Source organism: Panthera pardus, unplaced genomic scaffold, assembly GCF_024362965.1.
Source record: "Panthera pardus isolate Hobbes unplaced genomic scaffold, ASM2436296v1 HiC_scaffold_15, whole genome shotgun sequence".
Lineage (NCBI taxonomy): Eukaryota > Metazoa > Chordata > Mammalia > Carnivora > Felidae > Panthera > Panthera pardus.
Genome location: NW_026526710.1, coordinates 48,273,959 through 48,332,030, shown reverse-complemented (window position 1 = coordinate 48,332,030; position 58,072 = coordinate 48,273,959). Strand labels below are relative to the sequence as shown.

At 41.4% G+C, this 58,072-nt stretch overlaps 1 protein-coding gene across 2 annotated transcripts; it reads right to left on the bottom strand.

Annotated features, from left to right (window-relative positions):
- Positions 1-4,940: 4,940 nt before the first annotated feature.
- MEP1B (meprin A subunit beta) lies at positions 4,941-33,587 on the bottom strand. Of its 2 annotated transcripts, none has more exons than XM_019465456.2 (15): positions 33,379-33,587; positions 30,324-30,342; positions 29,424-29,474; positions 29,294-29,337; positions 27,072-27,150; positions 19,847-19,964; positions 18,613-18,791; positions 17,067-17,285; positions 16,363-16,515; positions 14,316-14,531; positions 11,998-12,441; positions 10,322-10,501; positions 7,994-8,120; positions 7,153-7,357; positions 4,941-5,110 (listed from the first exon to the last, which is right to left on the bottom strand). In XM_019465456.2, the coding sequence occupies exons 1-15, from the start codon at positions 33,439-33,441 to the stop codon at positions 5,099-5,101; spliced, it is 2,109 nt and encodes a 702-aa protein (XP_019321001.2). In that variant the 5' UTR covers positions 33,442-33,587; the 3' UTR covers positions 4,941-5,098. The 2 variants fall into 2 exon arrangements, with proteins under 2 accessions (XP_019321001.2, XP_019321000.2); XM_019465455.2 differs by having other exon boundaries at positions 4,941-5,113; positions 33,379-33,584.
- Between the last annotated feature and the right edge of the window lie 24,485 nt (positions 33,588-58,072).

The following is a 58,072-nucleotide window of genomic DNA, read 5'->3' as shown; positions in this document are numbered from 1 at the left end:
AATAGGAGCAAAAAGTAATCATAGGTAAAACTGCTGGTGTCTTAGCACAAACCAAGGCAGGGGTACCGAAGTATCATTGCCATTTTTATAGTTGCACACTCACAGCAAATAAATAAATGATTTTAAAGCCATTTTTACTTAAGAATGTGCTTAATGAAGCAGTAAACGTTACTAACTTTATGAAATCTTACCCAGTGAGTATACATCTTTTTCATATATATAAATAGAAATTTAAAAAATTTAAATTTTATATATAACATATATACTTATACATAATTTAAATATAATAATATATAATAGAATTTATATATATTTCTATATAGCTATCTATAAATATACATGTTAATATATAAATAAGTATATATTACATAGAACATAAATTATATGCTACATTAATATATAAATATAAGCATATTTTATATACTTTCATGTAAATTATTATGTACAAAAATTGTAATACCTAGAGCAACGATTATAAAAGCTGTACAAAGAGGTACGCTCAAAAACACTATAGATAAACGGATAGATGGATAAATGTTCAATGTCATTAGTCATTAGGAAACTGCAAATTAAAACCACAGTGACAGACCACTGCACACTTATCAGAGTGGCTAAAATAAAAAATAGTGACAAGTGAAAGAAATCACTCTGAAAAGGCTACATCCTTTATGGTTTCAACTACATGACATTCTGGAAAAGGCAAAGCTATGGAGACAGTAGAAAGATTAATGGTTGCCAGGGGTTAAGTGGAGGGAGGGATGAATAAATACGTAGAGCACAGAGGGATTTTTCAGGTGGTGAAACTACCCTGCAGGAGAATGGATACATGTCATCTATACATTTGTCCAAACTCATGGAATATATACCACCAACAGTGAACCCTAATGTAAAGTATGGACTTTGGTCCATACTTTGGTCAATGTAGGTTCACTGATCGCAATAAATTTACCACCGTAGTGATGCTGATTGTGGAAGACGCTGTGGGCGTGGGGGGAAAGAGGTATATGGGAACTCTGTACTCTCTGCTCAGTTTTGCTGTGAATCTAGAAGTACTTTAAAAAGAATAGGCTATGTAAAAAAAAAAAAAAAAAAAAAGATAGTGACAACACCAAAAACTCGTGAAGATGCAGAGAAACTGGATTCCTCACATGCTGCTTTTGAAAATGGAAAATGGCACAGCCGCTCTGCAAATCAGTCTGGCCGTGTCTTAAAAAACTAAACATGCAGCTACCATATGACCCAGCAATTGCTATCCTGGGCATGTATCTCAGAGAAATGAAGACTTATGTCTACATAAAACCCGTACAGGGCACCTGGGTGGCTCAGTCGGTTAAGTGTCTGACTCTTTTTTTGTTTTTTAATGTTTACTTATTTTCAGAGAGAGAGAGAGAGAGCACAAGCTGGGGAGGGGCAGAGAGGGAGACAGAGGATCTGAAGCAGCCTCTGCGCTGACAGCAGCGAGCCCGATGAGGGGCTCGAACTCATGAACCATGAGATCCCAACTGAGCCACCCAGGCACCCCAAGCGTCCAACTCTTCATTTCAGCTCAAGTCACCATCTTACGGTTTGTGACGTTGAGCCCCACGTGGGGCTCTGTGCTAACAGTGCAGAGCCTGCTTGGGATTCTCTCTCCCTCTCTCTCTGCACCCCACCGTCATAGACTCTGGGTCTAGAGTTCTTTCTCGTCTAGCAAGAAAGCAAGACACAGGATTAAATGCAAGAGATGGCTAATGTCCGGGAGAAGACAAGAGCCCCGAGTTAGGGTCCTTGTTACATGTTTATTAGGATCAGAAGGCTTACAAACATGGTGATGGACGTGCACAAAGAGACAATAAATCTGTGAACATTAACTCACAGGCGTGAGGGAAAGGGGGTTTTCAAGATATACAGTGTTAGGGGTTTAGGTCAATATAAAACAAAATCCTGGCGCCAGGCAGACGGTTAACAGCAGACCTGAGGCGCTGTGTCTGTTTATCTTAGCTAGCCTAGGGGATAGGACAGATAAGGCTTGCTACCTCAGGGTCAACAAGGCAACTTTCTTCTGCTAATTAGCTCCGCTCTGGGCAACTTCTACCCACAGCGGTCTATAGCGCTGTTTACCTGCTTACCTAATTTGGTCCCTCCTTCCCGTGAAAGCAGCTTTCTGGTATAGTACTAAATTGGGGGCCATTTCTGGGGGCCTGGGTGGCTCAGTCGGTTAAGCATCAGGTCACGATCTTCGGCTCAGGTCACGATCTCATGGTTTCTGAGTTTGAGCCCCGCATGGAACCCTGCATCGGGCTCCGTGCTGTCAGTTTGGAGCATGGAGCTTGCTTCGGATTCTGTGTCTTCCTCTCTCCCTGCTCCTCCCCAGCTCACGCTCTGTCTCTCAAAATGTGAATAAATGTTACATTGGGGGGCGTTTCCATCCTGAATACCTAATCTTGTTTACCCCATATACCTTTGTATTGGGGCCTTTGCCCTGCCGTCTCTATACCTGTTTACCTCATCTTGTTTATCCAAACTTGGATGTGAGCCTCCTATGGCTTTGTAATTCTTTACGCCTTGTTAACCTGTCAGCACAGGCTCAGGAATTCCTAAGCTTATTCCCACACACCCCCTCAAAATAAACAAATAAGCATTAATAAGACAACAACAACCCTGTGCATGCATGTTTATAGCAGCTTTATTTGTAATAGCCCCAAACTGGCAACAACCTAGAAGTCCTTCAACAAGTAAATGGTTACATTGTGCTGAGTCCACACCATGAACACTACTTGGTGATAAAAAGGAACAAACTCTTGAACATACAACCTAGATGAAGGTACAGAGAATTATGCTGAGTTTAAAAAAAAAAAAAAAAAAAAAAAAAAGCAATGCCCAAAGGTTCTATACTGTATGGTTCTGTTAGTATAACATTTTTTTAAATGACAAAATTGCAGAAACAGAGAACAGACCAATGGTTACCAGGGGTTAAGCAGCAGGTAGGGACAATCAGGAGATGGAGTGGCTATTTGAAGGCAACTTGAGGGATTCCTGTGGCAATGAAGATGTTCCGTATTTTGACTGTATCAATGTCAATATCCTGGTAAGTATTGCAAGATGTTCCCATTGAGGGAAACTGCGAGATGGATACAGGGATCTCTCCCTATTTTTTTTTTTTTTTAACAACGGCATGTGAATCTACAATTATTTCAAAGTAAAATTTGAATTAAAACAATTGACTGAAGTGAGGCTGTCACTACAAGGAAGACAGTATTTATTGTCAGTGATAAGATTTAAGCTTTCGAGCAACAATCTGAATCTTGGGAGATTTGCCTTTGCCACCACGAGTGTCAGCTTCCCGAGGATTAACGACTTTTTTAATACGATCGTTAGTGATATTAACTAACGTTATGTTTTGATATCATACAATGAAATGTGCCAAAGATTGTATGTGCCGCATAACTTAGTGAACCAGTAAGGTATTTTCTAAATGATCAATACACAGTAGTACAAAGTCATGCATAGATGAACGATCCATTTAATATACACGACAGACTGGTGGATGATACTGAACCGAGTATAAAAGTTCATTCATGCCATTTCAGGTGCCAGTTACAACTAACCTTTAAGAAATTACCATTTGTCAAGTTTTAATAAAGTATTCACAAAGAATATGCACAATTACCTGAAAAGATATTTAAATACACCTCCCTTTTCAACTACATATCTGTGTGAGGTTAGACTTGCTTTATATCCTTCAGTGAAAATAATATATCACAATAGACTGAATGCAGACACATAATGTGAAAATTTAGCTGTTTTCTATTAATCCAGACATTAGAGGTTTGCAAAAAAGTATAAAACACTATCCCTTCTTTTGCTAAATTTTCTTGTTTTGAAAAATAGAGTTATTTTTCATAAAAATATTATATCCTAACATGTAAACATTAGGCTTATTATTTCTTAATGATTAACAAATACCTAGTTTTAAGTTTTTCTGACTTGGATTTCTAATAGAGGAAGTACTAATGAATGTGATGCTCACAAACAGAAGCTCTTTGGGGCTCTCAATAACTTTTAAGAATGTAAAGGCTCCTGGGACGCCTGGATGGCTCAGTTAAGCATCCAACTCTTGATTTCAGCTCAGGTCATGATCTCGAGGTTCATGACTTCCAGCCCCACTTCGGGCTCTTCACTGACAGCACAGAGCCTGCTTGGATTATCTCTTTCCCTCTCTCTGCCCTTCCCTCCCTGTCAAAATAAATAAATAAACATCAAAAAGCAGAAGAGGGCTCCTGGGTGGCTCAGTCGGTTAATCATTTAACTCCTGATTTAGGCTCAGGTCATGATCTCATGGTTCGTGAGTTTGAACCCCTACTCAGGCTTTGTGCTGACAACTCAGAGCTTGGAGCCTGCTTTGGATTTTATGTCTCCTTCTCTCTCTGCCCCATCCCCACTCACACTCTGTCCCTCTCTTTCTCAAAAATAAATAATAAAACATTAAAAAATTTTTTTCTAAAAAGGAGAAGAAGAATATAGAAGCTCTTGAGATCCAGAACTTGGAGAGCCCACTGTTCTAGGAGTCAAAAGTTTTCTTGTTGATCACAGTTGCATGTTCAAACAAATTCTAAACCCAGCTCACATACTGAAAGGCCAATGTAAGAAAACAAGAGAGTGGTGAGCTTTGGCAAGAGGGAAAGGGAGCTGCCCTACCACCCCTCCCTATCCTGGGACAGGACGACACAGAAATGTTGAGGTTGCACATGGAAGATCATTCCCATCGGGTGTTTCCAGTGGGTTCCTAGGCAATCACTCATGAGGCCACTACACTTGCCCCCCCCTCCCCCCGGGAATGATCAGGAATTTGGAAAGCTATCTCTGTTTGTTGTGCTCCTTTTTGTGGATATTATTATACTTCCAGAGGAGCCTGAGTTAATTCCCCTCTTTGAAAAACAAAAACACAAACATGTCACCAGTTAGACTTTTAACAAAATAGTGATTTATAGTATGTCCAGCTATTTACAGAGAAGATCCATTTACAGAAGAACAAGGCAGTTGTAATATATTCTAGGTGAAATCCATGATGAAGAATCCTTTGTAATTTCATTTGCTGGCCATATTGTTGAGTTAATCTTCAAAATGCATGCTGCTAAAAAGGGAAAGAGCAATTGATGATTTAATTTTTAAATTTAAAGACTGCCATTTAAATGAATCACAAGTCTAATTTTTAAATGAAGTGCCATCAACTGGCTCCTGGCATCCGCCCAGCTGGTGGACTGCCCCAGCCTAGTCTCCAGGCAGATGCACTGGTCTGGCCTGCTCATATAGTTCAGATACTAAAACATTAAAAGGAGCACACAGTGCAGCCTCAGAAAGAAGGGCATTCTGTTTGGAGACCTAAACTAGATCTGGAGGTTCTGTTATCAGTGAATTCACTGTAGAAATGCCTAGACTGAGGAAAATATAATTTGGTTTCTTGCTCTTGGGAATACGGTGGTCAGGGGTGTGTGTGTTTGTGTGTGTGTGTGTGTGTGTGTGTGTGTGTGTGTGTGTTTACTTAATGGCCCTACCATGACCCAATTACTCTGATAATTTTCCCCTTTCTTGATTTAACTTCCTTCTTTCTTTCTCTTCTCTTTATCATTTTCTTTAACTCCTTCCAGTTTTTGCTTCATAAATCCGCCCTTATAATAGCATTTATATTTTCCAGTTTCCAAAAGAATAACATGGTGGTCCTATCCACCAGCTACTGTCCTCTCTTTTCTAACCACGACTCTAATTTTCACGTGCATCCCTACTGGCCCAGTGTACCATGCCTGCAGGTACAGCTTCCACCACGTTGGCCTACTAGGTCATTGGCCAATCTGTCCCTTCTATTTTGAGTCATAAAGTAAGCTGGAAATACATGTCTGAAAAGCAAACACAGCAAAACACCTGTATACATTTTAAGTACTTTTCTAATAAGCTTGTGAAATAATCGGGCCATTGCTTTACTATTAGCTTTAAACACTTCCTGACGTTGAGGAAATGTGACAGCCATGTATAGAATAAAACTGTATGCTTTCTGTTCCTTATCATTGTCCATCTTTTACCTAACTTTGCAAATTTAGTGTCTCAATACCAGTTTTTCCATTCAAAAAGTCATAGTCTTAAAACAGTATGCCTTCAATAACCATTTTTCTGGTTATGGGGCAACCCCCATCCAATGGCTGTTGATGAGGGAGAGTACAACGGCCTGGCCCCCTTGCCTAAATTCAGGACACTATCCCAGCTCCAGAGACCCTCGTAGCAGGGCCGAGGCCTCAAGTGCAAGGTCACCACAGTGCAATCTCACCCTCTGCCCTGTCCCGTTTCTCTCACTCTGTTACTCCTTTACTCTGTGTTGCCGGGAGCACTGTCTCCCAGGGAATCCAATCTGAGACCTTCAAGAGGCTATTGACATTTTAGAGACCTTCTGAGGCAAGACTTTAAACCCTCTACTTGAAAATCTGGACTCACTTCGGTGGCTCAGTCGGTTAAGCATCTGACTTCGGCTCAGGTCATGATCTCACGGTTCATGGGTTCAAGCCCCACATTGGGCTCTGTGCTGACAGCTCAGAGCCTGGAGCCTGCTTCAGATTCTGTGTCTCCCTTTCTCTCTCTGCCACTCACCTGCTCATGCTCTCTCTATCTCAAAAATGAATAAACATTAAAAAAAATTTTTAAAACATCTGGCCTCAAGGTTAGTTACTGCACATGAAGCCAGAATGAACTGGAACGTTTTTTTAATGGAAAAGCATCAAACATGCCAGCACTCCCTTCCAAGAAACCTGAGCTCAATCACCCCTGAAATACCTTTAGAACAAAAACACTTATCACCTGTCACCTCTAACAGGAAGGTTGGAACTTATGGCAAAATCAGTTTTGCCTCTCAGAAGGGTCACAGACCCTCATCCCAGAAAAAATGTACAACCAGACACAATTTTAGATACAAGTCCAGGAGGATATAAACTCCTCCCCCAAAGCCTTCATGGACTCCAAGAACCGTTGACTTATAGCGAAGGTAACAGGAATGTATAGTTTCAAAGCTGTTATCCAACATAGGGAATAAAGAGATTTTTTTTTTTAAAGTATGTAAGAAAGTCCTAATTCTTCTGCATATGATTTCATCAGTAGGTTTTGAATAACCAAATACCAGGCTCAACTTACATTTTCCAGAGTCATGTCTGTTGTATTTGAAGTTGTCCTCCTACGATATCTCTTCCTGGTACAATAGACACTGACGAGGGTAACTATCAGCATCAGGGCAAACACAGCAACGGTAGAAGATGCAGCAATGACAATGGTATCCTGGGTGGAGCCTCTCCTCTCGCACCTTTCGCCCAGGAACCACCAGTCTTCCCCTGACAGACACCTGCACGTCGGAACGTGACCCAGAGTTATGAGTTGATATTTCAGTCTGAAAATCTTCGCCATTAAGGGTGCGGCTCAACATTCGGGTCATTGGCATATGGAACTCAACTGGAGGGGAAGGGATAGACTAGCTCCAGAGGGCCAGGCAAGGCCAGTGGTAAGGACATGGAATCACTGCTCATCTGGTACTCAAAATAGTGGCTCTGAGGTAGGAAAGGAAGGTGGTGTAGGTAACGGAGAAAATTTGGTTCTCAGTGTTTCAGTCCCTTAACCTCCCCCCTGTACCTCTTGGCCAAACTCATCCCAGAACTTCTGAGAACAATCTCCATCTAAAAAATAGTGACAGTCACACTTTACCACCCAAGACTGTTGTGAGGACTTAATAAGGTCTATAACACATGAGGACTTTTTCAGGCAATTACAATACAATGTACTATTTCTTCATAAATAATTTTATTCTTCTTGTGGCTATCCAAAGTCCCAAATGGAGACCAAAAAATAAATATCCCATGAATGGCTTTGAGATGAGAATCAACTGATTTCGCTCACAGAAAATATCAGTATCTAATCCTATATTGTGTAAATGATAACATTTCTAACAGGAGAATGGGGAGATCTTGTCCACATGACCCCTTACCTGCACTCGGCCTTGCCATTTCGGACAACGCAGATGCCGTCGTTCTCACATTTGAAGTTTGTGCAGAGGTCATTGATGTTAGAGGTTGGGATTGGTGGAATTTGTGTAGAATTAAGGTGGGATATGTCTAAGGAGGGCAGAGGGAGAGCATGGACGGACATCAGTTTGACTTTAACAAGCATTTGATCCTTAAGTTTCAAAATAGATGCTTAGGTTTCCCAGCCAGTAAAATAATTAATAGGTAGAAATCTAGATACAGACAGGAACTGGACCAGCCTTTGGGGTCATCAACTGAACCACATGCTTACCTGAGCTTGGGCTTGCTTGAGCTAGAAAGGGTCTAAGCTCTTATAATCCACCCTCAAGGGACAGACATGAAGACAAAGCACAGAAATGCAAGGTGACTGATGGGCTTGCCCAAGGTCACAGGATTCTTGCTCAGGGAGAGCAAGTTGGTGGATATCTGACACAAGCTGCCAGGCCCCCCTAACAACCAGGGCTCTGATGCTTGTAGTGTTTTCTATTGCTTCTCATCCAAACAGTGTTGAACCGAGGTGATGAATATGTGACTTTTTCTCTGCTACATAAAAGTAGCAGTTGTTTGTCCCTCAACAAAGTTATTCTTTTTTTTTTAATTTTTAATGACTTTATTTATTTTTTAACATTTATTCATTTTTTTGAGAGATAGAGTGCTAGTGGGGGAGGGGCAGAGAGAGACACAGAATCCAAAGCAGGTTCCAGGCTCCGAGCTGTTAGCACAGAGCCTGACGCGGGGCTCGAACTCATGAACCGTGAGATCATGACCTGACCTGAAGTCGGATGCCCAACCGACTGAGCCACCCAGGCACCCCAAAGATTTTATTTTTTTAATGTTAATTTATTTTTGAGAGAGTGTAAGTGGCAGAGGGACAGAAAGAGAGGAGGACAGAGGATCTGAAGTGGGCTCTGTGCCCACAGCAGTAAGCCTGATACAGGGCTCGAACTCACAAACCGTGAGATCATGACCTGAGCCAAAGTTGGAAGCTCAACCAACTCAGCCACCTAGAGGTGCCCCTAAAAGATTTTATTTTTAAGTAACCTCTATATCCAACATGGGGCTTGAACTTACAACTCCAAGATCGAGCGTTGTATGCTCTACCAACTGAGGCAGCTAGACACCCTGCAACAAAGTTATTATTGAATAATTTTTTCCAAGAAGTATCATCTAGATTTACTCTAATTGACACTGACATAAAAATTTCATGGGTTTTGGGGCAGCTGAGTGGCTCAGTCAATTAAGCATCCAACTCTTCTTTTTTTTTTTTTATGTTTGTTTATTTATTTATTTATTTATTTAAAGAGTACTCATGTGGGCAGGGGTGGGGCAGAGAGAGGGAGAGAGAGAGAGAGAGAGAGAGAGAGAATCCCAAGAGTCTCCACATTCTCACAACTGTGAGATCATGACCTGAGCCGAAATCAAGAGTCAGACGCTCAACTGACAGAACCACCCAGGTGCCTCTACTATCCAACTCTTGGTACCAGCTCAGGTCATGAATCTCGCAGTCGTGAGATAAAGCCCTGCATTGGGCTCCATGCTGAGTGTGGAGCCAGCTTGGAATTCTCTCTTTCCCTCTCTCTGTGCCCCTCTCCCTGCTTATGCTCGCACGCTCTCTCTCTTAAATAAACTAAAAAAAGATTTCATGGATTTTAATTGCACCACCTTTCATCACAAACAAGATTCTGATTTACAGAGCTGTAAGAGGGTCTTTAATAGTAAATGACTTTAAATTGTGCTACATGAAACACGGAAACCACCAGTATTCCTGAAAAATGTATTTACTAGCTGCCGTGGGTAAGAAATTTAAAAGACAATAGATTAATGCTATTACTGACAAAATATATATGTGTATGCTTATATATGATACATAAAATATACATTTGTGTGCTCATATATATGTATATATGTATGAATATATATTTTAAAGACACAATAGAGACAGTTCATTTCCAGTTTCATTTCATGTGCTTGTGTGATATTTCTATTTCTGGAATCTTAGAGTATAATTTAGGGTATAGTAGCTATACTTTAACTTGTTTCTAGAGAAAATTTCTGTCCTAATTTTCCATTGCTCCATGTAGTGGTAATTAAATTCTTTATCCTGGAATGGTCACTGTTTTTATTTAAATTACTTTCCTATTGTTAATAATTTATGCCAGAAAGAAAAACTCCCACTCATGCCCATTTACTCCTATACCTAAAAATGGGACCCAGAAGAACGCAGTCAATAATCAATGGCCACGACGACAACAACAAAAATAGCTTGTATAAAACTATTTTTGCTGACATACCTTCCACGGTCAGTAGGATATAAACATCATCTCCTTTTATAAAATCTCTGCTTTTCAGCCTCTTGTAGGTTATAAAGGCAGCGGTTCCAAAGCCCATACCTCTTCTAAACTCCGTTCCATTAGGGAAAAAAGCCACTAATCCCACTTTGGATGGCCTGTCCCAAAAATAGTTTCCATTATCTGAAAAAGCAATTTATATTAATGGATTGTGTTTAGCATCATCATAGCTTTTTGTGGTAGGAAAGAACGGGCAATGTGAAACGCAATTAGGATAGAGCTCAAAATAATTAAATGATGCTATTGACCTGTGATGTATTCTCTGGCAAGTCACTGAAGCTTGTTCATTTATACTGTCCTAAAGAAAATGAGATTGCTAGTAAGGAGGAGCACATTCTGGAATCTGAGTGGAGAGATACCAAAAGTTTCCTAGATGCGGTATCACACGTATACTTCCTGACCAGTATAGAAACTCCCTCCCCATTAAAATCATTTCTCAGTTGCCTCGAGTCATAGGTGGTCCTTTTAACGAAGTTGAATCAATACGTTTCTGAGAGAGGTTTTTTTTATTGGATTTTTTAAGTAATCTCTACAATGTGGGGTTCAAACTCATGACCACGAGATTAAGAGTCACATGCTCTACCGACTGAGCCAGCCAGGTGTCCCGAGAGAGTTTTGAATATTAACATAGCACAATTCATCTCATTAACTGAATTATTCACCTAACAGCAAAGTCCTTCTAGAAGACAGTGAGAAGCACTGCTTCTGGGGAAAGGTGATGACCCACCCAACTTTGAGCCATTTTCAATGTCATTCAGGCAAAAATGCTTTGGGAAAAAAAAAAGTGAAGAAATCTGAGCATCAAGTTCCTGCAATCCTCTTTGTGAATATTTTTTTTTTTCCTAACAAGTTAATGGTTTTTCTTTTTCCTATGTCACATAGGTCCATTTTTTTTTCATATATAGAATTCAGATTTGGCAATAATAGTCACCTTGCCATAATTTCATTTTTTATTAGGCTCCCAGAAGGCAAAGGATTATTAAAATTAGAAATGTGATCATTGCCTTCTGGGAGCTGTTCCTTTTTGAGACTGAAAAGATGGGGAATGATGTCACCATTGGCGAGCCCTCCAGAATTCTTTAGTAAGAAATTATGATCCATTCTCACAGCCTTCCCAACACTCCAGGAGCTCAACGTCTCTCCTCTCATCAGAAACCATCCCCTTCTACAAGAGCTGAATTTTGTCTGACAGTCCCAGTGGCGAGGGGTGGTTACTATTACTGCCCCAGTTTTACTGCTGAGGAAACTGAGGCTCCAAAAGACTATTTAATCAACATCACATAGCTAATGAGAAGCAAACCTTGGATTTTAACCGAGGCATGCCAGACTGCAAGACCAACACTCCTTGGACAACTGGAATTCAGGTATGATCAATTGCCAGGAATAGTCAGTGTCTTCTCTATTTTTCAGAGACAGTGCCTCTTGACATTCTTCACAATGGCCTGCCTGGGGTACTCTGTCCACACCTGCTGAAGCCCTTCCCTTCAATGTCTTGTGTTCCTAAAATCTGGGGCTCAGAAATCCCTAAGTACCTGACTGTGCAGTCTCTCATTCCCAAATTGTCCGTCCCTCCTAGACAAATGACCGTGTATTAGCAGTAAAGGAAATAAGCCACGAACCGGTGGTCATAAATGGGTCTGTAGTTATACTCCGCTGGTTGGACATACGCTGTCGAATGTCAGGATTTTGATCCAAGAGTGTCATCGTGGCTTGTTGCCAAGGACATGGCCATTGTAATTGATCATCATTGGCTCCAGAGATCAAGTGGAAATATATTCCTGCGTTAGTCGAATGATTCAGATTCAACTGAATCTGGAAGGCATAACCTTTAGAAGAATAAAATGGAGGGCTATATATGGTTTCATTCGAGCTGCCAATAATCTGTGTGAAATTCTTTATATGCCAGATATGATGAGGGCACTGTGTTTCTGAAAGATTGATGTCATCAAGAGACAGGCCACCCAATGATGCACCAGTGCCTCTGACCCCTCCAAATACCACTCTAAATTTGTTGGTCACTTTCAGTGTCACATGGTAAAGCTGCCAGCTTCCAATGGGTATATCTGCAAAAGAGACATTATTATTTCAAAGAAGACAAAGGACTACGAATCATGCGCAAATCAACATTAGAGTTTTAACCTTCGCAGGACAGATTATCATCCTAGAGCTATTGGTTCCTACAGGTCTGCAGTGTGTTTTTCTCACTTCTCCAGCCCAAGCCCACTCACTTCAAGGCATTTCTGTGGGGTCAACATGCTCCCTGGAATATCTGGATGTTTATCTGCTTGTTTCTCAGGTAGTCACCTGTGTCCAGCGAAGGGTAAGCAAACACCAACATCTAACTTATGAGTATTCCATGCCCTAAATAGGGGTTGTCTCCCATTATATGTTAGTTAAAACTGATATCTACACTGTGCCCAGGATTCCTGGGATACTGAACCAAAGCCTTATTTAACGTATTTATAGTTTGACTGAAATACTTCCTTCACATGCCCAACTTTCAGCCAGTGTTTTGGCAGTATTACACAGAAATCCACCCAACCCTAGAAAGCCCACACCCACAATTGAGTCCTTAGATCATTTACCAGTGACTCAACATTATAAATATTTATCTAGTATTTGATAGCATCAGCCTTCTCCCCGGTGCATACTTCCCCCTTCGCTATCATCCCCTACCCTTAGCTAGCAGCACAGGCTATGTTATCTTGTCTTATTTTCTTACATCACATGCCCAAATAAGGAGCGATACATTTAAAAAATTTCAGAAGCCCCCAGGTAGAGAAAACAGCTCAGGAATTCATGTCGAACTGGTAGTTCACACGATGACTTCAAACTTAAACGTACTGGCACTTAATGTGAAGCACAATTATGTGAAAATAAGACAGAAATATCTAAATTACAGAAAATGCTATTGTCCATGGATATACTCTGGATTGAACAAAAATCTTTCACGAGAGATTCCACTTCATTAGTATCAGTACTGTTCATTTAAATTCTGTTAAATTCTTTCTCATAAGCAAGTTTCTTAAGTACCCTTTGTGCTATTGATCGTTAGTGATAACACCCACCCACAGATTGTTAATGGAAAGGATTAAATATATACTATATATAATGTGTATATATATATGTGGTATTATATATGGAATTGTACAGTATATATAATTACGTTATATATGTACAGCATGTGATATACACATATATGTATATGTTTATATAAAATGATATTAAGACCTTATTGTAGGTGTTCACAAAAGAAAGTATCATCTGTGTTGCAGATTGTTTCCCATTGTTAAATGGGAGGAAAATGGTATGACACATAGCATAATGTAGATCGATTTTATAATAGGTTTTACTCAATTCATTCAAACCAAGTGGTCAATATGTGGAGAGACAGTGATAGAGTTGGCAGCCCACGGCCCCTCCCTTCCTGAAATTTCTTAACCATCTGCTTTTAAAGTTGGTCAACATGACCCATCTCTCTGCCACATGATTGGAATGAGTGTTGCTTTCTCTTCGCTCAGGAATTACTCTAGAAGTTGCACTTAACCCAAATCATAACAATTAGAATTCTTCACTGGGTTTTTTTTTTTTTTCAAGCTAGAAATTAGAGGAAGTGTCCCTTTTCCAGGCTAATGGCACATTTGATTAACTGTAAGCTGGGAAGTAAAATACCCAAAGCACCAGTTTTGTGGACCGGGCCCATCTGACATAACATGAGAGGTCTCCAACCATGTTCAGGGACAGGTCCAGTCCTGCCCGAGGCCAGTTCCTTCCTCGTCCATCCCACAATTCGTTTACATTCAGTAATTCTTCCCATTTTGGCTAGTTTTCGTTATATTTGTATTATTAGCCAAGAACTGACCTCCTCAGTGCCAGAGACTTAAAGAATTAAGATGGCCTTATCTGGACTCAGACAATAAGAATGTCAATATTGTACCTTTTATTTCTTCCACAAGCGTTAGAGTACCATTCACGTGGTCTGCAGAATACTCCCTGATGTAGATGTTCAGTTGGTCGTTTTCACTTCCACTGTTATATAAATAAAACTGCAAGCACTGAAATCCTCTTTTAGGGTAGAATGTTCTACTTTCCAGTACTGCTGTGGCCCCCACACTTACAGAGCTACTGTTGAAATGCATGAAGAAACCAGAACCTGTTATGAAAACAAAAGCAGAATTGAGAGAAAACAGATACTAGATATAGGAATGCACGTCTTGTGGGCACAGTAGTTCCCCTCAGTACCCACTGTGTGTAAAACACTATATTGGACATTTAAATGAAGCTCCAGGAGCAGGCAGTTTCAAAAAGAGACATTAGGCCACCTTTTCCATACTATAGCTTTCAAAACCAGAAAAAAGCGTCACCTCCTTGGTCTAGTCTCTCTCTCTCTTTCTCTCTCTCTCTCTCTCTCTCTCTCTCTCCTCCCTCCCTCCTTTCTTTTCTCCTTCCTCTGGCCTATGGAGGACCACTACCCACTATCCAAATCTGCATTTGATTTGATTTGATTTGATTTGATTTGATTTGATTTTTTAACATTTTTATTTATTTTTTGAGAGACAGGGAGAGACAGAGCTCAAGGGGGCGAGGGGCAGACAGCGAGAAGGAGACACAGGATCTGAAGCAGGCTCCAGGCTCTGAGCAAGCGGTCAGCACAGAGCCTAATGTGGGGCTCGAACCCACAAACTGAGATCATGACCCAAGCTGAAGTCAGACGCTTAACCGACTGAACCACCCAGGTGCCCCTGCATTTTATTTTATTTTTAGTGTTTATTTATTTTGAGAGAGAGACAGAAAGAGTGTGAGCATGAGTGTGGGAGGGACAGAGAGAGAGGGAGAGAGAATCCCAAGCAGGCTCATGCTGTCAGAGTAGAGCCCAATGCAGGGCTTGATCCCACAAATGGTGAGATCACAACCTGAGCTGAAATCAAGAGTCAGACACTTAACCAACTGAGCCACCCAAGTGCCCCCTAATCTGCATTTTAAAAGAAAATTGTATTTTTATTGATGTATATTTGACATATAGCATGGTGCAAATTTAAGGTGTATAAGATGTTAATTTGACACATTTATATATTATAAGATGACTGCTACTGTAGCAATAATTAACAACCCCTAACATGTCACATAATTATTATTCCTTTTTTGTTGTAAGAATAATTAAGTTCCAGTTGTTAATAATGATTAGCATATAATATTCCTGTCTATAGTCACGACACTGTGCATTAGATTTCCAGGGCTTATTATTACTGATTGCAAGTTTGTACCCTTAACATCTGTCTTCTCCGCCGTCCCCCCCCCGCACCCCACCATCCTCCAAGAAAGAAAAAGAAAAACACTTTTTGCTGTTAGGGACCTCAACCACTGCCTAGACTGGCTGAGCTCTCATGCAATGACCCTAAGTTTTGAAGTCTAGTTTTACATCTTTATTGCCAGAAGTGAGCAAATAAATAAAAATTGAGTACTTGTAGCCAAATAAATGACCATTTAATTTAAAACAAAATTATTATGGAAAAGGATACTCATCTGAAAAAAATTAAATCAATTGTACTTTGACTCTTCATTTTAAGGATTCTTGTAACAGGAGCATATAATCACAACCAGCTGGAATTCTGAAAGTGATTAATTCACAACATTGTGCCGTTGACTGCAAAGTGTCTTGTATCTGGCAAGCTTTGAGAAAACCACCCCACTGCACTGTAGATAAGAGTCTTTCCGGGAGATACTGTCCCCTCCTGCTGTGGGCACGTATAGGTAGAGAGGCTTCACAGAGCCCAATTCTGACTCACAGAAAGACAAGTCAGAGAGTAAAAGCAAAGAAATGAACCATGTCCTTACAAGGCACAGAACTGTTTCCTTAGTAGCAACTGAATGGGTTTTCATTAATAGTTCAGATAGAAATTAGAGACAAAATCCCAGTCTTTCATGGCCAAGGAAAAGACTGGAGCCACCAAGTGTAAAATCTAGAAGTATCTCACTCCTGTTACCTTTGCACTGGCCCATGTTGGAGTGATCGCTCTCTGGGCCCCTGGGGACCTGGGAAGTCCGTTGCCAGTCAGCACTATCACCTGAACTTTGAATCATACCGCACACGTTTTCCAGTTCAAAGTTGCACGAGTCCAGAAAGCTCAAGGAAGAGGCTACAAAAGCAAAAACAAACAAACAAACAAACAAACAAACCACACACACACACACACACACACACACACACACAGTTATTGACACTCCTACAACATGATAATCTAGGTAATAAAAACTGTCATGGAAGTACTGGGAATGCCAGGATGGCGTTAAAGGGAACACCTCGCTGATTCTGGAACGTGAGTCTACACTCTTCTCGTTACCCAGATTATTAAACAGCAACCCAGATTATAAAATCCCATTGATATGATGGCTCCTTCTTTAAAAATCGACATGGGGCATGTTACTATAGGACCCAATTTGTTTGTAGAGCTAAAGGCCAGAACTTCTAAGAAGAAAAATATTGCTTCCCAGGTATGGATTGGGATTTGGGTGTTTATACGTTTGTCATTTTTTTTAATATCAAACTTCAACTATAAAAACTATAATTATCAATTATCAAACCATAATTGCAGAAAAGCCAGCAATGCCGGACAAAATGGCACGGCACGTCATTTTCCCCTCCATGACAGAGAGACACAGAAAACATTTCAAAGAACCTGCCACATACAGCAATTATACAGTCGATTCAACTTTAAGAGATCATAGTCGCTGAAATCCATTCGCTGGCCGATCACATCCATGAAGTCTGAGATTCGTGTTACAATTGTTGGTTCTGTTCCATTTTGGAAAGCCGTCTTACTGTAGTGCATTACTGACGTGTAATCATAGGGAACATTCAAAGAGTCTGATTCTTGGTCATCGTAGGTGTTAAAATTGTGCTCTCTGCCTAAATGTTAAATTTAAAAAGATCTTTAATTACTCGATGTTCACAAAATTATAGCTTACCTTACTCTAGGCTTCCATCACTGCCCAAGATTGGACATTAGCATTTAGTGTAAGGCTCTAAGAACTTCTATTAGAAAGGTACATTCTAAAAGGTGTTATCGACACAGTCAAGATCATTGGCAGGTGCTCGTGGGAGGGTGGGGCACCCAAAGCAGATGGAGGTGGAGGTAAGAGGACGTTGGGAAGTGTGGTGGGAAGGGACCTCGGAATGATAATACAGGCAGGAGTCCTTAGAAAGAACTGACGTACTCAGGGATTTCACGGTTACTGGAACACGTGTGCAAGTTTTTAAAACGAATACATTCAGAGAAGATACCCGGTTGTTTAGCATCACACTGATGAGCGTCTGGTTGCAACTTGAAATGGGATGATTTAGGGGAAACAGTGAGGTGGAACTGATCTCCAAAGCTTATAGATGTGTTATCAAATCTGGACAGAAGTTTCTGTCAAAGACCCAGGGAATCTTAAAGAGTGAGATGATGGATTGAAGCTAAGCACTTGTCTTGCTCCAGAAATCTTGTAGTCCGCTGCTGTGCCTTACCTCAGTTGAGATCACCAGACAGCAATATCACTGAGCTGTGATGTTCAGGAGTCTCAGTACCGAGCAACCCCCACAATGCCTCATAGGACAGCAATACCACTCCCTCCACCATACCCTCTGCAGGCAGGACAGATGGGGACACTAAGCGTCCTTGTGGAAAACATGAGCTTCAGTTGTACAATGTTATTAAGACATTTCTGACTTGGAATAGAAAGTCCCAAAAAGTTCCGGCTCATCAATTGCTGCAGTGTTTCCCAGTATGGGCTCCATAGAACAACAAACACAAATACTCAAAAAAAAAAAAAAAAGGCGATGATCAAGTCAGTTCGCGAAATGCTTCTTATTTGGAGATTTACAATATGTGTTACTCTAATGGAGACTCTGAACAGTAAAGCGGTATCAGTAACTCAAGTTTAATGTATTTTAACCTAGGATTTCCCAAACTAATTGGACTGCAGATCTCTTTCCGCACACATCTGGGAGCATTTTGTGGGACAGCACTCCCTAAAAATGTGTTTTGGGAAACACCAGTTTCTTAGATCCCGTCCAGCTCCAATGCACCAGGGGTCTGGGGTATCAGTGCCCCAACAACCTTCAGGCACGTGAACTCGTGCACGTGAAGTAAAGCATCACTTCAGTTTTCCCATTATTAACGGTCGGCAGGAGATAGCACATGCTTAGAAATTCAGTTTGTGGCCCAAAATGTAAGAAAACAAAAGAAATGTACCTGACAGAATCCTGTCCCACATTATCATGACGTAGTCATCCCGATCGGAACGAGACTGCTCATGCCAGAACCCCAGGGCGTGGAGGAACTCGTGTTGAACTGTCGCTATTCTGTCACAGTTCTCCCCGATGGAGAGTTCTTGCTTCCCAACATGCATGTTGCCCACTGAAGACCAGCAGCTTACAGGAGAGTTCACGGGACAGAGAGAGAGGGTGTTCTCACCATGCAGGCCGAGGCCTCGGGGCACAATCCCCAGTGCCCGGTCCTCTCATTTAACCCACCTACATCCTTCACTCTTTTATCAGGACACTGCCTCCCTCTCATAACCTCACAGATCACATGATTTTTGGAGAAGTGGTCTTGCCACCAAATATTACACGGGAGCAAGGCATCTCCCGATCAACCAAGTCCTGATTTTTTCTAGAAATGTCCAAGTTTTTCACATGGTCCTTGGTATGTTGATGACCACTCATAAAGTTTTGTAGGTGTAGCAACCACATGGAATTGCCAAGCCCCAGGCAAATAATACTCAGTGTAACTCAAGCAGTAAGTGTAGTTAGGTCAAAATAAATTGAAATACGGAAAATCTACCCCCAAAACTAAGAGCACACTATATACAATGCACGTTAGCTAACTTGACAATAAATTATATTAAAAAAAAAAAAAAAAGAGCATGGACTCAGGACTTAGCCATTCCTCTAGCTGAGCCCATTTCTTCATCTGTAAAATGGGAGAGAAAACCAGTACCTATGTTGCAGGTTAGCTCTGAAGACTAAATTAGTTAATACTTATAAAACTCTTAAAATAATGCCTGGCACAATTTAGTGCTACATGTTTTGAATTACACAATCAAATAAAAAATATCCAAAGCCTTTAAAAAAAGAGAAAGAGAAAGAAAAAGAAAATAAATTGAAATACATGTGCATACACACGTTTTACTGAAAGAGGGAAATAAAAACTATGTAAACTACGAATGGTTGAAGTTCATTAAGTTATGGGCTGGATGGCATGCAATCCCACCCTCCTTGTCTTAATGTGGGTAGTCTGGTTGCATGTGTGAAAATATTATTTTTATGGCTAGAGAAACTAGATGTAGTTTGTCTTTTACGCTCCAGCAAACAGCTAAGAAAGCCCCCACCCACCCTCAAGGTCAGGGACTAGGGCAATTGTTGTGACAGGCCATACCTGCAATGGTTGGCATTTGAACCCTTAGAAGACAAACTTTCCACCTTACCCACTGCCCTTGAACACTGATATATAGTTAGCTTCTCCAGTCCAAGGCTTGAAGTCAATGCATGTTTTTAGGCGATAGCGTTCAAATGCGTTAAGGATAACTCCCTTAGCATTCATTTCTGAAGGAAGAAAACCAACAAAAAATACACTTATTAACATTATCACCGTTGAACAATTCACCATGGAAATGGGCTATGCATTACATTGTTTATCATGAGTTAGTCCCTTCCCGAATGTTTAGTGTTTTATTTTTACCAAATGTAGTATTCAGTTCCAATTAAGTATGTATCATATGCAAGTATTTGGTTCTTCTTCAGATCCTTGATTTTGCCCCATATTTGTTTCTTTGGAACCACTAGAGGTGCGTTACCGAACAACAACAACAAAAACCATACCCTTACCTCAGAGCACAAATACCTTGGATCACAGGCAGCCAGCGTGAACCATCACTGTCACATGCTTGATCTGAGAAGCTACAGTATGTATTTAAAGCCTCACAGCAGAGCTTGTAATTTGAGGACCTTGAGATGGGAGTCCAGGAATATTCCGGAATGGTAGGTGCAGCATCCATATCTGTACTTCTATCATCTGTATCTATTCTGTATCTATATCATCTATATATCACCTATGTATTTATATCTCATCTGTGGCTGTCTATACCTATATCTGCAAAGTGCATTTCCTGGGGAAACTGTTCATAAGATTCTCAAGTGAGTTCAGGACCCAAATTAGAGTTAACCATTGTTTCAAAAAAGGCAGAGGCATGAAAGCAACAAAGACATTCAGGAAAAGAAGCTTGGAGGGCAACCCCGGAGGAAGGGGTTTCTGGGAAGGATGGTGGTTCCTGGGAAGTGGGAGACAGTGTGGCCAAGTGGAAAGCACTTAGACTCTGAGCCAGAGACGCCTAAGTTCTTTCCCATCCTCATCACTTTTGATGCGTAACCTTTGCCAATTCAATTCACCTTCAGAGTTTTCTAAAATTATCAGCTAAGTGAGGAAATAAAATCAACTTTGCAGGTGCAAAGTTAAGCATCAGACTCAGCCAGTTAGGTGTTGGACTGTTGGTTTCAGCTCAGGTCATGATCTTGAGGAAAGTGAATTCAAGCCCCACATTGGGCTCTGTGACGGCAGCTGGCAGTGTGGAGCCTGCTTGGGATTTTCTCTCTCTCTCTCTCTCTCTCTCTCTGCCCCTCCCCGACTCACACTGTCTCTGTCTCTCTCAAAATAAATAAATAAACTTAAAAATAAAATAAAATAAGGCGTGTCGGTTAAGCATCTGACTTCGTATCAGGTCATGACCTTGCGGTTCATGAGTTCGAGCCCCGCGTCGGGCTCTGTGCTGACAGCTCAGAGCCTGGAGCCTGTTTCAGATTCTGTGTCTCCCTCTTTCTCTGACCCTCCCCTGTTCATGCTCTCTCTCTCTCTCTCTCTCTCTCTGTCTCAAAAATAAAAAATAAAATAAAATAAACATTAAAAAAAATTTTTTTAATAAAATAAAATCAACTTTTCAGGAGATAATGTGAGGATAGGAGAAAGCAGAGGGGCAGTTCCAAGTAAAATGAGCATTTATCAAATGTTCATTTCCTTCCTCCCTTCTTACATGACCATTGCACTTTTGAAAACAATTAGTAGGAAGGTCCTCTGTTCCGGTGAGGATCAAGAACAAGACTCACATAGGGGGCCCTAAAATCCATATGAATTTATATGAGGCACCCAGAATTCCACCTTTTATAATACCACACAAATAAAACATGTTCATTGCAAGTAAGTTAGAAAATGCAGATAAACAAAAAGAAGGAAATTATAAAATCTTATCCCTTCAGAAATAATCAGCCACTCTCATCAAGCTTCTTGCTTGTAGGTTATATACTCACAATATACACATATTTTTTAGAAAATACAAATCAGTCTACATATTTTATAAACTATGTGTTTCACTAAATAGTATATCATTAAAAGCTTTATCAAGTGTTCTTTTTATCATTTTAATGGCTACCTTATATGGCTGTAACATATACAAGTAACTTCCTATTGTCAGATATTTAAAGTGTTTCTGGATTTTCTGTACTATAAATATCATGTTTGCATTCTTATCTCAAATCTAACACTTCCTTACAATAAGACATGATGATACCCACCACCACAAGCCTGTCTTAAGGACAGACTGTAAAAGGAGCATGCAGGTCTAGGCCTTTTATCAAAGTTTAATGAGGATAGCTTTTTTTTTTAATTTTTTTTTTTATCTTTGAGAGACAGAGAGTGACAGAACGGAGTCGGGAAGGGGCAGAGAGAGGCAGACACAGAATCCGAAGCAGGCTCCAGGCTCTGAGCTGTCAGCACAGAGCCCGACGCAGGACTCAAACTCACGGACTGTGAGATCATGACCTGAGCCGAAGTCGGATGCTTAACCGACTGAGCCACCCAGGCGCCCCACGAGGATAGTTTTTACCCTTCATTGAATTGAGAGTCAAATAAGGAAACATATGTGAAAGTTTTGTGAAAGGGATATAGCCCTCTACCAAGATAAGCTCTTCATTTACTGTGTGCCTTCATTACCAAAGGCTAATTATCTTTGACTCATAGATGCAGGAGCCCCCCCCCCCCCCCCCCCCCCGCCCTGGGATCATGTTATTTAAATCCCCAGGCTCTGAAGGCTAAAGCAGGTCCTAGATAAGCCTAGGAATTAAGCAAGCAGCTGCTCAGGATTATTTTTCTCTTTAGCCCTTTCAGGTTTCTAGCACCTTGATTTTCATTTCCATCCCCCCTCCTTTTACCCTGTCTGCTGTCTACCTGCCCCACACACGTCAAGTCTGACACCCAGGCAAGGAATGATCACTTATTCACAGGAAGCTATCCATGGCTGCCTCAAGAGTCACCCCTTCCAGAAAAGCTGCATCTAACAGCCAGGTAACACCCGGAATGTAAGCAAAAAGACTAAAGCAGAATTGAATATGTTGGTTAAGAGCGATTTCTGGAGAGCCCGAAGTCACTTCCAGTAAATCCTTCATAGGTATTTACTAACCCTTCATAAGTATTTACTTTTGCTACCTGTAAGGGTGGCTTTGCTTAGTGATTTCCTCAGTCAGAGTCATTTCAAGATGGTATAAATTTCAGAAATATGAGGAAATCCTCTTCTCACTTTAAGCATAGAGAGTAAGTTCAATGCTACAATATTAAACAGGGGTAAAGTATTTTCCAAATAAGAAAAAATCAAAATCATGGAATTAAAAAAATGACCTAAAAATTTGGGGTTTAATCATATTATAAAACTAGCACAAAATAATGCTGTAATATCAATTGAAAAAAGCAGATTAAAAAATTTAAAACGGGGGCTCCTGGCTGGTTCAGTCGGTGGAGCATGTGACTTGATCTCTGGGTCATGAGTTCACGCCCCAAGTTGGGCACAGAGTTTACTCTTAAATAAAGAAAGAAAGAAAGAAATAGAATAAAAAATGAAACAAAACAACTTAAAAATTTTTTAAGTTTATTTATTTTGAGAGAGAAGTTGGAGGGGCAGAAAGAGAGGGAGAGAGAGAGAGAATCCCATTCTGCATAGTCAGTGCAGAGCCTGATACAGGGCTCAAACCCACAAACCATGAGACCGTGGCCTGAGCTGAAGTCAGACGCTTAACTGAGTCATCCAGTGCCTCTAAAAAAATTTTAAAACACTATAGTTATACCCATATAAAAATGTACACAGTTTGGATGGTAAGATCTGGACTGAATTTTTTACCTGACATGTTTGATTCGTATATGTTTATCAATTTATTTTCATATTTTTATTTTTTTTTAGTAAACTCTATGCCCACCGTGGGGCTCAGACTCACATCCTTCGGATCAAGAGTCACATGCTCAAGGAAGCTGGGTGGCTCAGTTGGTTAAGCGACTGATTTCAGCCTAGATCATGATCTCACCATTCCCGAGTTTGAGCCCTGCATCAGGCTCTGTGCTGACAGCTCAGAGCCTGAAGCCTGTTTCAGATTCTGTGTCTCCCTCCCTCTCTCTCTGCCCTTCTCCCACTCACACTCTGTCTCTCTCAAAAATAAATAAACATTAAAAAAAAAAAAAGAGGGGCGCCTGGGTGGCGCAGTCGGTTAAGCGTCCGACTTCAGCCAGGTCACGATCTCGCGGTCTGTGAGTTCGAGCCCCGCGTCAGGCTCTGGGCTGATGGCTCGGAGCCTGGAGCCTGTTTCCGATTCTGTGTCTCCCTCTCTCTCTGCCCCTCCCCCGTTCATGCTCTGTCTCTCTCTGTCCCAAAAATAAAATAAAAAACGTTGAAAAAAAAAAAAAATTTAAAAAAAAAAAAAAAAAAAAGAGTCACACGTTCTACCAACTGAGCTAGTCACCCCAGTTTATCAATTTAGTTTTAAAAATATTTATTAACTGCCTATAAAATGTCAGAGACTATGCTAATCCTCAGATTTGCAAGATGAAAAATAGCTCTGGGCCTCAAGGCATTCACTATGTTGTTTTATAATGTGTAAAAACAGGTACATAAAGCTCATAAAGTTACAATAGCTTTGGTTAAAATTCAGGGCAAAAGTAGCCAAGAGATACAATGAAATTTAAAGCTCACTGGTATTTCATAGAACACCTTAGGAGAACAATTTTTCTAATTTTTATAAATAATTTGAAAATAAAAGAATTTTTATATTTTTAATCAAAATACTAAGACCAAAAAACATTATAAATATTTAAAGGCATTCAGATTCCCCCCCCCCCCCCCCGCCATTCCTAAAGTCAGTGACTATCTTTCCCTTCCACATTATAGTTTCTAATCCCACCTCTGGCCTTGGCTTTTTCTACCTCCTCTTGGTTTTTCATCTATGTTTCTGGCCAGTCCTCCCTTCTCAGTCACTTCTAACAGATCCTCCGTCTATATCAATCCCAGAAAGTTGTTCTCCCAGCTGAATTCCAATCTTGGCCATCTTTTCACTCAATACAATCTTCTTGGGCCACTCAATACGCTCCATCTATCTAAGGAGTACGTGTTATATGCAGGGCACCGTGCAAGGGGCTCATCGCACCAGTGGCTTCAACCACCTCCCACAGCCTAAGAACACCCAAATCTCTCTCTATCCTGAATGATTAGGCTGTACGCCAACACTTCATATGATCTCTCCACCACAGTGGGACTGATACATTTCGAACTCTGCATGCCAATTTCCACCACACTTCTGTATCTCACCCTCTTTCAGACATATTCCCTCTTCTTGTTACAGGCACTACCATGCACTCAGTTGCCTAAGACTGAATCCTGGGCACCAGCATCTCTTTACCTCGATCCCTTTTCTTGCAGTCAATCACTAAATCTAACAATTGCCTCCTAAGGCTGTCTTAGAATTGTCCATTCTTGTCTATCCTCGCTGAGAGAGACTTGGTTCAGAAACTCTCAATCCTTCCCTGAATTTCTTCTATAGACTCCTTATTTGATCTCTTTTCCTTCCCCCCCCCCCCACTAATGATACATCTTCTCTACGGCAACTAGCTTGATCACAATCTCACACCCACATTAAAACTTCTGGAGGTTCCGTGTCACCATCAGTATGCACACCAAGTTCTTTAATGTGGGAAACACTCAAATCTTTCCAAACTAGATTCTGCCTACCTGTTCAACCTCACTAACGCCCCATTTCCAATCGAAATTCCAGTTAAGGGTTTACCCTTTCCCCATGCCCTTGCGCATAGTGGTCCATCTGCCTGGAGCACCCTTCCCTTGCTATCAGAAGCCGTGCTGGCCCGCATGACGCCTTTCCGCGGATTATTACAAAGAAGCACTTTGTCTGGGCAGATGCTGCAAGTCTTGACGTGGCAGGTAGTAAATAGCACTTCATGCAAAGAAACAAATGCCTCTTGAACGAAATGCAAACCTGATTTCAGTCCCCCTTCCCCCTTCCCAGGCGCCTATGTACCATGTACAACTTGCATAAATGTCCTGGTAGCCCTGCTACGTAGTGTCACCTGCCCCCTGATGCCTTTACATCTAGGCTGAGTCACATGCCCCTGCAATGTGCTCCCACAGCTTTTCAACATGTCATTAAGCAAAATATGTATCCCGTTCTATTATAATTAACTTTTGGCCGATCTGAATCTCCACTGAAATGTATGAACTTTAAGAAAACTTTCCAGGGGCACCTCAGTGGCTCAGTTGGCTAAGCATCTGAGTCTTGATTTTGGCTTAGGTCATGATCTCACGGTTGTGAGACTGAGCCCCATGTTGGGCTCTGAGCTGACAGCTCAGAGCCTGCTTGGGATTCTCTCTCTCTGCCCCTTCCTGCTTGTGCACTTGCTCTCCCTCTCTCTCTCTTTCTCTCTCTCTCCCTCCCTCCCCAAATAAATAAATAAACTTAAAAAGAAAAGAAAAGAAAAGAAGAGTTTCCCAAACAACAGTTCCTAAAATGATTCTGGCAACTGAAACCATAAGTAAAATGAGGACCACATTTAGAGTTTTCCTTTGCAATTAAATTTCTTCTATACTGTCTTTTGTTTTGGATTGGGTTCTTCTGACTTTTTTAGTGTTAAAATATTATTTATGTTATGAAAAGATGATGATAAAGATAGTGGGTTCTTATTGTTGGGTAAGTTCCTCGCTTGGCAAAATAAAATTTTGGCAAACCAATGCCAGTCCCTAAAGTTTTGTTTGGTTGTTTTATGTCTGCTTATTTTGGGTTTTTTTAATATAATGTTTGTTCATTTTTGAGAGAGAGCCAGCAAGGGAGCGTTGTGGGCGAAGGGGCAGAGGATCCGAAGCGGGCTCTGCACCAACAGCAGCAAGCCCGATGCGAGGCTGTAACCTACAAACTGTAAGATTGTGACCTGAGCTGCAGTCGGACACTCAGCTGGCCGAGCCACCCAGGAGCCCCTGGTTGTTTTTGTTTTCAACTCATACGTAAAACCTGACCATAGAGGAAACCGCTGCTTTCAAATAAAGACTACCTTCCTGATCTTTGTGTCCCCAGCAGCCAACACAAAGTAGGCTCTCCATAAATGTTGGTTGCGTTAATCCCTTTCTTGGTCAAAATTCAGCAAATATTTCAGACAAAATCACTGTGGTTCTTTTCATTGTTCATTTTTCTTATTTTTATAAGTAAATATTTGTTCATAGCCACATAAAGCAGCAAATAAACAGATCCTGAAAGCCCGTAAGAGCCTACTCGTGAAAATACTGTGATTGTATTCTGTCAGGAATATACATCAGTTATGGATTCTCCAAGGTATATACTAACCCAAGCTATCTTCTAGAACATATGGGATGGTATGAGGCCATCTGTATTTTTCTCCGATGATGGAATTTCTATCTTGTGCCTGTCAAAAATAAATGTGAAGGGTTAATTAAATGAATCAGGCAAAAACCTAGGGAACAATGAATAGTTAATCTAGAAATAAATGAAATTTAAAATGTAAGAAAATAAGTAGGTTTAAGTAGGATAAATTTAAAGGTAGTGGAAGAAGGCTGCTAGTTCTGAGGGGCGAATACACTCGGTATGTTCTGAGTCTGTTTTGAGGCCAGTAGCCTAAAGAGTTAAGACAGAAAAGAGACGCAGTAAGAGAGAAGGAGAGGAGATGGGAGGACAGTGGGCAGGAGTTAAATTATGCAAGTTCTTGAAGGCTGCGGGTAAGTTTGGCTATTATTCTACATGCAGTAGGAAGCTGTTGAAGAGTTTCAAGCCCGGAAGTGAAATGATATCACTGCTGGTTTAAAAGACCACTTTGTGGGGCTCATGGGTGGTTCAGTCGGTTAAGCATATGACTCTCGGTTTCGGCTCAGGTCATGATCTCATGGTTCGTGAGATCAAACCCCACATTGTGCTCTGCATTGACAGTGCGAAGCCTGCTTGGGATCCTCTCTCTCTCTCTCTCTCTCTCTCTCTCTCCCTCTTTGCCCCTTCCCACTTGTGTTCTTGCTCTCTCTCTCAAGATAAACAAACTTAAAAAATAAATAAATAAAAGACTACTTTGCTGGGAGGGGGGTGGGGAAGGGACAGGGAGAAAAAAATTATAGGGGAGCAATATTTGAAATAGAGAGACAAATTAAAGTGGGTTATTTGGGGCATGTGTTGCATTGGAAATGACAGAACTTACTGATGGATCTGATGGAGGGGTGAGAGAAAGAGCAGAAGCAAAGGTGACTCCTGGATTTTTTACTTATTCAGAGGAGTAGGGTGATGACTTTGCCAAGAGCGAAGGTCAAGGAGGAGCAGTTTGTGTGAAACTGGTGTCCAGTTGAGAATGCCTTACATGTGAGGCACCTCATAAATGCGGAAATGGAATTGACCAGTTGGCACCTGGATAGACAAGTCTGGAGTGCAGGAGAAGGAATGGATAAGAGTCGCACCTTTGGAGTCATCAGCAGAGACATGACGTTTAAAGCCCTTGGACAAGGTGAGATCCAAAGGGAAAGTGTACAGATAGAACAAGTCCAAGACTAAACCTGAGACACTGCAGCTCTGCTTCTTGAGTTGAAGTTCCCAGCGGAACTACCTGTAAGTAATCTATGCTCATCCATGTGTCATATACTCTTCACACATAGATTTGGCAAGATCTTTACTTGGCAACACTATCTTTAGCTGTCAGGATAGAAGTCACAAAATCTATCTTTTACAGTAAAAAGTCTGATTCATTGATATGTTTAAAAATTCAGTTTAAGTTGGCCTCAACAAGATTAATCAGGGAGGTTTTATTTAAAAATGAAAACATCAGGGCACCTGGGTGGCTCAGTTGGTTAAGCACCTGCCTCTTGGTTTTGGCTCAAGTCATGATTTCACAGTTCATGAGTTCGAGCCCTGTGTGGGGCTCTGTGCTGACAGCGTGGAACCTGCTTGGGATTCTCTCTCTTCCTCTCCCTCTGCCCCTCCTCTGTTCCCTTGTGCTCTCTCTCAAAATAAATACATAAAATTAAACAAATGAAAATAAAAATGAAAGCATCATATTGTCCCAATAATGAAAATTCATCAGACCAATAAGATCAAGGCATACATAGTGAGTGACGATGGCTTTAACCACACAGAAATCTGAGTAATGGATAATGAAGGCATTATTATGCAAGTCCCTCAGGGTATAATGTATTTATTGAGTACATCTGTCTCTATGATACTGTATCTCTAGAGACAGTTGGGCTTAACAAAGCCCATGTTGTCCAATCATTCTCATATACTCTGTACTTTAATTTGCAGTAATTAATTTTTTTTTCAACGTTTTTTTATTTTTATTTTTGGGACAGAGAGAGACAGAGCACGAACGGGGGAGGGGCAGAGAGAGAGGGAGACACAGAATCGGAAACAGGCTCCAGGCTCCGAGCCATCAGCCCAGAGCCTGACGCGGGGCTCGAACTCACGGACCGCGAGATCGTGACCTGGCTGAAGTCGGACGCTTAACCGACTGCGCCACCCAGGGGCCCCTAATTTGCAGTAATTAATAGAAGATTCTTCCTTGCTTTGTTTCAACTCACCCCATCAAGTCTGATGTCTCCCTCAAATAGATCCAGCCCCAAATCTAAGAGGGAAGATAAAAATTCACGTTAGCAAATTGGATTCAAACCCTCTACTTACTAAAATATGTAAAAAAGAAAATCTACAAACCTTCATTGATATCAACTATATCTTGATCAATTCCACCATCGACATCTTTAACTAAAGGAAAGAGAAAAACACATTGAGCATTATGTTTTGAAAGAAGACAATCTTTATCAATTACCAAATTAAAAGTAAGGAAAGTTCTTTGTATCAGGTAAATGACTACTAGGTTCTGATTCAACATACATTGATTGATTGATTGATTGATTGATTGACTGATTGAGAACCTGTCATGAGCCAGGCTTGGGGCTATGGGGCTTTTGCATATATGCTTTTGTCCTATCCATGTCCCTTGAATGTCAAATGACTTCAGGAATAAGAAATTGGTCACTCTGTATAATATTAAACTGAATTTGAAAGACTAGACTAGATGACTAGATTAAATGAGAAGCAAATGTTTAAATCTGGTCAAACCAGCCCAATCTACCCATTTGTATATATCCCTTTGCTAGTAACATATCTTGGAACTCTCAAGCAAAAGTCCTAATTTAAATTTGAATTACTCTTGTAAGTTGCAAAGGAGTAAATACTAGGGCCAAATCTCTAAGGGTACGACAGAATAGGATGGACATCGGGTCCACCTGATTTGATGCAAAATAGCAAAAGTAGTAATAGCAAGCATTTATGGGATGTCTCATGTGAGTCATTGTGTTTGGATTTTCCTATATCACCATCTGTTTTTCTGCTGGGTATGTGGAACCCTGGAACAGGAACAATAAAACAGTTCTCAATAAATCAAAAGAAGCCAGTGTTTGACTAAAGTTCAATGCAATTATACAATTATGCATACGTAATTATGCATTGTGCCTAGCATTAAATGTGTCCTAAGTTATTCTGTCCTGTTGTTCTATCATCCACACGACTTTCTTTTACTATAACTTAGAACAAAACTCAAAATAGACTCACCAAAGTTTTCTGGAGTTGGCTGAGAAACAAACACATAAAAAAAAAAAAAAGGCATTATTATGACACCCATGACATAAAAGATCTTCTTGGTTCCAATTTATATCTAGTAATTTGTAGAGGGAGGGGAGTTCTTTAATATTAATATATTAATAATTTCTGGCTTATATCTAAGACAGCTAATTTGGAGTCTAAAATAATTTTTGGATGAAAGGGTCTTCTTATCTCATGTAAAAAATAAAATTGGCTGTTGTATGGATTTGAAGGTGAAAGAAACAAGGAGCTAACTTCACAGATTGAAAAGAAGGCAGCATGTAAGACTCCAGCCCTCAGATAAATGTTCACTTTAAACATGATTCTCTGAAGGATTCATGCAGCAATGTTTGAAAAACCTAATAATTTATCCTCATTGTTGAAATATTATTGTAATTTATAACAACCCCTTATAAAGAAATTTTATTGAAGACCTCATTAATCATGGTTTACTTTCACGTTTTTCTCAAGACGCTGCTTGAGAAATGTTAAGAAAAAAAAATCAATGGATATACTTTGCAATTAAAAAAAAACCTTAAGGGGCGTCTGGATGGCTTAGTCAGTTAAGTGTCCAACTCTTGATTTCAGCTCAGGTCATGATCGTATGGTTTGTGAGTTCAAGCTCCACATGAGGCACTGCACTGACAGCGTGGAGCCTGCTTGGGACTCTCTCTGTCACTCTGTCCCTTCCCTGCTCAGGTGTGTGCACTCTCTCTCTCAAAAATATAATAAACGTTAAAAAAAACATACACACATTAAGGAGCACCTGGGTGGCTCAGTCGGTTAAGTGTCTGATTTTGGCTCAGGTCATGATCTCACAGTTTGTGGGTTCGAGCCTCGCATTGGGCTCTGGGCTGACAGCTCAGAGCCTGGAGCCTGCTTTGGATTCTGTGTCTCCTTCTCTCTCTGTCCCTCCCCCACTCTTGCTCTCTCTCTCTCTCTCTCTCTCAAAAATAAACATTAAAAAAAAAAACACTTCTGAAAATAGGTTCTCTACAAGTGACCAAATGAAAAACCTAGACTATATGCCCAATGGAAAAAATGAAGTAAACCTGAGAAATTTCTTTTTTTAAATTTTTTAAATGTTTATTGATTTTTGAGAGAGAAAGAGAGCACAAGCAGGGGAGGAGCAGAGAGAAAGAGGGAGACACAGAATCTGAAGCAGGCTCCAGGCTTTGAGCTGTCAGCACAGAGGCTGACACAAGGCTCAAACCCACGAACTGTGAGATCATGACCTGAGCTGAAGTCAGATGCTTAACCGACTGAGCCACCCAGGCACCCCTTAAACCTGAGAAATTTCTTAGGGAAGTCTAGAGTCTAGTGAGAAAGCTCATGGGACTGGCAGGCAGCAGGTCTGGGTTTTACGCCTGGTTCCACCAATTCACAGCAAGTCAGTTCACCTTCCAGAAACTCAGACTATCTGTAAAATAGGTTAATACAGCTTACATATCTAAATACCAGAATCATATGGACTGTTTGGCAAGCAGTAGGAATGAACTGGTTGGATAGTTACTCCTCTTGATATGAAGAAGTGCCTGTTTGTCTCACACATTAGCCACACGTAGGCACACTCACAGAGGAATGCTAATGTGCCTAATGATAAAAGTCATCAAGTGGTGCCTGGGTGGCTCAGTCAGTTAAGGGTCTGACTTCAGCTCAGGTCATGATCTCATGGTTTGTGAGTTCAAGCCCTGCATCAGGCTCTGTGCTAACAGCTCTGCTTCAGATTCTGTGTCTCCCTCTCCCTCTGCCCCTTCCCTGCTCATGCTCTCTCTCTTAAAAATAAATAAACATTAAAAAATTTTTTTTTAATTATCAAGTATTTGTTCATAACTACAGTTATAATGTGTCTTAAATGGCATCTCTTGTTCTCAATGTTGTAGGTCCCGTTCATAGAATATCAGCTCAATATAATAACTTATTTTAAAATCACAACTAAAATTCCCCCTAGGCATTTTGGTTTTTAACCCCCTAGGTTTTTTTGTTTTTTTTTTTTTAATTTTTTAATTTTTTAATTTTTTTAATATATGAAATTTACTGTCAAATTGGTTTCCATACAACACCCAGTGCTCATCCCAAAAGGTGCCCTCCTCAATACCCATCGCCCACCCTCCCCTCCCTCCCACCCCCCATCAACCCTCAGTTTGTTCTCAGTTTTTAACAGTCTCTTATGCTTTGGCTCTCTCCCACTCTAACCTCTTTTTTTTTTTTTTTTTCCTTCCCCTCCCCCATGGGTTTCTGTTAAGTTTCTCAGGATCCACATAAGAGTGAAAACATATGGTATCTGTCTTTCTCTGTATGGCTTATTTCACTTAGCATCACACTCTCCAGTTCCATCCACGTTGCTACAAAAGGCCATATTTCATTTTTTCTCATTGCCACGTAGTATTCCATTGTGTATATAAACCACAATTTCTTTATCCATTCATCAGTTGATGGACATTTAGGCTCTTTCCATCATTTGGCTATTGTTGAGAGTGCTGCTATAAACATTGGGGTACAAGTGCCCCTATGCATCAGTACTCCTGTGTCCCTTGGGTAAATTCCTAGCAGTGCTATTGCTGTAACCCCCTAGGTTTAAAACTTTGGGTTGGTCTACGGTACAAACTACCTGTCACTGTAGAAAGATTGGTCTAACCTGACAAAGAGGCAGATGAGAAACCCCATGCTACAAAACTGTAAGCGATGGCTTTGCCTGTGACATCCACCATTCATGTCTTACGGCACCGCAACAGTAATATGCATTTCACTCGGCAGTAAAAAATGGAATGCTTTTCAAATTGCACATTTTCCACCTTATCAGGAGAAAACTTGTTACACAAAAATGAAACTGAAAGAAATTTAACTTTATGTCCATGTCCCTGACTCTGTCTGACGGGGCTGCTTCTCACCCCGTGACCCTGCCTGCCCCAGCTCGCCCCGCTCATTTCATCAACATCTTGAAATTCCTAAAAAGCAAAAACATGAACAAACAGGCAACAGGCCCCCAATTTTTCTCATTGTTTTCCAAACACAGTTTCCTTACCAAGCCAGGAACCAGGAAGAGAATGGCAAAGAACAGAAACCAAGGCAGATACCATGAATCCATGTTGTGGCTTCCAGTTGAAATGTGCAAACTAAGAAAGTCAGAGTAGCATTTACTTCTTAAAAGGCAAACGTCATAATTTATAGCCTTTGATCTCAAAGATCCATCTTGCAGGTCAGCTCGCTGTAGTAGTATTACCTGCAGTCAGAGAGTTAAAGTCCAGTATCCTGAACACAGCTCTGCAGCCTTGTTTGTTGGCTTTTTTTTTTCCCCCTGAGTCAACATTCAGTAGTTAAGTGCCTGGCTGAGACCTGTTAATGAAATAAGTTCTCTAATTTATACATATTTGTCCTCAGAATTATTGACGACCACTTGAGCAGAAGAAAATATCACATTAATTTTTATTGATTTTTTATTTATTTATTTTTATGTTTTCCTTTTGTGAATTCCTGAAATTAACTTTTAATCTTCCAAATAGTAACGTTTGTGAATCTCCTTCTGCTCATCTAACCCTGTGCTGCTTTCATATATCCAGTTATGTCCATGGCTTTTTTTTTTTATCATTCATTCATGTATTAGAAAATTTACTGAGTTTCAAAATCCATTTATGTGTTAGAAATCTGGCATATTTTGATCATTATATATAAAGTAGCAAAATAGCAACATACCTCACTCGTGAAAATTCCCATCAAGCAAACCTAAGGGGGAGAGTCCAAAGCTAGGAATGGTCACCGGTTTTCTGATAAACTAGTGTTCCAATCCATCTCTCAGTTCTTTCCCTTTTTCCTTGTTTTCTTGGGCTAACTTTTCTTTAGAGACAACCTACTCTCTGTGTTCCTACGATTCCACTCTCAACTGTGATGCGATATGATATCTTTGCAACACCACTTTTTCCCTCAGCAATTCCCTCCCCACTCAGGATTGGTCCTTGCCCCACTCTGCACTCATAGGAAGGATGTCAAAAGATGCATGGTAGAGACAAAGGACTTGGGAGGATGCTCTTTGTGAGTTTGAGCCAGTCATTCCCAACCTCTGAGGGGAGGGTAAGTGTTCGGAGGGAAAGTTACAAACCCAACTCCTCACTTGTTCCCAGGGATTCTGCGGATGGTTTCTGGGATCCCCAATCAAATGGGCCTGTTTCCTGGCTAGAGCTACAAGGAGACAAAAACACTCTGCAAAAGAAAGCATGTCTTGGAAGGAAGGAGAATAACTCCTAAGAGACCAGAGTGGCACACAAGTATCAGGGAAAGCCCCACACCTGTGGGGCCATGTGGATAGGAATCCGAGTGTCTCCATAGAGGGTTGCATAGAAGGACAACCAACGACTAGACGAAAGACAGATGTTTCAGAGCATGCCTGAGAGGGGATGCCACCGGGATGAGATGGGGCCTTGGGCTGTCAAGCTTAGGCATGAGCCTCAGAGTAAAAGATGGGAATCCTTAATCGGCAGCAGTTAAATTTCTCCCATTTATGTGGATGGGGACTCAAAACAATACTTACAGTTACCGAAAAATAAAGGTATTTATTATGCACATCTGCTTTTGTGAGCCACGTGCAACTGAGACCCCTGACTGCAAGCCATGCGTTAGGGCAGACGGCTCACATTCCAAGTTAGGAAGTTGCAATCAGGGAGGTAGGAAGCAACAGTTCCGAGGACGGTTGTAGTCTGCTGTGAACCCTACCTAACACAGCACATGGACAGCCCCACTAGGAATCTCATGGACAGTCATGGGGGCGTGGCTGAAATCCAACTCCAGAAATGTGTTTTGACTGCAATTAATGGGTAGATTTTACACTTCATTCTTCCTGGGATGGTCACTGAGGCTCTAATGCAGAGGCTACCCTTGGCTGGTCTAACATAGCTCCAGCCCCGCTCATTTGTCTCCTGGAGAGCGTGTCTGCCTCTGGCTGCTGGTCCTCCTCTGGTCTTTATTTCTCCCGGGGACTATCGCAGACCGTGCTCAAGATTCCAGCCATATGGATTGTTCTGAGAGCTCCTGGAACTATCAGGAAAGCGCATTTCTCTCAGGAATGTGATTCTCAAAACCCCCCATGGAATACGAGAACATTCTAGACCTAAGGATGGCAGATCTCAAGAATGAAAAGCTTTCTAAAGGAAATAGTACAGAGGTTGCAACACAAGATCCACGAGACTTCATATCTTTCCTCTTAGAACGCCCACTTCCTTCACCCAGTTCTTCTTCCAAAAACAACAACAAAAAGTTTTTGTAAGTTACGTCATGTGTTCCCCAATGGTGGCTCTTTATGAAATCTTAACAACACTTCTATAAACTTATTAGGGAGGTGCATGTAATTGAATTTAAATTAAATTAAATGGAACTAGGAAAAAAGGAAGAAAATGGAGGTGGGGTGACTAAAGAAGTCCCCGGGCAGCAAGAAGAATACAAATTCATTATGGCCCCAGCCAATTAAAGGGCAAAAGAGCTCATAAGACATCTGCACCCCCTGCGATTGAGCACAATAAATCGCATTCTTCTCGGCCCCTCCCCGAACTCCCATCTCTTACTCGATTTTTCAAAAGTGTGCTATATTACTGTATTAGTCAAGGTTCTCCAGAGAAGCAGAACCAATAGGATCTGTATATAGATAGAGAAATTTACTTAAGGAATTGGCTCACATAACTGTGGAAGCTGGCAAATCCAAAGTCTGCAGGGTGGGCTGGTAGACTGGAGACCCAGAGAAAAAGCAATGTTGCAGCTTGATTCCAAAAGCAGTCTGCTAGCAGAATTCTCTCTTCTGGCAGTCTTGGTCTTTTGTCTCTTAAGGCCTTCAAATGATTAGATGAGGCCCACCCACACAAAGAAAGGAAATTGACTTTGCTCAAAGTCTACTGATTTAAATGTTAGTATCATCTGGAAAGTATCTTCACAGTGACGTTTAGACTAGTATTTAACCAGATATCTGGATACCATGGACTAGCCAAGTTGTCACATAAAATGAACCATCAGTTCTCTTTTTTGTTCTCTTCTTTTATTTGACAGACTCTTCACAGTCACCTGTTTATGGGCTAACTATTGGTTACACTAAAGGTGGCTATTATGGCCAACTCAACACAATTGGCTGGACTGCCAGCCACACCCCTGGCTGAAGACAAAGATGCTATCTATTGTGTTTCATGGTGAACATCAATGACAACATGGTCACATCGGTAACACTGGGAAAATACCGAGGGACCGAGAGTTGGTCTTCAGATTTCAAACCCAGTTGGCTGAGGCGGTGAGGAACAATTCTATTTTTACACAGTATGATCCTACTTCAAATTCCTGGACTGTTTTGTTTTGCTTTGTTTTGTTTGGTAAGTAACTGTTATACCCAACATGGGGCTTGAACTCATAGCACTGAGATCAAGACTTACATGCTCTACTGACTGAGCCAGCCAGGCACCCTTCTGGACTGGCTTTACACAGGGAGCTTTTTGATGCTGGGAGCTAGCCCACAAAGAAACAGTGGGGGGAGAATTGCAGCAGGATGATGAGATAGCAGCTTCCTCCCACCATCACAAGAGGATCACCAGGTGGCCCGAAAAGTTTGGCAACCCTACTGTAGCTCAGCGGGCGTGGTGCCATTAAAAATTCACCCCAAGCCAGAACAGGTCTAAAATGGGTGTCCATTGGGGTGCCTGGGTGGTTCAGTTGGTTGAGCGTCCGACTTCGGCTCAGGTCATGATCTCACGGTCCGTGAGTTCGAGCCCCGCGTGGGGTTCTGTGCTGACAGCTCAGAGCCTGGAGCCTGCTTCAGATTCTGTGTCTCCTTCTCTCTTTGCCCCTCCCCTGCTCATGCTCTGTCTCTCTCTCTGTGTCTCTCTCTCTCAAAATTAAATAAACATTAAAAAAAATTTAATGGACGTTAAGCATTTGCTGCAGGTGGGAGCAGATTTGCTGGACAGAAGCAAAAAAAAAAAAAATTAAGAGAAAGATAGTCTTCTTTCTTCCTTCTTTTTTTGGGCTCCAGCTTTTAACCCGCAGTAACATTCAGCCTAGGCTGCTTTAACCACAAAAATGACTGAGAAAGGAAAGATGGAATGTACGATTGATCTCACCACAGTCTCCCATGAATGGAAAACGTCTCGGGCATTCTGCTGGAAGTGTTTGACTCTTGTCCCCTCCTGTCACATGTGCCTTACTCCACAGCAGTCCTCAAATTTTTTGCCTTGAAACCCCTTTTCATTGTGAAAAGTGACTGAGAACTCACAAAGAAATTTTATTATTTTATCTATCAATATTGACCTTCTTAGAAATTCACACTGAAAAAATTTTTAAATATTATTAATTGATTAAAAGTAATTTTAAATAAATTTTAAACCTATTATATGTTAATATAAATAATATATTTTAAGGGCGCCTGGGTGGCTCTGTCGGTTGAGCATCCAACTCTTGATTTCAGCTCAGGTCATGATCTCACAGTTCGTGAGATCGGGCTCTGCGCTGACAGGGTGGAGCCTGCTTGGGATTCTCTCTCTCCCCCTCTCTCTCTGCCCCTCCCCCACTCGCTCGCGCATGCTCTCTCTCTCTGTCAAAAATAAACTTTAAAATACATATTTTAATGAAAAGTGAGCACATATTCAAAAAATAATGGGAAGAGTGGCACTGCTTTACATCTTGGCAAATCTCTTAATGTCTGGCTTACTGGAAGACAGTTGAATTCTCAGATCTGCTGTGATACGTTGTCACAATTCAAGCATATGAAGATAATTCAGCCTCAGACAGAAATGTAGTTGAAAAGAGGAGCAGGGGCGCCTGGTGGCCCAGTAGGTTGAGTGTCCGACTTCAGCTCAGGTCATGATCTCCCAGTCTGTGAGTTCGAGCCCCGCGTCGGGCTCTGTGCTGACAGCTCAGAGCCTGGAGCCTGCTTCGGATTCTGTGTCTCCCTCTCTCTCTGCCCCTCCCCCGCTTGCACTCTGTGTCTCTCTCTCAAAATAAACGTTAAAAGAAACAAAAAATCCTCTCATGGCTACCAAAAAAAGAAAAAAAAGAAGGAAAGAAAAAAGAAAAGAGGAGGAGTATTTTAACAGCCTTTTTAGATGATTGTGGCTGTTCTTCTTAAATACTACACCCAAATTTCACATGCCACAGTTTCTTCATTCACAACGATGAACTTTTCATACTTTGTTATATTAAAATCCATTGGTCTAATCTTGCATTTCAAATGGATGCTTTCCCTATGCATAATTTGTTTTTTTAAATTTTTTTAAATGTTTATTATTTTTGAGAGAGACAGAGCGTGAGCGGGGGAGGGACAGAGAGAGGGAGTCACAGAATCCGAAGCAGGCTCCAGGCTCCGAGCTGCCAGCACACAGCCCGACGCGGGGTTCAAACTCACAGACTGCGAAATCATGACTTGAGCCGAAGTCGGCCGCTCAACGACTGAGCCACCCAGGCGCCCCTCCCTATGCATGATTTGTAACACCACTTGTCCTTCAGAAAATCTAGACCTTCCCAATGTTGACACATTTCATATCCCTTATCAGATAAATCTCTTGGTCGACACCACCAATCTCATCCGAAAAGGTGATAAAGATTTGGGAAACCATTAAATTTGCAGTGACGAATTTCTGGACACAGGTGTTCCAAAAATTCTATCTCTTGAAAGGTCAAGTTTTAGCATTGGTAATAAATACTGTCAGTTGGTTTCCTGGATAGGTTAAGCCCACTCCGTTCGTTTTCAAGAACATTTCTGCGAAATACCTAATAATCACAGTCTGCCTACTGCTTGTTCTATAAGCAAATACGGTGTTCTATGAAAAAAGCAGCTGGAGCAGCTCACGTCTCAAGCAATCACACAAATGCTTTGCCCAAAACAAAGATCATATTTTGGAATGCAGCACAAGTGCTCTGTGTGTACTTCCCATTTTATGACACAGAATATTAAAAAGATGTGCACTCAAGGGCCTAGATTTAATAAAATTAATTTTTATAGCTTCATCAGGACATTTTCAAGTGAGACTGTGGTTGTTTTTACTGCAAGGGCATGGTGCTGAAGAATTCAACAGCTACTAGGGACGCCTGGGTGGTTCAGTCAGTTAAGCATCTGACTCTTGGTCTCAGCTCAGGTCTTGATCTCAGGATGTTGAATTCAAGCCCTCTGTTGCACTCTGTGCTCGGCTTGGAGCCTGCTTAAAAGACAAAAAAAAATACAATGGCTACTACTGCCACTGCTTTTGCATCAAGGTGCAATTGTCAACACATTAAAAAGGCAACAACAACAATAAAAAACAACAACAACAACAACCCGGGGGCCTGGGTAGCTCAGTGGGTTGAGAATTCAACTTTGGTTTCAACTCTGGTCATAATCTCACAGTTCATGAGTTCGAGCCCCAAATCGGGCTCTGTGCTGGCAACAAGGAGCCTGCTTGGGATTCTCTGTCTCCTCTCTCTCTGCCCCTCCCCCGCTTGTGAGCATGCATTCTCTGGCTCTCTCTCTCAAAAATAAATAACTTAAGTTTTTAAAAAAGGCCAAAATGTCAGTATTATTATGAAGATAGTTTTGGCTTGCGGATCCCTACAAGGGTCTCTGGGACATTTCAGGAGTCTGTGGACCACACTTGGAGAACTATTGCTTTATAATGACAGGAAGGTAGAACACGACTCAGAAAGACAAGGGTTTGGGCCCTTAGATAAGAGGTTCATCAATTTAAAGGCAGCTGGCTGGCTCAGTCACAAAAGCATGCGACTCTTGATCTTGGGGTAATGAGTTTGAGCCCCACGTTGGGTTTAGAGATCACTAAAAACATAAATAAACTTAAAAAATAGAAGTTCATCAATTTAATAGCTACCTGAGCATGAGAAAGTTAAACTCTCTGGGTCTGTATACACACATACACACACACACACACACACACACACACACACACATATATATATATATATATACACACACACAATGGAATATTACTCAGCCATCAAAAAGAATGAAATCTGGCCATTTGCCATGATGTGGTTGGAGCTAAAATGTATTATGCTAAGCAAAATAAGTCAATCGGAGAAAGACAAACACCATATAATTTCATTCATATAAGGACTTTAAGAAACAAAACAGATACACACGTGGGAAGTGGGTTCAGGGGGGATGGAGAGAAGAGAGAGAAACAAACCACAAAAAACTCTTAATGATAGAGAACTATGGTTTGATAGAGGGAGGGGGGTGGGAGATGGGTTAGAAGTGTGATGGGTACTAAGGAGGGCACTTGTTGTGATGAGCTCTAGGTGTTGTATATAAGTGATGAATCACTGAATTTTACTCCTGAAACCAATATTGCACCATATGTTAACTAACTAAAATTTAAATTAAGAAAATAAATCTGTTCCTCAAAAAAAAAGGGTATGTTCAGCATATTAAAAATTATGTATATAAAGTTAGTGCCTAGAATATAGACAACACTAGAATACGGACCAGAGATGTGTACATAGGGAAGTTCATGAACAAGTGAAATTATTGGAGAAAACCAAAGTATACTTTAATTAACATATTTATTCCAAAGTATTTATAGAAAGCCACAACCAGGCCCTATGCTATGTGGAGATATAGAAACAAGTGGCATGATCCCTGCTCTTGAAAAGTTTATAGGGGTGTTTAAATCAACCTGGCATTAAAGTCATCTGTAAAGACTCAACCTGATCATTGTTACAAAGAAAGGTAGGTACCAAGGACCAAGGTCCAACAGTGAAGTACTTGCTCGTAGTCTATACATGGATAGGAAGCCAACTGAAAAGGGAAGATGGACTCTTGGGCCAGTCCAGGGGAGAAGGTGACAGCCTGGTTTTTGGCAAGTTTACTGGTCACCAAGGTACCTGATAAGCTAACAGGAAGGTGGGGAACCCCATCATTCTGAACTAAAGACTATGCCCTTGGATGGGGAAGACAGTCATAGCTCCGGATTTTCAGATCCCTGCCATAATGGTGAGAAGCAGCAGCATCTGATTCCTCACCCATCCATCATGGAATCTTTGGATACAGATAAATAATGCTCAGCCGCTCTGTGACCAGGGATTTATGCTTTGACAGGTGCTGCTGTGGGTTCTGGGCCCTCCAGCTGTTGCCTTTGCTCTGTATGGCCTGAAGGGCAAGGTGTGCATGGAGTAGGTGACATGTGATTCATTGCAATTAGGGTAAGAATAAAAGGGAAAGAACAACATTGGCTTCAAGAGTCATCATTCAAGTGTCATAATTGAAGCTACTTGTCAGTGTTTCCATGGAGTTGGCTCTCCAGATGAGCGTGCTGTAGGGTTATGCCTCAGCCTAGAACATGAAAGAACAAAACCTCACAAACACTGCAGATGAAGTCATTGCCGTTTTCTGACAAAACAGACAGGAAGGACAGGCTGCGGTTCCATCTTCATCTAAGAGAAGAGAGAGGAGAAAGAGAGGTAATGAGCAGTCATGGAAAGGAGCGTCAGCTTACACATACGTTGGGGGATTTTACTGCCAACCATTAGACATTTCAGAACTGAGGACCGAGAGCCAAGAGTAACCTGCTTATTTCACAAATTGGCCCTAAAAACTAGTCCTGCATAGTGATGTGACTTGATTTGCTTTGATAATCCTAGAGAATGGATCTATCATAGATGATCCTTTGCACTAATGTAGATATTTTCTGGTATGAGGTTATGAGCAAGGGAGATAAGTTACACATTCATATCTTTACAGCATGGTATCATTATTAAATGTATGATTAAATGTTTAGATGGATGGATGGGTGGATGGGAAGGTAGGTTGTTGGTGGTGGTTTGGTATGAAATGTGAACTTTAGAGCTAAAGGTGAAATAAATTTTAGGAAATTAAAAACTTCTAAGGTGGGATACCTAAGGAGAGCTGTCTGGGGAATCATTTGCTCAAAGAATAGAGTACAGTTCAGAGTCCTACCTCTAGCCTTGAACTAGAGATTAGAAATCACTTCAAACATCTCAAATATCCAAAGGTCTGACTAATACTACAACAGGAGAGTTGGGGACAGTGGTTCTGGGGGCTAAGAGAAGCAGAGACTCAGCCCCAGAATCTGGTAAGGTCGAGAGTCGTTTGGTGTCTATAATCCTCCCATATAATAATTCATGATGGTGGGACATCTCTCAGCCACCATTGATCTTAACTTGAGATCCACATTTATCAATAGAATTCAGGAGTTCTGTGAATTTGATGGAGAAAATAATTATGTAAAATAATTACATCTCAATTTCATTGACTTTTAATTAAAATGTAGGATTTCCTTCCATTGCAAAATAAGCACAAACCTTAATAGGTATCAATACTTGTGACTGTCACCAATAAAAATAACAAATATTTTCATATCAGATCAGAGTAAGTGTTAATATCTCAAAATGTTGTGTATGCTCATTGCTGCTTTGAATTATGGCAGTCATGGAGCTCATAGCTAGGTCTAGTCATTTACTACATTAACAAACACATGTATTATTGTATCACAAACATTCTTTTTGTTAACTAGATTTCTATATAATTGTAGGTTTTTTGGTAATCTTACGTATTTTATTTTATGCATTTAAAGCATTTTTTTTTCAACGTTTTTTATTTATTTTTGGGACAGAGAGAGACAGAGCATGAACGGGGGAGGGGCAGAGAGAGAGGGAGACACAGAATCGGAAACAGGCTCCAGGCTCCGAGCCGTCAGCCCAGAGCCTGACGCGGGGCTCGAACTCACGGACCGCGAGATCGTGACCTGGCTGAAGTCGGACGCTTAACCGACTGCGCCACCCAGGCGCCCCTATTTTATGCATTTAAAACATTATTCTGGGGCCACGTGGGTGGCTCAGTCGGTTGAGCATCTGATTCTTGATTTCGGCTCAGGTCATGATCTCACGGTTCATGAGATTGAGCCTTGAGTCAGGCTCCATCCACTGCAGAGCCCGCTTGGGATTCTCTCTCTATTTCTATGTCTCCCTCTCCCCTGATCATGCGTGCTCTCTCTCTCTTTCTCAAAATAAATAAATAAGCACAAATAAATAAATAAATAAAACATTATCCTGAGAAGGGAGCTTCTCAGGAGCTTCACCAGACTAACAAAAGGTGTCCATGGCCCAAAAATGTTAGGGTGACAACAGCATGGATGGATCTAGAAAGTATAATGCTAAGCTAAATAAATCAGTTAGAGAAAGACAAATACCATACGATTTCACTCATATCTGGAAGTTGAGAAACAAAACAAATGAACAAAGGAGAAAAAAGAGAGGCAAACCAAGAAACTGACTTAACTGTAGAGTAAAAACTGATGGTCGCCCGAGGGGAGGTAGTGGGGGATGGGTAAAATAGCTGATGGAGACTAAGGAGTGCATTTGTGATGAGCACTGGGTGATGTATGGAATTTCGCATCACTATATTGTATACCTGAAATGAATATAACACTGTATGTTACTTACATTGGAATTAGAACTTAAAACCTAATAAGAATGAAAAACAATGTTACGGTGAGAGAGCTGCTTCTTTCCATTGTGCCTCATCTTCCCTGGATGGACATCACACTGAATTCTCATGAAGGGATAGGCAGTTTTTTCCTGACATTTCCAGGAAGCAGCTCAAACCATCAAGCCCAAGGACTGTAAGCAAGCTGTTTTATCCATTAGGCACCATAGAAACGGGGCCTAGGGCCAATGAGCTTGAACAATGCTGTCTACAAAAACACTTAAGACAGAGCTAGGGGGAAAATTTTTTGCTCTAAACTAAAAATAAAGCTACAGATGTGCAATTAATAAATGTCTAATTAAATGTACCAAATTTCATATGTCAAATGCATCTGTCATTACATTTAATATTCACAAATATTTTTGCATTTGAAAAATTTACAGATCAGATTTTCTCACTTTGCAAGAAATCTCAAATAAACATGATTATGAAGAAAAACAATAAAAAATTAAAGTTACAGCCAAATATTTTCAAAAGTAGAATTATATAAATACACGTAATATTTTGTGAGCAGGGGTGGAACTAGACTAATGGAATGTGTAATGTCAGTACATTTAGTACATTTTACTATGTTTGAGGGGTGCCTGGGTAGCTTAGTCGGTTGAGCGACTGACTCTGGCTCAGGTCATGACCTCATGGTTTGTGCGTCCGAGCCCCCCATGGGGCTTTGCTCTGACAGCATAGACCCTGCTTCAGATTCTCTGTCTCCCTCTCACTCTGCCCCTCTCCCACTTGTGCTTTCCCTCTCTCTCTCTCCCTCTCTCCTCCCTCTTTCTGAAAAATAAATAAACATTAAAGAAAAAGTACGAAAGAAATGTCAGGGGGTGAGGGGGTGCTCCAAAGAATCAAATGGACCCAGGCCTTCAAAGGTCTCAAAACCGCACTGGCCTGAAATTGTAAACCTGTCCTCTTGGACCCTCGAAAGGAGCACAGCCCCAGAGTTTGGGCCCTTGGAAGACTCCTACCGTCTCCATCCCTTGCCCCATACACCCTCCCAAGGCTTCCCAATCCTCCCCCACTCTTCCTTACCCCTCAAAGTCCACCTCACTCCCTGGCCCTGGGCACTTCAGCTTCTCAGAAAGATCAAAGAATTCCAGCCTTTTTTGTTTTGGTGGAGATGCCTGGAATCAAACGCAGGGCCTCACTCCTTTGGGGTTTTGCAAATAGCACTAGGAGGTTAGCTGGGTTCTCCTCTGCCCAGCTCTCTGACCCTCTAACAGGCAGGCCTGGACCTCCACCGGTCGGAATTCTTCCAGGTCATGTCTCTTGGCTTTTCCTCTTTTCATCAGAAATGCTCTGTCTGGTTTCCTGAAAAAGCACTGGACAAGCCCACCTTTGTCACCTTGAGTAGTGACAAGTTACGTGGAGGAGAAATTGTCCTTGCTGTCCTTCTTCCATCTGGATGTCATTGAGCATTCACCTGTGGTTGGTGGTACGGTTGAAGGGGCCATCTCCAGAGCTGAGTCTGCTTGTCTGTGCCCTGCCCATATGTAAGAGATACACAAGAAGCCGTCCATAAGAGTTAGCTCTGAAGAAAGGAACCAAAACATGGGAGCAAGAAAAAGGCCTTTTTTGTTTAATTGTGGACCTTAGAGTCAGCTGGACTAAGTATTTGTTTGAAGCCAAAAAAAAAGAAGAAAAACAATTGACAAATACAGAACATTTGCTGTATTTATTTGAAAGCATTAGAGAAATCAAGTAAACTCAGAACTTTGGTGTACTTTCTTATGCTTAACTGTAAGAATAGTGTAAACAAACAAAAAAAAAAGGTCCCAAACCTGGACTTGGGAAGAACTTTCTCCTGGGGTGAAGTTAGCACTGCTGATAAAATGCACAGGCCATCTGCTGATGAAGGTTAGTGGGACTAAGATTTGTCCCCAGAATCTAGTTCTCTACCCACCCGATGGAATATCAGGTGCCTTATACCAATGTTGTGTTGTTTTTTTTTTTAATGTTTATTTTTGAAAGACAGAGAGAGTGAGAGAGAGAGAGTGTGTGTGTGTGTGTGTGTGTGTATGTGTGTGTGTGTGTGTGTGTGACTGGGGTGGGTCAGAGAGAGAGGGAGACACAGAATCCGAAGCAGGCTCCAGGTTTTGAGCTGTTAGCACAGAGCCTGACACGGGGCTCAAACCCACGAACTGTGAGCTCATGACCTGAGCCAAAGTCGGATGCTTAGCCGACTGAGCCACCCAGGCACCCCAATACCAAACTTTTTTTTCTTTATGTATTTGATCTTACAGTAATTATAAAATGTTCTTTTTTCCTAGGGGCGCCTGGGTGGCTCAGTCGGTTAAGCTTTCAACTTCAGCTCAGGTCATGATCTCACGGTTCATGAGGTCAAGCCCCGTGTCCGGCTCCCTGTTGTCAGCACGGGACCTGCTTCAGATCCTCTGTCTCCCTCTCTCTCTGCCCCTTCCCCGCTCATGCTCTTTCTCTCTCAAAATAAATAAATAAATAATAAAATATTTTTTAAACGTTCATTTTCTAGAAGATACCCCTACTGAGAGTAAATCTTTGAATGAGCCTCCTAAATGCTTCTTCCTTTGTATCTGTGATATCTGCTCATGTCTGAAAAGTTGTGATATCTGTGATATCTGCTGTTTTGTCTGAAAAGTTGTCTTTACCATTAGTATTATTTTTAATTTAAGGTAAGGGGTTGGACATTATGATCTTGCCTGGGTTTAAGATATTTAAGATTGCTGGCTTCTGTATCATTGAATTGCTTTATAATCATATATGACATATATAGATTAATTCCTCCAAAGATTATAAGCAAAAGAATTCTGCCTTAATTACATTTCCCACATAGTCTGTTAAGGCACAATACTGCTTAAGTGTAATTTTCAGAAAAGTAAAATTATGACTCTTATGTAAATATAAATGTACACATGTCCGAGATTGTATTCAGTTAAGTACTAAAGAACCAGTAAGATGCAAGAACCACTTTCAAGAAGAATTTGAAGAACAGTCATTTATAGAGGCAATCAGAAATGCTGGAATAAGTATGCTAATAATATTTGCAAAACTGATGGATATTATATAGGAAAATGATGTATAATATTGAAGTTATCCTTCTAAAGGGCAGAAGCCAATTGTATCTCTACTGGACAAGAGTGTTTGCACTTCTATTGCCAAGAGTCATTTGCATGACCACCATTTTCTACCACTTCCATTTTGCCTTCGTCAATAGGAGACAATCAAAAGTATGCACCCCTACAAAATCAGAAAGTGTTCTCTTGACAGTCCCCAGAGCTCTGTTAGAAGATAACCCCATAATCTCTTTAGCCAATTCCTGAATCTTAGATCATTTTGCTTGACAAGAAACCATTTCTCAACAATTGCAGGGGTGCCTGGGACTCTTGATTTTGGCTCAGGTCATGATTTCATGGTTCAGTTCCTGAGATTGAGCCCCGCATTGGGCTCTATGCTGAGAGCTCAGAAACTGGGGTTCTCTCTCTTTCTCTCTCTGTCTCTCGCCCTCCCTTCCCTTCTCCAGCTTGTCTGCACATGCTCTCTCTCTCTCTCTCTAAATAAATAAATAAACATTAAAAAAAACAATCGCACCATATCAAAAAATAAAGTATAGAACAAATTAATGTTGGGTGGGGACTAAGAGAATTATAGCGAACAATTGTTGGCCCCTCTGCTTTCCTCTTCCTGACTTTACAGTAATAACAAAACAATACTTTCTAAAATGGCTTATAATTATAGTACAATTTCAATCTAAATCCCATTTTTTGAAGAGGGAAAAATTGAAAAATGATTCTGGAGCTCACCTGGGAAAATGAGTATCTGAAAACAGTCAAGAAAATTTTGAAAATGAATTGAGAGAAGGGGATGGGTGTCAGAGGCTATGCGGGAAGAAAGTAGAGAAGCTTGCTTTCACCTGATGATGTTAGACATGAAAAGTCATTTGAAATTTACAATAATAAAAACAGGAACATATTAATAAAACAATATAAATCCCCAAACCATACGCAAGTTTAAGAATATGCTAGATGCGACATTTAAAATCAGTGGACAGATGATTCAATAGATGATATTAAGACAACTTGATCCATAGTTGCTCAAAAAAAATTTTATCTTTATTTTTTTAGAGGTTTTGTGTTTAAGTAATCTCTACATCCAATGTAAGGCTCAAACCCACAACCCCGAGATCAAGAGTCACATGCTCTACTGACTAAAAAAACATGTTTTTAAATTATTGAAGCATCAGTTGGGGCACCTGGGTGGCTCAGTCGGTTAAGCCTCTGACTCTTGATTTTGGCTCAGGTCATGATCTCACAATTCATGAAATTGAGCCTGACATTGGGCTCTGCATTGACAGTATGGAGCCTGCTTGGGATTCTGTCCTCCCTCTCTCTCTGTCCCTGCCCACTCATTGTCTCTCTCTCTCTCTCTCTCTCTCTTAAAACTAAATAAATAAATGTTCTTCTAAAAAACATCATTTGCAATTAGCTAGTTGGGGATGGGGAGGGAGCTCTGATATTTTAGACAGAAGGCAGCCAGAGCAAAGGAATTACAGTTCAAGCAAGGATAAAACAGTGGGTCCAGATGGAAAGCTAAATGCCCAACAGAGTAATGGTGAGCTGAGCAGAGGAGAGTGGTAAGAACCAACCACATCAGAGCTGGGGGGTGGGGGGACAGGGGCAGTGTGGCATGAAAAACAGGCTTGAACTTGATCTTCAAACGGATGGAAAGCCTGGGAAGGTTTCAAGTGGGAAATTGTGATGATCAAGTTTTCATTTCAGATCGTTTACTCTGCTATTTAGAGGATAGATTCAAAAGGTTAAGAAAAAACATTTTGTATATAGTTGCACAAGGAGAAGATTCCAGAAATATTTGGGAATGGGAGACACATTGCAAAAGTTTAAAGGAGGAATACATGGAAAAAAGATGGAAGTTATCAGGACATTCCGCATGTTAGAGAATTTGGATGGTGAGAAAAAGGAGAAAGGTAGGGAGTGACTTAAGGGAGCAGCATGTTCTAACAAAGGTTGTTAAGCAAAGAGAGACTAAAGCACGTTAGCAGCAAGGCTTGAGTAATGGTGGGAAGGGGGCAGACCTGGAAAGAGTGAGAAGGGAAGGGTTAGGGGAGCCATGGGAGAGCCATCTGTCCATCTATGTAGAAAAAGAGAAGGGGGCACCTGGGTGGCTCAGTCTGTTGGGCGTCAGACTCGGCTTAGGTTATGATCTCGGGGTTCCCAGGTTCGAGCCTCACATCGGGCTCTGTGTGGACAGCTCAGAGCCTGGAGCCTGCTTTGGAGTCTGTGTCTCTCTCTCTCTTTCTCTGCCCCTCTGCTGCGTGTGCGCTCTCTCTCTCTCTGTCAAAAATAAATGAATAAACTTAGAAAAAAAGAAGAGGAAGCTGCCATGCAGTCCTAGTATCAGCTCTCCTGTTCTCGTCTTTATCAGTTTCAGATCCACCTACTGCTCCAGAAAGCTCGTAACCATCCAGTCCACAGGTTTCCCGCCCCTATTTTACACTGGTGTTATTGGCAGCACTGGGGATAAAGCAATGAACGAAACAGATCAGGTCCTGCCCTCACGGCACTTATGTACTCATGGGAGACAAGACAACCGTCAGATACGTCACCACAGAAATCCCTGTAAGGAAGTGGTACACGCCCTCAAGAATGGTATAACTGAAGGGAAGGAGGGCTAGAGTGACCGAGGGGCACTATTCACATGAGGTGGCCAAAGGACGACTCTCTGGCCAGATGACATTTTTTCTGAAGCCAGCGGGGCAGAATTTAATGAATGATGGATAGGAAGTCAAACTTTCAAAGTCGAGATCCTATAAAACAACACCTTCTAGGAAAATCAGTAAACAAAAGTAGCCTGGTCCAGTTATCGGTTATCCTGACAGCGGTATTTCTGGACTGAAAATGTGGGCTGCAAATCAACTTTCCGTTAATCCCAAATGTGACTCGTCTCATTATACAGTACCGCTTAATATTTATTTCCGATCCCCCAAACAGGCCCACATGTTAGAGAACTGAAGGACAAAACTAGTATTGTAACAGTCCAATTTCTGTTAAGATTCCACGGAAAATGCTAAGAGAGAATACCTCTGAGGAAAGCCTGAGATAAATCGCTGGGATGTCGAAAATGTCTTAAATCTCCTTGTAATTTAATTTTTCATCAAATGCATGCTGTGCGCCTACAGGTGCTAAGTACTAGCCTGAGCACCAGGGGCACAGATTTTGAACAACAGCCGTGTCTTCGAAGAGACCTTCTGCCAGAAGGTCTGGCTGGCTGAAAACACACTGATTATATCACGTGACTGCAACAGAAGATGGCCAAAGAGCAGAGCTTTGGGAATCTAACTTCCAGAGCAAGGAGATACTGGGGGGTAGGGGAGCTTCTCAGAGAAAATCCCTTATAACTTTCCTAAGTGCCCCATTCCTCCCTCCCACGCTGCATTCCTTCATTCATTCCCTCACCCCCTCCAGTAAATACATATGGAACAGCTAGTGAGTGCGACGCCTGTTCTGAGAGCCAGAGATACAGCAGTGAACAAAAACAAGCAAAAACCCCTACCTTGATAACGTTTACATTCCAAGCTGGGAGACAGATCACTAAAATATGTAGCATGGTAGAAGGTGATGAGAGCTACAGAAAAAATGTCAATGGGTCTATTAGACGAGGCACAGTCAGAGTAGCAAGTGGTGGACAGGAGCTGCTTAGTACTGGCCCGAGAGAGCTAATTGCTAGCATCTCTTCCCCAGTCCCCATTTACCGATATCACATCAGTAGCTTAAAATGGTCACAGTGGGCAGGGGCGCCTGGGTGGCTCAGTCGGTTGAGTGTCTGACTTCGGCTCAGGTCATGATCTCACGGCTTGTGAGTTCAAGCCCCGCATCGGGCTCTGTGCTGACAGCTCGGAGCCTGGAGCCTCTTCAGATTCTGTGTCTTTCTCTCTCTCTCTGTCCCTCCCCCACTCGCACTCCGTGTCTCTCTCTCTCAAAAATAAGTAAACATTAAAAAAAATTAAACACACACACACACACACACACGTGCGCACATGCATTTAGTCTTTGACTGCATGCACTTGTGGAAATGGGTCTCTATGGCATTTAGTCTTTGACTGCATGCACTTGTGGAAATGGGTCTCTATGGCACTGTTGCTTCTGTGCCTGGCACTGGTGCCTGAAGTCAGCAGGGCGGGTAGCCAGCAAGGAAAGGCGGATGTGAAGTAAGGGAAGAAGATGAAACCCAGAGGATGGACTAGAATGATCAACTATCTCTCTTTGCCTCCAAGCCTCTGTCTTCAGTGATGTGGCAAAGTCCTACGCGAGAAGCCAGCACCCTTCATCAGGGAGCTACACACACCCTTGACCCAGGAGTCTGAGACACTAAAGGAGGCTCCAGCGAGAGAGAGCTGTAAGAGTTGTGGGGCCAGCCACAGCCTGGTGCCAGCCAGGTGAGCCCACAGGTAAGCGACGCCACAGCTGGCTGCACCAGCGCTCTGCACACTGTACCCGTCCTCTACGTGCGAAACCAGTATGGCCATTCCTTCACCGCCGCCTTCCACATCTCATGCAGCCTGACAACTCTGTAGGGAAGGCACTCTGGGAAACCGGTCTGGCTAAATAATAATAATAATAATAATAATAATAATAATATAAGCTAAATTGGTAATGCAAACCCACCACGGTTAGGAAAGAGAACAGAGGGTTGGTGGCAATTTTCAATAGGATTTTCAGGGCAAGGTTTACCAAGAAGCTGACATTTGCATAACAATCTGAAAGAAGTGAGGGAGCGAGCTTTGGGGATTGTTATGGGAAGAGAGTTCCAGGCAGAGGGGTAGCAAATGGAAGCCCCTGAGTTGAAGGCACACCTGATACGTTCAAAGAACAGCAGGGATGACAGTTGGCTGGAGTGAATGAGGGAGAGAGTAGAAAGATGAAGGGTCAAGAAGGCAACTGTGTGTGTGTGTGTGTGTGTGTGTGTGTGTGTGTGTGGAGAGAGGGGAGGGCTTGTAAGACTTCGCCAAGACCTCAGCTTCTACTCTGTGTGGGATAAGCCTTCAATGGATGATTTTGAGCAAGGAAATAACAAGATCAAATCAGTCTTAGCAGGACCATTCTGGCTGCTATACTGGGAATAGCTTGAAACATCAGCAAATGAGAATTATTAAAGGGTTATTCCAAAAATCAACAGAGAAGCAGATGACTGCTTAGACCAGGGGAGCAGCAATGGGGATGGAGCAAAGAGGTGGGATTCTGGATGTCTTTTGAAGGTCAAGTCAACAGAATTTGGACTGGGATGTGTGGTATGGGAGAGCTGGAAGAATCAAGGATGAGTCCAAGTTCTTGGGCTGAGCAACCAGAATATTAGAGGTTGCAATTAACTGAAATTGCAAGAAATGAAAGACAATCAAGTTTGGATGGGAAGAAGGAGATCAAGAGTTTAGTCTGGACAAGTTGAGTTTGAGTTTTCCTCTAGACATCAAATCGAAGATGACAGTTGGATCTGTGAATACAGAATTTAGGGAACAAGCATAGGCTAAAGATATAATTCTGAGATTAACAACATACAGAGAGTATTTAACACCATGAGGCTGGATGAGACCAACAAGACGTAAAGTAGAAGAGCAAAGAACTGGAAGGACTGCGTGCAGGGACCCTACCCACTAAACCCACTAAATGCTCAGGGATATGAGGAGGAATAAGAAAAGACACTAACAAGGAGTGACCAGAGAGGTAGGAGAAGATCCAAGGGACTGTGGTAGCCTCCAAAGCAAGTAACAAAAAGAGAGAGGGAGCAATCAACTGAGTCAGATGCTGCAGATGCATCACATTAGAGGAGAACTGAGAGCTGATCCTTGGATTTAGCGAAACAGAGGTCTTTGGCCACTTGCTAAGAACAATTTTGGCAATAAAAGTTATATGAACTGAGTTCAAATAAGAAGGAAATAGAGAAGTTAGGGACAATGCATAGAGGCAACTCTTTTGAGGTGTAAAAGGAAGAAGAAAAAGGAGACATGAGCAAGAAAGCAGAATGGGGATCAAGAGAGAGTTTTGATCTGCTTTTCTTTGAACTGGGAGAAATCATTGTGTTTGTAGGCTGGCAAGAATGATCCAGTGGAGAGGGAAATTTCTGTGATGGATGGAGAGAGGGGACAGCTGTTGAAACAGTGTCCAAAGTGAGCAAGGATGAGATCTAGTACTTAAGCGGAGGGATTGCACTCCGAGCAGAGTGACCTTCATCCACCGTAGACCAAATACTTGAAGCCAACCGACCACGTACATGAAGCAGACAGGTAGGTTTGGGGGGAGGTTATAGAAATTATTATTCCTAATCTCTCATATTTCCATAAATAGGGTAAAAGTATCCACTGAAAATGTTTGTGGGAAGAATCAAATAAGTTAATGCATATGAACTCCCAGAAAGTGGGTAATGAATGTGAACAGCTATTCAATATTATCACACATCAGTTTGGGTGATTTAATCTGTTCTTGTGCTTTCACTGACCTCTTATCCTTAAGCTTCAGATCCAAGATCCAAGATGTGGACATCTCTCAAAATCAACAGGTCTAGCACTCAATTCACTTTGGTCTTCTCTGGGCAACTCCACCTTCCGCAAGCTTGTCGCAGTTAAGGGCTCCTTCCACCTGGGCACATCAACCACAGTGCTAGATTTCTGAATTTCTTCTTCCTCCTCATACTCCTTCCTCAACATCTTGGAAATCCTTTCTCTCCTCCCTTCTCTCCTCTATCATCCCTCCAACTGTGTACCCTTTCACTCTCTCAAGCATGTCTTTCTTCTGGACTTTGGCCTCCTAACTGATCCTCTCGGTCAATATGGCCTCCTGTGACTCTCTCTTCCCCATGTACAGAGTGATCTGTCCGAAATGCAAACACTGTGTCACTTTCTGGAGTAAACGCTTCCATGGTCCAGTCTATACAGCATGGCACTCAAGGCCTTTCATGCTATGTTTACATCTTTAGCTGCGTCTCCTGCCCCTTTTAATCTGGTACTTTATTCACCAATTATACTAAGCATATATGGCTTCCCTGCACAGCGCTCCCCAAAACTACCCCCCAAAAACTGTTGAGTACCACCATGCCGATGACTGATTACCCTTCAACTCTCAGCTTTGGCACCATGTCCTCCAGGGAACTCTCTCTGATCCAGTTTGAGCCAAGTGCCATTCCTTAAGGCTTTCACAATATCACATCCAAACACCCAGCGTGTTATCAGTGCTCAATGAATTGGTTGCCATTATATTAGATGAACTACATCTAATTGATTAAACTATGTTAGATGATATCTTGAAATCCTAGGGGCGCCTGGGTGGCTCAGTTGGTTGAGCATCCGACTTCGGCTCAGGTCATGATCTCACAGTTCGTGGGTTCGAGCCCTGTGTCGGGCTCTGTGCTGATGACTCGGAGCCTGGAGCCTGCTTTGGATTCTGTGTCTCCCTCTCTCTCTGCCCCTAACCCACTCGCATTCTGTTTCTGTCTCTCTCAAAAAATAAATAAACATTAAAAAAATTAAAAAAAAAAAAAAAAAGAAAGAAAGAAATCCTTTCCAGTACCATGGTACTGCAGCAGGCATTTTTCTTTTGGTCAGTCTTTTTTTTTTTTTTTTTAATTCCAGTATAATTAACATACAGTGTTATATTCATTTTAGGTGGACAATATAGTGGTTCAATATTTTTATACATCACTTAGTGCCCATCACAGTAAATGGACTCTTAATCTCCTTCACCTATTTCACCCATTTCCCCACCCACCTCCCCTCTGGTCACCATCTGCTTGTTCTCTATAGTTAAGAGTCTGTTTTTTTGGTTTGTCTCTTATTTCTTTGTTTTGTTTCTTAAATTCCACATATGAGTGGATCCATATGGCATTTTATTTTTCTGATTTATGTCATTTAGCATTATACTCTCTAGATCCATCCATGTTGTTGCAAATGGCAAGAACTCACTTATTTTCATGGCTAAGTGGTACTTCATTGTATCTATCTACCACCTCTTTATCCATTCATCTACCAATAGACGCTTGGGCTGCTTCCATATCTTGGATACTGTAAATACTGTTGCAATAAACATAGGGGTGCATATATCTTTTCAAGTTAATGTTTTCGGATTCTTTGGGTAAATACCTCGTAGTGGAATTACTGGATCATATGGTAATTCTATTTTTAATTTTTTGAGGAGCCTCTATACTGTCTTCTACAGTGGCTGCCCCAGTTTGCATTCCCACCTACAATGCACAAGTGTTGCTTTTTCTTTACATCCTCACCAACACTTGTTGCTTCTTGTGTTTTTTATTTTAGCCATTCTGATAGGGGTGAGGCTGTATCTCATTGTGGTTTTGATTCGTATTTCCCCCATGATGAGTGATGTTGAGCGTCTTTTCATGTGTCTGTTGCCTTTTTTGGGTTACAGTCTTACTGACATAAAATTCACATGCCATATAATTCACCTTTTTGAAGTGTAGAATTCAGTGACTTTTAGTATATTCACAGAGTTGTGTAACTGACACCACAATCAATTTTACAACATTTTATTACCCCCAAAAGAAACCCTGTACCTTTTAGTTGTTACTCTCCTTTTCCACACGACCCACTCGACCCTTGGAGATACTGATCTCCTTTCTGTTTCTGTTGATTTGTGGATTTGCCTATTCTGGACATTTCATATCAATGGAATGTTACAATATGTGGTCTTTTGTGTCTGGCTTCTTTCAATTAACATAACATTTTCAAGATCCATCCCTATTGTAGAATGTATCAGTATTTCAGTTCTTTATTGTCAAACAATATTTCATTTGTATGAATATGCCACATTTTATTATTTATCCATTCGTCATTTGATAGACATTTGGGTTGTGTCCAATTTTTGTCTACTATGAATAATGTTGCTATGAACATTCTTGCACAAGTTTTTAATGTGGCTATATTTTTCATTTCTTTCGGGCATATACTAGGAGTGGAATTGTTGTGTTCATAAGGTAACTCTGTATTTAATCTTTTGATGAACTGCCAGACTATAGCAGATGTATTTTTCCATTACATAAGTGAAAATGTGGATACCATTTGTCTTTACAAAAGGTTTGTGCTCCTGGGGCACCTGGGTGGCTCAGTCGGTTAAGTGTCAGAGTTCAGGTCATGATCTCGCTGTTCCTGAGTTCAAGGCTCGTGTTGGGCTGTGTGCTGACAGCTCAGATCCTGGAACCTGTTTCAGATTCTGTGTCTCCCTCTCTGTCTCTGCCCCTCCCCCAATTGTGCTCGTGCTCTCTCTCTCTCTCTCTCTTAAAAATAAACATTAAAAAAAATGGTTTGTGCTGCAGTGGGCTGGAGATCTTGGACAAGAGAACTTTTGATTCAGGTTAGCTGGCCCTTTGACACCCCATAGTGTATAGCGACCCACTGCCCTGCTGGCCACAGAAAACGCCTTTCAAAACTAAGATTCTGGTCTCAGCCCTCCAGGTAGGGTTGGGAATGTGACTTCCAAATGAAGTCATAGCCATTGTTCCTCTCATTCATCATCCACTCCCCAGTAACATCTGAATTTTAAAATACTGTATTTAAAATAACATGTGATTCTCCTATTTATTTTGTGACTTAGTTATAATTGTGTAATAAATCTATTGACTATAATACGTTTGAACATTTACATACACATGGCAGCTACAGATTGTATTTTATGGTGTTTGGATAATTTTTAAAAAACACAATAAAATACCATCTAAATCTCTCATCATTCCCAAATCAACATACACCGCATAATCTTTCAAGAGTTCAGCCTCCACCGGTCACTACCCTCTTCAAAGATCTTCAGTGCCTTTAGGATAAAGAACAGACTTCATGAGCTTGGCCCCCAGGAAGCCTCAGCTCTGCCCCATATGTATCTCTGTCTTATCTCATGCCACACCCTCCACGAACTTCTGTTCTGTGACTCTAGTCTCCTCACCCTCCTAAGTACACCTTCCCGAGCCTGTTCCCTGGCCCTCTGCTCCAACCATGTTCCCCCTCCTGGTATTATCTATGTCTGAGTCATGTTCCAAAGTGCAGGTCAATGTCAGTCTCCTCTGTGAATGCTTCAACGTCAAAAAAAAAAAAAAAAAAAAAAAAAAAATGACCTCTCCCTCCTCTGGGATTCTACAGCATTTATTTTTGCCATACATCATTGAATTTTTTTTTTTTTTTATGGACACATCATCCTCTGCCACTAAGTTATAAGTTCCTTGACGGCAGGGTGATATGGTAACCTTTACCCTCTCTATAGACATTGCTTTTAGCCTAGTGTGTGTCTGGGGAAAGGTGACTTTGCTCAAATGTAATTGTGATTTGTTGGATACTTAACAAAAGCTATGTTTGAAGGAGTATATAAATGGTTTACCATAAATAACATTTCCTTTTCAGTCCTCCAGTAATTCCCTACATTCATGTGGTTCAGTGCTTATCTCCTGAACTTCTTTTTGGAGGGGTTGGGTTTGTAATCAGTCTTTATTAAGTACTTACTCTGTGCACAGTACTGGACATATGAGTTCAAACTGCATGCTTACCCTCAAAACTTTGCCTTCCAGTAATCAGCTTCATGGTATTCTTATTTTTACTGAAGTTTCATATTCATCTTAGAAGAACTGGTGTTCAAATCACTAGAAAGACATGTAGACGTGGTGACAGTTTGAATCCAACCAGAGGAAGAGACCCTGAGTCTCACGGCCTCCTGGATGTGGTAGTTTTGCTCTGAGAAGAGGCAGAGAAGTGGGAATTCTCTTTCTCCCCTGTTGCTTGTTGACCTGTCTACACTATGTTGAGTAGTGTATGACCCTCTGTACTGTGGCCTCTGCTCTATGACATTCGATGACTTCTACATTGTGTTGAATTTTTGCTCTGCTGCTAAGTCTGTACCTTCCTTTTCCTAGACACTTTATCTCTGTTCCCCTTCAGTTCAGTAAACATACATTGAGCACCTACTGCATGCAAGGAATGATGGAAAACATTGGTTTCCCAATTTATCATTATATGTTAGATATATTTATAACACATAAGATACATTTATGTATAATCTACATACACATTTGTAAAAGTATATTTTCATAAGCAGAGTAGAGTAACATATTATAAGAGGGTTAAGCTCAAAAGTAAATACGTTAGGGGTGCTTGGGTGGCTCAGTCAGTTGAGCATCCGACTCGATTTTGGCTCAGGTCATGATCCCAGGGTTGTGGGATCTAGACCCTGCTTAAGATTCTCAATCTGTCTCTCTCCCTCCCTCTCTCTCTGCCCCTCTCCCCCTCTCATGC

Coding starts and splice junctions, on each gene's coding strand:
- MEP1B (XM_019465455.2), bottom strand. CDS start 33,441: ATGGATTCATGGTATCTGCCTTGGTTTCTGTTCTTTGCCATTCTCTTC. Junction 17,286..18,612: donor GTGGGACAGGATTCTGTCAG/GTACATTTCTTT, acceptor TTTAACATTTAG/GCAGAGAGCACAATTTTAAC. Junction 16,516..17,066: donor GAATCGACTGTATAATTGCT/GTATGTGGCAGG, acceptor TTGCTTTTGTAG/CCTCTTCCTTGAGCTTTCTG.